This window comes from Choloepus didactylus, chromosome 17, assembly GCF_015220235.1.
Source record: "Choloepus didactylus isolate mChoDid1 chromosome 17, mChoDid1.pri, whole genome shotgun sequence".
Taxonomy (NCBI): Eukaryota; Metazoa; Chordata; class Mammalia; order Pilosa; family Megalonychidae; genus Choloepus; species Choloepus didactylus.
In genome coordinates this window covers 17123553-17184500 of record NC_051323.1, presented here as the reverse complement: position 1 = coordinate 17184500, position 60948 = coordinate 17123553, and the positions used below count along the sequence as shown (strand labels likewise).

Here is a 60948-nt window from a genome sequence, read left to right as displayed (position 1 = left end):
TACAGATCTGACCCATTATACCGTGAGCTCCCTAAGGGCAAGAACTGGGATTTTTTTGTATCTCAGTATCTTCAGTGTTTCGCGTTGTGCCTGAGAGCCTTCATTAAATGCTTACAGAAGGATTGATTTTGAGAAATTTGGTGTATATATCCATTTACCCACATATTTTCCCTTTTAGTGCAGATCTGAGCATTTGTGCTTTTGGAGCGGAGGGAGCAAACCTGCCTGCCACTTGAGGTCCTGTACTGACATTTCCATCCGGGTCCGCGGGTCGAAGTCCCACCTTCACCTGAGTCTAGCTCCGCCTCCACCTGGGTTGGGCTTCTCTTCCGCCGAGCCCCGCCTCCATTCACCCTCGATTGGTTGGAGGAGGAAAGCGGCTCGACCATTGTCTCTTCTTGAGGGGGCGGAGCCGGGCTGAGTTCGGTCCCGCAGCCGCAGGCCGAGCATCGCCGAGCGGAGCCGAGTGGGGCCGAGGTAGGCGGCGCCGTGGTCCTGAGCCGGGGCAGCAGGGCGCGCCCCACCCGGCAGCCGGGCGGAGCCGAAACGATGCCGGCTTTTGCCGCGCGGCCCCGGCGGGGCTCCGGGCCGCCTCCGGTCTCGCCCTTCCCGCTGCTGCTGTTGGCGATGCTGAGCGGCCCGGTGTCCGGCCACGTTCCCCGCTCGGTGCCCAGGATCTCGCTTCCCATCTCCGGTAAGGCGCGGGCGCCCTCGCCCTCAGCCCTTGGCGCCGCGCCCAGGCCCCCGCCCGGAGGTGCCCGCACCCACCTGCCCTCCCCGCCAGGGGGGCCGCACCCGGGGGCTCCTCCGCGCGGCGCGCAGCTACCCGTGCCGCCCACTCTCCGCGCGAACCCGGTGGGACCCCCGCGCGATCTCCCTCCCCCGCGTCTCCCCGCGCGGGATCCTCGCGCCTCGCCTCCCACGGCGCGCCCAGGCTGCTCCCGCGGCCCCTTACTGGCCGAACCGTGGGAGATCAGCCCCTCGCTGTGCGGATTCGGGCACTGGGCCCTAGGGAGGGGATGGGGGTGGCCCGACGTCGTCCCTTTCGAAGTTGCCTCACCCTCATTCCCCACCTCCCCTCTCCTCCCCATACCCTTGGCACTCCAGCCTGACGCCCATTCTGCTCCCAAACCTGTCAAGTCTTTTTCTTTCGTTCTACTCCAACCTCCCAGCTCAGCATTTCCACTTGCCCACTACTCAAATGCATCCTCTTACCATCCGTTCCAGCCCCCTTCAAGCCTCTGGGGCTTCTCACAGCCCTCATCTCCCTCACCCACTTCCCAGCCTCCTCTTTTCATCTCTTCCACCAGCTCTCACGCTCTCATTATCCTGTCCACCTTAACCCTCCTGGCTTCCTCAACATTCCCTGCTCCCTCTGCCAGTCCCCGACATTGAATGTTGGGAAATCATTCAGTGAGTTGATTTAAGGTTCTGTTTAAATGATTTTTAAAGTCTTCAGAAGGAAAACGGGGGAGGGGAGTATGTTCCTTTCCAAAGATGTGGAAGGAGCCAGGGGATGCCACAAGGTTAAAAGTGGTGATTGGAGTGAGTTGCACTTAGAAGCTCCGGCTGAGGTAGACATGCCTGTGGCCACAGACCTTGTTTTCTTCTCAGTGAGCGTTGAGTTTTAGCATCTGGGGTGGACAGAACCAGTGAAGCTGAGTACCACCTGTTGGCAGAAACACGCAACTGGGTAATTCATGCTAATTTAGAGTCTAAACTTCTGACCAGGAACATGGAGGGATGCTCTGAATCCAGAAGGCAAAGTCATGGTCAGAGCCTGGGGTTTCCATTTGTGTCAGAGCAGTAGCCACATCATGGAGCTGAGGTTGCCAGGCAGGTTGATGTCCACGAATCTAGGTGGCAGGGTGACACAGAGATGGGGGCTTAAAGGAAGCCTGGGTGATCTAGGGCTTATACTAAGCATGAGAGAGTAGCAGGATACAGCATATGAATATGCATGTGGGATAACAGAATGGGTGGGACCCCAAACACTAGCACCTCTAGGGATAAGTGGTTGGTGGCTGTCTCCCATCCTAACTGAGGGCAGCTGAGCAGATGAAGCAGGTAGAGCAGAGCAGTGTTGGAGTAGGGGTAGGGGTAGGGTCCCCAGAGCTAGAGGTTGAGCTAAGAAGGTAAATTCATGCTGACTGATTTGTTATAACCTTTAAACAGATAAGAGTTTTGAATGATGATATGAGGCTTAGAATTGGCCAAAACAGAGCATATGCCCAAGGAAGGATGGAAGGAAGGAACCATTTGTAAAGCCTATACTGTTTGCTAGGTGCTTCTGCACGTTATCTCATTTATTTCTCCCAACAACCCTGGATGTTGGTATTAACAGAGGAGGAAAGTGGTTCTCAGGGAGGGCAAGTAACTTTCTTAAGATTATATCCCTGGTAAATGGAAAAGCCGTATTTAAACACAGGCTGCTCTGTTTCCAAAGCATATACACTTTTCCTGTACACTCTCTGCCTTTTTGGGTAGAATTGGGGGAGGGTCAAGAGAAAGGGAGAGGAGACAGTCTCTCCAATGTGTTGGTGAAAGTAATGAAACATTTCCCTTTTAAATAAAAAGAAGTCACTATTAATTTTAAAAAATTGAAATTTAGCAGAGGAAAATATCTGTACCTTCTATATGCATTTTCAAATTATTTATCACATTTGCTATGAATAGAAATTATAGACTTAATATTTATGCTGTTATTTTAATGAAGTATTCTATTTTTATAGAAAAAGCATGCTTAACTGGATTGTGTGCTAAATATTCTGGCCTGATCAATTAACCACCTTGAGGGCAGCTTAGATGGGTGGCCTCTCAAGGCTATGTTATATTTTCCCCTGACAGCTGCTGAACACATGGTACCTGGAAGAAAACAAGAATTGGCCTCTTTGGCTTTGCCCTTGTGAACTCAATCCCGATATGACTGCTGATCTGACTCTCCCCCTTTCTCCTCTCTTCCTGCCAGAGGCTGACTCCTATCTCACTCGGTTTGCTGTCCCTCTGACATACAATTACTCTGTTCTCCTTGTGGATCCTGCGTCCCACACACTTTATGTTGGCGCCCGGGACGCCATCTTCGCCTTATCCCTGCCTTTCTCAGGGGAGAGACCCCGCAGGGTGAGATATGAGAATGGGGAGGGTCCTAGAGCATGTGATAAGATCCGTGATTGGGAGATGGGGGGGAGTTTTATAATAACTCCAGGTGCAGCTGTGGGGGTGGTGGTGGGGGGAGTGTTGGTGAAAGTGAATGGGGGAGACGGTCAACTTCGTGTGCCATCTGAAGGGGGATGGGGCACCATGGTGACTGGGGATGTTATGAAGAAGTTCATGGTGATGGGGAGGAGGCCACCATGAGTGGGTTTCTGGTGACAGTGGGAAGAGGAATCAGTAGAATCACAATGCTTCCCCAGGGAAGTAGCTTTCAAACTTTATTGACCACTGATTTGTAAGAAATATATTTTACATCATGACCCAGCACATGAAGTGTATATTGAGACAAAAGTTTCTTGAAACAGTACTTACTCTCCTATAGTGATACATTCTGATTTATTCTATTTTATTTCATTAAAAATAATGTTGCTCATTATTTCACGATTGATTTCATTACTCCTTAATGGGTAGGGACCTCCAGTCAGGAAACAGTGCTGGGGGCGGGGGGAGGGCAGTATCTGAAGTTCCAAAATTGATGGAGGTCGTGGAACTGGAACTGTTTTACCTCCCCCCCTGATCTCGAGGAAGTTTGGGGGGCATCTGGAAGAAACTGTCATTCCTCCTTTCTTAGATTGATTGGCTGGTGCCTGAGGCGCACAGACAGAACTGTAGGAAGAAAGGCAAGAAGGAGGTAGGTTAAATCCCAGCCCCAATGTGAGTGTCCTTGGAGCTAGAGGTTGCCCCAGCTTTGACACAGTGTCAGTCCCCTGCTGTGCCCCTGTCCCCATGGACCCAGTCAGGGACTCAGACACCATGCCATCACCCATCATCTCTGATCCCAGAGCTGCATCTAACCATCCTGACACTATCCTTCCCTTCCTCATACCTGCTGCTTCTGATTCTCTCTAACCATCTCTGACCCCCAGGACGAATGTCACAATTTTGTCCAGATTCTCGCCATTGCCAATGCCTCTCACCTCCTCACTTGTGGCACCTTCGCTTTTGATCCGAAGTGCGGGGTTATTGTGAGTGACAGGGATGGGGAGAGAGGGAGAGGGAGCCTGTACCAGTGTGAGTTACTGGGGGGTGGGGGTGAGGGTTTGGGAAGGGTTTACCGTGAGTGACCATGATGGGGGGCAGGTTAGGGCAACCATCGTGCATGAGAAGCATGTGGACGGGGTTGTGCCCTCCCAGGGTGGAGCCCTCGTCCCCCACTGAGGGAGGGGAGAGAAAGGAGGGAGAGGGAGGTGAGGTATACAGGATGTAAAGAGAGACTTAGAGGGAGTGGGGTGGGGTGAAAGAAGTTAGAGATTCTGGTTGTGGTGGGGAACCAGGACAGACTTACAGAGGTCGGTAACTTATATTTCCCTTGCCTTGTGTGTGTGTTGTCCAAGCACTGATCAAGCGTCCCCTTCTTGATCAGTGCAGCCCATGCCTGTTTCTTCCTTTTCTAACATGTGACTGCCGTCCACTGCCCTACCCCACCTCCACTGCCAGCTTCATTCTGTTGTGGGCTGTGCCCCTCTGCTTTCCTGACTTCTGAGGTCCTTGCCCACTAATGTGGAACCCGCTGACCCCATACTCTGGATCATGTCTTCAGGCTGGGCACTCTGTCAATCACATCTTCTCCTGGATCCTGTTCCTTGCTGCTGAAGCTGTGGACATCTCCACTCTTGAACTCAAGCAGGCTTGGGGCACATGTCCCCCTAACACATCTAGGCTGGTCGTGGCTGCATGGGTCCCTGGGACTGGTGACACCTCAGCAGGGGTCTTCTTGTGTTTGAATCTCAGCTTTTCCTATGACTTGTCCAATAGCCAGTCACTGCTCCTTTGACAGCACACATTTGTGCAAGGTCCTGGGGTGAGTGCAAAGCCTCACATGTCCTTTGTATCCAGTGCCTTCCCTTTCTGCTCCATAGAGCAATAGGAGGGGGTGCAATTCCTCACCCTAATCCTAAACTTCAGACCATGGCTTGACCCTTCTGCAATCTTCAGTAATTCTTGCCGTCTGTACCTAGTAATTGTGTATCTCCACATCCATCTTTGTCACAGAACATCTTCACATCTCTCACTTACAAAGCCACAACTGTATATGCTGGATTGCCTCATTCATCTCTCTGGACTGTCCTTGGGGTTAGCAGTGTTGATTCCTTTCCTTATCTCCCTAGACGTGGACAGCTCCCTCATCCTGAGACTGGTGGCTCAAAGGGTTTTCCAGTTGAGGGTGGTATTGAAAATCTCTGTATCCCACCAGGTGATTTTGAGGGTCTAGTTTCCCTGCAGGTTTCCCAAAGCTCACAGGTAGGAGTGATTGTGCCATTGCCATATTTATCCTTTCACTGTCTGCACAGGCTCAGGGGAGCCCATGGGTATGAATAGTGGAGCCATGGCTTACAGACAACAAGCTCATGCCAAGTTAGCCTCTTATTGCCTCTCTTCCTCCTTGGTTCTCTGAGGTGGGACTCTAACTAGACAGAAAGGGTTCTGGATATGCCTGTCAGGATTGCTGAGACTCAGACCCCTATCCTTCTTTAGCAACATCAGCAATGAAGAGTGAAGCCAGTGATGTATGTCCTGCATTCCCACACCTTTCAGCTCCCTCTCTCTGGACCTTCCTGTCTAGCTGGCTGAAAAATGAAGGACCATTCTTTGGTCAGGGCTCATTTGTAGGAGAATGTGGGCATAGTCCCAAAGAGGTCAGCTCTGTTAACCCTTCATACCACATCCTGTGTCTGCTTTGTAGACTTTCTGAACATTCTTTTCTGCCTTTACCTTTCTTATCCTGCTTATTCTTATCTGCTTGACCTAGTTCTTGTCTTATCCTTAGTGCTAAACCTCTTATGACGCAGACTGATGACTATGGGACTTTGTAACTTTCATCTGAGAGCTTTGACTAGCTGGTCCAGACATAGCAACTTGCTCAGAGATGATGGTGGAGAAATGAAGATTCTTATAAAGGAAGTTCAAGCTCTGAACCCACCAGGTTCAGTACTGTGGAGAAGTTCCCTCCAGTGACAGCTCATTGGATATTGGAAGAAAACATTTTGTTTTGTTGAGGGAACTCTAGAAGTTTCCTGAATACAATGTGAAATGTCTAACAATGACAACAAAGACTACGGTGACAAGAACTTCCCATACAATGTGTATCTACTCTGTTCAAGGCTTCGTACTAAGTGTTTTACATTCATGGTTGAGTTCAATTCTCATCACTGCATCATGATATTTAAGTATTATTAGTTTCCATTTTACAGGTAAGGAAACTGAAGTTCAGAGAGGTTAGAGACCACTTCTAAGATTATATAGCTTGTGGAGGCAGAGCCAAGGCTCAAACCCAGGTTTATCTGCCTCTGCTCTACTGTCCTGTCCCTCTGGTCTAGACTGTATCTCAGAAGACCTTGCTTTCTTGTGATATTGGACCCGTTTCATGTTTTTTTCCCCTAGCCACCTAGGCAAGGTCCTTTACTTGCTTTGTAACCTTCTTGGGTCAAGGTCAAAACACAGATTCCAACCCCACAGCTTAGTGAGATGCCTTCCTACCCAGCTCTGGGTATCAGCTTGAGGGACTTGCCTTTGCAATAGCTGATTTTGAGAGACTGTGCTGACACAATGATACAATGAAGAATCTCAGTGTTAAGATAATGTAGTGGAGTGGTCCTTTCTCTTTCAGACCCTAACTAAACATTACTTTGACCACACAATAATCACAACATATCTAGTCAACAGAAAGCTCATTTTTTTTCCCAGAAAGCTCATTTTCTCAAAGTTTATGAACCTGGGTGACATGATGGTGCCATTTGGGGGAAACTGGAAAAGCACTAGTTCTGGAGGATAGGATGATTTTTTGACTTGGTGAATTTTAAGGGGCTAATTGGTGATCTCTGTGTGGACCTTGAGCAGCCAAATGAAAACATGGGCTAGAATTTGGAAGAGACCTGGGGCCAAGAAAGTCTCCTGGAATGGAAGACCCCACAGAGGCAGAAGAGTTTGGGGAAAGTTTAGAGAGTTTTCACAGAAGCTCTGAATGGTAATGTAAGAATGAATGAGGTCTTTGAAGGACATACAAAAAGGACTAAGGATAAATGCTTAGGATACACATTTAGGGACTAGAAAGAAGAGAAACAACCAAAGGAGACACAGAATCAATTAGATAGAAGGAAAGAGTCTAGGAGGATAGTTTTAAGAGAATAAAGGAGTAGAATATTTCAAGGAGGGCAGTTCGAAGTATCAAGTGGTGCATAAATATTAAAGAGAGTGAGAACTGAGAAAAGGCTCATCCTTTTCGTCCTTGGTGAAATGTAAGGGAGGAGTTTCAGGCATAGAGATGGGAAAACAGTTTGTTTTCCAGGAATAATAGGTGAGCTGATTTCTATAGAACAAAGAGTCTGTTTTGAGAAGTGATACCATCAGTAGGTTGGGCTAACGAGTTTGTACTCCCAGCAGTGGTGAGCCATTTATCATCAAATCAATGACTGATTCTTTAGGAAGATTAATCTGGGGTAAATCTGTAGAATAAGTGGGGGGGGTGGGGAGGTGAGGCTAGATGGTGTGGAGAAATGGGGGTTATTGCTGTTGTTTAGGCGAGAGCTAAGAATGCAGCAGTGATTATCAACCCCATCTCCAAAGTGCCTGGTAGCTTGGTAACCACTCGCTGAGTTGGCATCTTTCTCTGCAGGCTAGGATGCTCCTGTGGGCACACAGGGGAGATGCTTGTGCCTCCGTGGGGTCTTCCATTCCAGGAGATTCTCTTGACCCCAGTCTTTCCTTTTTTGGAGACCTTAGATCACATCTAATATCAACAGGCCGTCTTCAAGGCTCTCTCAGTAAAACAAAACCTTGTTTGCCATCTGCAGCCAATAGACGAGCAATCAGAAGGCGCCAATCATGTGCTCAGGGGATGCATATCCATGTTGGGATTCCAAGTGCCGTCCAAGTAATTAGGCTCCTGCAACACCTTGTGTCCCCCTCGTTTATGAACTGGAAATCATGCCTGACACTTCCATGCCATCCCTTGGATTTCCAACCAGCCACAGTTAACTTCTCTCTTTGTCCTAAGGTACAACTGCCCTTGATTTCCTTTTTGAGATGTTGTCTTGAAGCCTGTCTTAGTGCTGGATGTTAGGCTAAGGTAACTTCTGGCTGGCACTGGTGGATCTCTTACACCCTTCACCCCTTGCTCAGGTCAATTTCTGGAATCTCTGAATGAGGGAGGTACTTACCTACCAAATCCCCCAATTCAGACCCGAGCTTCAGGTCATGCTTCACCTACTTCGCAGATTCCCTTCCTTCTCTTGGATGTGTCCTTGACTCCAGCCCTGTTTGTCATCCTTGGGGTGGGAATAGGGGGATGATGACTTTTCTTTATGTGGGCTTCAGGTGGTCCTGTATCAGCCTTCTCTCCTCTTCACCCTTCCTGAGGGCTCCAGCCACCTGCTTTCTTCCCAGGTCTTCCTTGTCCTATTGCACATCTTCAGTCCATTACAAAACCTACAGTTTTTCCAGCCTTTCAAAAGAACTGTAACACTCTAGTGTCTTCTAGAACCATCCTAAGGGTTCCTTCACTACGGCATGTAGGTACTGGGTACTAGGGAAGTTGAGGGAAGAGCACTGATGACAAGAAGGATAACGGAGATGGGAAATGCAAGAGTAGGTGGGGGAATCAGGAAAAGTGGGCTGGGAATAAGGGGATTGTAGCAGGGGGAGTGGGAGGTAAATGGGGAACTGGGTTTTCCCTTCTTCTAACCATTTTTGTAATTCTTACCATGAACCTTCCCCATCACCTCTAAACCAATTGCCCCCTTCTGGTCTGTAGGATGTGTCCAGTTTCCAGCAGGTTGAAAGACTTGAGAGTGGCCGGGGGAAATGTCCTTTTGAGCCAGCTCAGCGGTCAGCAGCTGTAATGGCTGGTGAGTGGGGGAGACAAGAACCTGTGACTTGCTTTCCTTGCCACCTTCCGCACCCCTGCTGTTGGAATTTCTGTGGCCTTTCTTTGCTATCCTTGGAATGTCTTTTATTCCCCTGTCTTTTAGCCTTTCGCATTCTTCCCAGAGTGCCTGTGACCTCCTGCTTTTCCCCACGGTGTTGTTTCCCCAAGGTTCTCCCTGGAGAATGCCCCCTCTCTGCACTCCTAGTGTGAGCGTTTCCTCTGCTAACCTCATTTTCTTCTCATAGTGTTTGTTTTTTCTGTTTACAAGAGGAATCTACTATAATGCATGCTGTAATAAATTTGGAAAAAGTATAAGGAAGCAGATAAAAAATCTAGAACAGCTCTGTCCAAAAGAACTTTGCAATGATGGAAATGTTCCCTGTCTGTGCTGTCCAGCACAGCAGCCACTGCTACATGTGGTGGCTCTTGAGCCCTTGAAATGTGACTAGAACAAATGAAGAAAGGAATTTTAAATTAAATTAAATTAAATTAAATTAAATTTGAATGCAAATAGCCACATGTATCTAGTGGCTACCGTATTAACACAGTTCTAGAATATCCCAATTCAGAAAACCACTGCTAATATTTTAGTGCATTTCCATCTAGCCTTTTTAATGTGTTTGCACATGCATAGACACTCCTGCACATGTATTTAGCTGGCTAATCCTTTGTTGCTCAGGGGAGTCATTAAATAAATTCTTGCTGCTACTTTGTTTGAACAAGCACTGTACATTTGCTCATGTGTGGAATGGCCCTATCACAGGCAATACATAAACATTTGGAGGATGACTGCCTAATTCTCAAACAGTCATAAAGTGAATTGTTTGTGGGCCAAATAACCTGTATTTTAGATCATACCCCCCAAACTCAATAGAAATTTAGGCGTTTTTTCATGTTAGTGTAAAACAAGCAGACTAATAGAAATTTTTATGTATGTGTGTGTACAAAACTTAAATTGCATGCTCTATGGATATCATTTTTAATTTTTTTTCAGGTATCTGTATTGTAGGCATTTTCTATTTAATTTAAAAATTCTTTGTAAACAGAATTTTTCATGACTTCGTGATATTCTGTGAGCATACCATAGTTTAATCAATTATAAATCATTTATATACATTTTTTAATTTCCGAGTTTACTTAGTTTACTTCAAAGTTTTTGCTATTATCCATAATCCTGCAATAAAAATTTTTCCGCTTAAGTTTTTGTTCTCATTTTAGAGCATTTCCTTGTGATTCCTGGATATGGATTACTATATCAAAGGGTGTGAACATTTTGCAGCTCATTATGTGTTGCTAATTGAGGCTTTAGAAAGCGTGTACCAATTTGCACCCTAAACTGGCAATGAATGAGAGTGGTTTTTTTTCCTTCACAGAAGTTGCACCAGAATTTATCATTGTCATTTAAAAAAAATCTTTGCTAATTTGAGACTAAATGGCACCTTGTTTTAATTTGTATTTCTTTGAATATTAGTGAAATTAAACATTTTTCATATTTTACTTCTTATTTTTATTTCTCTTTGGTAAATCCTCTGCTCATGTTCTTGGACCAGTTATCAGGTAGAATATTAGTGTTATAATCTATGTCTTTTCTTGTGATTTCTACATATCTGTTTTTTTTTTTTTTTTTTTTGAAGTTCAACCCTTCCTCATTTAGAGAGCAGATAAAAATTTATTCTTAAAAACATTTTTCAAACATTTAACTCTGATCCATTTGGAACTTATTTCAGTGAATGAGATGAGATGAAGGTCTAAATTAATCTCCTTCAGCTAGCTAATCAGCTGACTTGATATCAATTCACCATACTTTTTTTCTTTCTTCTCTTACTTATGTTGCTGCCTTTATCATAGCATTATTTCTTACTTATACTTTTTGACAACATTTTCTCAACACCAAAAATTGGAATACAGATCTAACAGTGATTTTTTTTTTTCCTCATCCATGACTTTACAGGAAAAGTCTTAAAAGATATAAAAATTAAACCACTCTTTAGTCATGCAGTTAATGAATCACTGTTTTGGAATAGTAATAAAATAATGTACATATCCGGCAAATACAACATTTTTATCATTCACCTGTTGAAACTGATGAGACCTTGGTTTTATTCAAACATGTTTAACTAAAACAGCTTTGTCAATACTATATTTTTCTTGTTTTTTATTTTATTTTATTTTATTGTTTTACCAAATTCCTTTGGCAAAACTCTGAGCCGGTTATTGGGATCTTAAAGAAAGTCATCTCGTTTTTAGCAGTTGTGAATGTTTTTGATTCTACGCAATTGTTTACCAACAAAAGTGACTTCTCAGTTGCAACATTCTAAGATAATCAGTTAACGAATGTGCTTGCTTTGTTTAGAGCAATAATTTTTAAACACACGACCCTCTGTGAGTCATTTCTGTTTGTTCCAGCCAGCGAGCAAATTTGTATTAGGATGTGGTTTAAGAACACAAATTTTGTAGATAAGACCATCAAATGACAACGTGGGAAGAACATTTTTGGAAAAGTTTCAAATCCTTTTTTTTTCTTTAGATAATTGAGCTAATTTAGCTGATAATTGATGAAGGTGGTCAGAGTTTACTTTCTGACAGTTTAGAATGGCCAACTGCAGACAGTTAAACATAGAACCTCAGTGTCTTTTTCTGTCCCAGAATCCAAATCATGGTTAATAACAATATTATATATTTTCTTCTGCAGTTCTTACTTTACAGTGCTATAATTAAAATTTTTTTTCTTGGTCTTCTTGATTTAAACTCAGCACCAGTATCCACATGGGCTTTCAATGTTGATCCAGCCTGCCCTGCTGCCCCTCTCTTTTAAAAATAGCAGAATAGAAAATAAGGGCAATATTATGTAAGAACTGGAACCAAAATTCTGAGTTAGGCTTTATGAAAATTTTCTTAGGGACAATAGAGGTATTATGAAATGAAAAAAAGGAGCTTTTAGTGATGAAAATATTAGCAGAGTATTTTTTAAATTATAAAAAAAAATGTGCATCATAGAAACTTGAGAAAAATATGGAAATATATAAAAAAGAAAGTGAAAATTTTATTCATAATTCTATCATCATTAGGTAAAAGCTATTCTTTTGGAGTATTTTCTTTTACTTTCTGTGTATTTATAATAAATTGGAATTATGCATATTTCACTTAATATTGTATAGTGAGAATTTTCTCATTATAGAAATTGTTTCATTATTCAAATATGATTTCTAATGATTGCATAATATGCCATCATACAATGTAGCACAATTTAATTATTCCCATATAATTATACATTTAAATTGTTAAATAAATTGTTGCTTTTTTGTAAATAATGCTGTGGCAGAAATCGTTTTACATAAAGTTTTATGTAAATCCTTTACATAAATCTAATTAATTGCATAAGAGTCCATGCAAAAGTGGAATTGCTGGGGCAAAGGGTGTAAAGATTTTTGTGGTGCCTGATGGGTTTGTCCCACCAGCACTACATGAAAGGACCTGTTTCACTGCTCTTGTCTGTCCCAAGTAATATGGTTAACAAACATATACACAGTGACCTCCTTCAAAGGGCAATTTGATGATTTGATGTGTGTTTTGATGTGCCTTTCCATTAGTGAGGCTGAAAAACTTTTTCATGTGTTTGTTGGTACTTGTTTTGGGAAAACAAGAAATTTGTCTTCAAATATGGCATTTTATCTGTACTGCACTTAGTTAAAATTCCCAAAATGATCTCAGTATTTCTATTTGCACTATTCAAATTTGAAAAAAAAAGTGAACATTTTGCAGTAATGTTCAATGAGCCTGAAGAACATTGATGACCTCTGTAGGCTTTGTTTTATGCTCATGCTTGAAATGTTGGGGTTCCTTAGGCTTCTGCCAACATCCTCTTTTCTCCTTACTCCATGTACTCACCCTAAGGATCTCAACGAGCCCTGAGGCTTCCCTTTCGACCCATATTCTGATGCCTCCAACATCTGTATCTGCCTCCCAGATATTATCTGAAACTCAGACTGCACATCCAAGTGCCTTTCGGACGTGTCCATTTAGATGTCCCCACAGGCACCTCAAAATCAGCACATCCCAAAGTGAGCTCACCGTCTTCACTTATCTCCCCCAAACCTGCTCCTCCACCAGTGTCCATGAATGGCACTATAACCTGTCCAGGTATCCAAGCTACAGATGGCAGCTTGGGCCTCCCAGCACATCCTCTAATAAATAAGGCTTTAACCTATTAAGAAGAGCAGAAGGAGGGAGCTTCTGCTATTTCTTTTTGGGAACCTGACCTGTACTTTTATTGTCTCCTTTTGGCGTCATTGCATCTTGTGATTACTGCATCTGTCAAGGAGCACTGCTTATGTCCCAGATGCCCTGGATGCTGCCAGCATTTTGGAGCTAAGCTGACCTCTTCATGCATGTCTGCCCCATGGCCAGCATGCCCACACCAAAACAAGGCAGTTATAGGAATCCTACATGTTAGATGCCAACAAAGGAAAAGGTGTCCAGTTGGCCCAATTTTGAAAGACATGTAAGATGTTAGGTAGGGAGCTTTCTATCCAAAAAGGCAGCTGACGATGAGAAGAAAAGGGAGAGGAGGAAGGCAACCCAAGGCATGTTTAAAATCTTCTTTTTAAAACGAATAAACAGATATTCCTATTGTAAACCTTCTTTAAAATGGGCACTTTTCTCATTTTGACACCAGAGTGAAAATCCCCAGATGTAGTGATATCCTCACTGCTGTGACACAAAGCCCAGCCAGTCAGTTTGGGGTCGCTAACACGTTTGGGAGGCCTGTGTTCATGGTCATTACAGCTGGGCAATTAGGGATCTGTTTTTATACCTAATTATGATTTTTCTTTGGCTGTGAGTCTTCATTTTATGGCTTTCAAACCTTTGGGCTTTTTTTTTTTTTTCATTTGCGTGTGTGTGTGTGTGTGTGTGTAGTTCCAAAACAAAAATATCTTAAACTTTTGGTTTATAAAAGCAAAAGATGCTGACTACAAAAAACATTCCATGAATACAAAAAAGTATAAAGGAGAAAATGAAAAATCATTTGTAATTCCATTAGTCAGAGATAAACATCAACACTGTAGAGTAGCTCCTTCAACAATCCTTCCTATGCCTTCAAACGTATGTTTATATATATGTACATATACACGTATGTATATGCATGTGTATATGTGTGTGTATACTTGTGTGTATTTTTAAAATATAAAACTCTGGTTGAATTGTAGTCAGTGTTTTTTCCTAACCAGCCTGTTCCCTGAATTTGACATTGTGGGCATCACTCTCCATCTTTTGTCGATAGCAAATGTGTGTTTAATGTTTACTGACTTGAGCCCATCCACAATAATTTGCCAAATAATTACACACTCCGGGATGTTTTATTCTGTGATGAGTGCAGTAGAGGATTGGGAACTGAGACTCCTGGAGAATCTAGGACCCGAGGTGGTCCTGTGTCCTCCCGCAGACCCCTGCCCCGTGGCTGTGCTGCCTGCTGTTCCTTCTCCAGTGTGTGAGTGTGAGTGTGTGTGGGACTGTGTTGCAAGCCCCTTCCTCCCAAAGAGTCTGATCGGTGTCAGTGACCCTCGGCTCTGCAGGACTGTGCTCTCTTTGGCATTTCTCCATTCTGGTGTTGCTGACTGCCCCTCTATCCCTTAGGAAGCTTTGGGACCCTTTACTCCCATCCACTGCTGGGTCCTTGCCCAGTATCTGTGGTCCTTTACTGTTTCCAGGGTATTTATGTTTCTCCGCACCCCAAACGCACCAAATAATGCTCCCCAAACATGTCATTCATAACTGTCTCCTCCTTGGCTTCTCCCTCCATTCTCAGGTATCTGTGACACAGCTTCCTCCAGAGGTTTGGTTTTAGACTGTTCTGTGTATAATGCTCTAAGGGAAAATGTTCAATTCCAGCTCTGCCTTCCATGTAAACTTTTTCCTTGCTTGGAAGTACAGAGGATTGGTCCATTTGCTGCTCCACTTACTGTCAGGACCTATGACCAACAGCCTTGGGTTTTCTCCCTCTGGAAATACTGGAATACTCTGGATGGGGACAGATTGCTGTTTTATGGCTTTTTTCCCTTCCTTCTGGCAACAAATCAAGCATAAGGCCCTTTGAGGTTTCATAAGGGGCTGTAACTAATGTGTGTTGGATGCCCACCATGCCAGGTGCTGCTGGGGCTCTCTGTGATCTCCTTAATCCTCAGCTTCTCTGAGTGTAGGGTGGTACTAGTCCCATTCTACATTCGAGGAACCTGAGGCTTTGGAAGGCTAGTTTGCCCATCTTCATACCGCTAAGTAGTCAGGGTTCAAACCCAAATCTGCCTGGCTCCAAGGCTCTTGGATTCTTTTCACAACCTCAAGTGACAGGATAGCCTCCCCACGCCACCTCACAAGAGACATTCTATCTTCCATCACTGCCCTCCCAGGGCTCCTGACACCCCCCCCCCCCTTTGTTTTGGCTCTGCCTAGAGTATTTTTTAATGCTGGTTATCTTTTCAGTGCCTAAGACATGTAGCTTCTCTGTAGCATCTGTGCTTCCCTTAAAGTGGCTGTACCCTCTACTGCTTTCTCAAAATGTGCACGCGTTCCCACGGCTCCTGCTAGGTTTTCGGTGTGCTGGTTTCCAGCGTATCAGCCTTTCTTGGTTCTCTGGCTTCTCCGAGTTGATCTTCTCCAGTAGCTTCTCTCCTCAAGGCTCTCTTCTTGCATCACCTTTGTCCCTGGCTGTCCCTTTCACGTCATGATTTCAGCATGACATGCAGTGATCCCCAAACTGCTGACTATGGCCCCGGTTCCCAAGGCCCTTCTGTTTAGTTGCCATCCACTGTCTCTCCAGATGTCCTGAAGGCACTCCATCCTGGCCTGGCCAACAACTGAACTTGCTTCCTCTCCAACCACTGCCCTTTTGGGCCCTCTCCTATCATCGTCTGTCTTGGTTATTAATATCACCAGCTACCTAGTCTATTAAGCTAGAAACTTTAGAGATAATTTTTACTCCAGTCTCTCACATCTCATGTTCAATTGGTTTTCAAATCTTGTTGACTCTGCTTCAGAAATATCTCCCAAGTCCAGCCTCAGGTCACACCCCCTGCTCTCGTCTGGACTGTGTAAATGATCTTTTAACTAGTGTTATCTTCTTAAAAAACAAAACTGATTGTCACTCTCCTCAAAAAAAAAAAAAAAAATCTCTGCCGTTTGAGCTATAGCATAAAGTCCACGTCCCCTAGTGTGGCAGAGAAGCCTTCTTATGATTTGGCGCCTGCTTCTGCATCCCCAGCTTCATCTCTGCTCACTTACTCCTCTTTCCAGCTGGAGCATCAGCCATGGGGGGGTGTGTGCCACTCTCCTTGAATCCGGTTTACCTCTTCTACTCGCTTGTCTTTCTCCCTGAAGTTCTTCCACCTGGCAAATTTCCCAGTCTTCAGACCCAGCTCGGATGTCTCCCTGAGATGCTGCTCTCCCAGGTAGATGGAGCGGGTCTTCCTCTCAGCTCCCCTCACCTCCTGTGATCTGGTAACATCTTTCTCTTCCTGACTCACTTGGGAGCTCTTGGGGACAGCACTGTGGAGGCACCTGCCACAGCACCTTGTCCCTAGATGGTGATGAAAGGATGCTACTCGCTGTTCTCTCTGGGGTTCCTGTGAGACTCAGGACTCCTCTGAGGGGCTTGGGACCCCCTCCTACTCCCGAATCACTTCATTCCTGCTCACGTCTGAGCCCCGTGCAGTGTCACTCAGGGTGGCTGTGGTTTCCCCTTCAGCCTCCCCTTCCTTTCCAGGGCGTTGGTTCTTTCTCTCTCCTTGGGCCCCCACCACCCTTGGAGCACCAGGAGTCTGCACTTTAACCAATCTAGCATTCCTTAGAGTTGTGGCTTGTTCCAGAGCAGTGCACACCCATGTATATTCAGAAAGGACACAAGTTCCCACAGACATTTACTGTGGTTTACTTAGGTAAGCTCGGGACATGCTGCAAAGCCACACCCTGGAGAGTCTTAGCACATCTGGCCTATTGCAGCATGGAGATGTCCCTAAATTAAAAAAAAAAAAAAAAAAAAAAAAAAAAGTTTAACTTTTATAGTTACACCAAGAAACTGATTTCTGCAGGGAAACTTTTATTCTCCCTCCATGCGCATGAAATTCTCAGCAGTTTTCCCTAAACACTGCTTTCCCTTACTGCCTGGCACGCTTTACTCCCTCCTAGGGAGGTGGATCTGGGATGTGCCTGGTGGCCCTGGCATCTAACACGTGCTCGCCTCTGGTGGCTCCTGCCTGCCCTGCTCGCTGCTCTGCCTGTGCCCTCCCTGGGTCCCCCCGCGGGCCGCCGACAGTCGTCCCCCCCCTGTCGCCCTGCAGGGGGCGCTCTCTACGCGGCCACCGTGAAAAACTACCTGGGGACGGAGCCGATCATCTCCCGGGCCGTGGGTCGCGCGGAGGACTGGATCCGGACGGAGACCTTGTCGTCCTGGCTCAACGGTGGGGAAAGCGGAGGGCGTGCCCCGGGGGGCAGCGAGGTGGAGTGCGGGGGTCCCCAGGCGTGGCGGGGGGAATCTGAGGCCACGGGTCTCTCCAGCCCCAGCCTTTGTCGCAGCCGTGGCCTTGAGCCCAGCCGAGTGGGGGGATGAGGATGGAGACAACGAGATCTACTTCTTCTTTACGGAGACTTCCCGGGCGTTTGACTCGTACGAGCGCGTTAAGGTCCCGCGGGTGGCCCGCGTGTGTGCGGTGAGTCTCTGATCCCCAGCTGTCTGACTGTCTGTCATCTCACTGGCCTCCTGGCCGTTCCTCTCTGGGCCTTTGCCTTTCTCCCCTGCCTCCTTTGTTCTCTGCCTCGACCTCTTTTCTGGGAGCTTGAGGAGTGTGGGGTAGAGGTCCGTCCTCTTTGACCCCATAATTACCCTGGTGACCCTGAGCTGGTGTAGAGGTTAAAGGCAGGCACTGGTCAGGGTGACAGCTCTGCTGTCCCTAAGGGTTGTTTGGAGACTAAACGTGGTAACTGGGTGCAAGCATGGAGCTAAAGCACTTCATAAGCACACAAAGGACTTAGTCACTGCTGTTGCTATGGTGACCCCTTCCACCTTGGCATGGAACCCCTGTATCTCTCTTTCTGTATCTCTGTGTCTTCATTTCTGTGCATCTGTCTCCCCATCCATTTGTCTGGGTCTGCCCTGAAGTCAGGGAGGAAAGTTGTGTAGTTAGCTGCACTCCACCCCTAATTTTGGCCTTCTAAAGAGAATGTCCCATGCACTTGCCATCCCAGGGGGATCTTGGGGGCCGGAAGACCCTCCAGCAAAGGTGGACGACGTTTCTGAAGGCTGACCTGCTGTGTCCAGGGCCTGAGCTTGGCCGGGCCTCCAGTGTCCTGCAGGATGTGGCCATTCTCCGACCTGAGCCCGGAGTGGGAACCCCCGTCTTTTACGGCATCTTTTCCTCCCAGTGGTGAGGGGGTCCTGGTGCTAAAGAGTGTTATGGGGTGGGGGATATGTGGGGTACAAGATCAGTGCTGTCTGCTCCAGAGAGAGTGGACCGCCTTCCATGACTGCAGGGCTCCCTGTGCCTTTCTCTTGGGTCATCTAGTTTGACAAGGGAGGAGATGCTGTCCCCTAACTCCCTTCAAATATCCGGCTCCGACCAGTGACTCTTCCAGGGAGGGGGCTGCCATCTCTGCCGTCTGTGCCTTCCTACCACAAGACATCCGGACAGTGCTGAATGGTTCCTTCAGAGAGCTGAAGCACGACTGCAACAGGGGATTGCCGGTCATGGACAACGATGTGCCCCAGCCCAGACCTGGGGAGGTGAGGCAGCTGGGGCAGATCTCCATCCCTGGGCCTGAATTAGGGGCTGCTGTTAGGGCAGGAGTCGAGCTAAGCCTCTCTGACCCTGTGCACCCCCCTGCGAGACTCTGTAACCACCCCTTGTGCTTCCTCCAGTGCCTCAACAGCAACATGAAGCTCCAGCAGTTTGGCTCGTCGCTCTCCCTGCCTGACCGTGTGCTCACCTTCATCCGGGACCACCCGCTCATGGACAGGCCAGTGTTCCCAGCTGACGGCCACCCCCTGCTGGTCACTACAGATACGGCCTATGTCCGAGTCGTGGCCCACAGGGCAACCAGCCTGTCAGGGAGAGATTATGATGTGCTCTACCTGGGGACAGGTATATTTAATAGTGCAAAGAGGGTCCCATGCACACAGGCATCCCAGTCCCCTGGCACTGGTAAGTCCTTATGTCTTGCCCCTTGCCTGCCTCCTAGAGGACGGACATCTCCACCGAGCCGTGCGGATCGGAGTCCAGCTCAGTGTCCTCGAGGATCTGGCCTTGTTCCCAGAGCCACAGCCAATTGAGAACATGAAGTTGTTCCGAGTGAGTTGTAGATTTTGGGGGCTATGGTGGGAAGACATCTGATCCAGAGCCAGTTGGTGACCTTGAGGTCTGGGAGAGCCCATGTACTCCCCTAACCCACCCCCTTTCTCCAGGGCTGGCTGCTGGTCGGCTCCGGTAGTGAGGTGACGCAAGTGAACACAACCAACTGTGGCCGTCTTCAGAGCTGCTCAGAGTGCATCCTGGCCCGGGACCCCGTCTGTGCCTGGAGCTTCCGGCTGGACACATGCGTACCCCACAGCGGGGAGCACGGAGGGTGAGCACAGCCGCACTTGTGTCTTGCCTGTTGTCCCACGGCTCTGCCCCATCCATACATCTATCTGTTTCTGATCCATCAGTAAATGCTGCCCTGTTTTGTTTTGTTTTTTTTCTTTCCCTTTCTGTAAGTATCTGCATCACTTGTATGTCCATCTGTCAGTCCATACTTACTCATCTGTCTGTCCATCTGGTGTCATCTCATCAATGTCCTCACCTCTCTGCTGGATCCGCCCTGGCCACGTGATTGACATCTTCTCAGTTTTCATCTTATGGGAGCTCTCAGAGGCGTTTCCACAGTTGACTTTGTCCTCCTTCCTTGGGATATTCTTTCCTCTTGCCTTCTCTGTTCCTGCATTCTCCTAGCTCTCCTTCCTACCTCACTGGCCTCTATGCCTTACTGACTCCTTTTCCATCCAACTTCTGAATGTTGGTGATCCTCAGGGTTTAGCCATGGACCTGCATCTCTTCCCACTCCACATTCCCTAGGGGATATAATTCCCATTACTCCCATCTGAGTGCTGATGACAACCACAAATGTATCTCTAGCTGAGCTACAGGATTCCCTGCCCAACTGCCGGTTTCACAGCCCTCTTAGATGCTTCACAAGCAACACAAACATATCAAGTCTAAATATGCAGTGTTGTTTCCTCTTTCTCTCATATATGTTCCTCCTCTGGTTTTCCTCATCTCAATAAAGGAGTCTCCATCCAGCCATCTAGTTTCTCAAGCCAGGAATCACCACATTTTATTGTACTTTGTGGACTCTACAAAATATATCCTCAGTCCATCCACTTCTCTCCATCTCTGCTACTATCACCCCAGTCCAAGCCACTATCACTTCTTAACTGGACCACCCTAGTAACCTCCTACCTTGTCTCCCTTTGCCAGTTTTGGGCTCCTTCTACTCATTTGCCATTTAGCAGCTTGCATGAAAACATATGTCAGATTGCGTCACACCCTGCTTAATTTAAAAACAGATGATTTCTCAGGGACCTTACCAAAATGGTTTCCTGTTCACTCTTTAAGGGTTGAACAAAAGGATATAGGAGCCCGTTCTTAGCTACTTTCCTTCTTTAAGAGGGCTTCCTGGGGATAGGTGGGGTGGCAAAAGTTCAATGTCGGGAAGCCATTAGCAAACCCCATTCTGGAGGGGCTCAGGCTCCCTTAGGCACAAGCTGCCCAATGAAGGTTTTGCTATTTTATGTTACTCAACCCCTTTGGTATAATCCCAGCAACTCCTTAGTAGTCCTCACTATAAAGGAAGGAAGTTGAGGGAGGAGTATGACCTAAGGACATCCATTGTAATCTGAGTTAGAAGAAAATAGATTGAATTAAGTCCAATGTTAGAAAGTTTCAAATACCCTCATCATGAACATTCTACTTTGCCTGTTCTATGGGGTCCAAATGAAAGATTTGATACCCCCTGATTGCCTGGTAGCATCAGGCATATTGAGATACCTTCCCCCTCCTGTCATGTAGCATTCTCTTTACATTTCTGACCCATCATCCCAGAAAGCCCATTTTAAAAATACAATTCCAGTGGTTCATAAAATTGCATCAGGAAATAATTGCTTCCTCACATCTTTGAAGATGTGGTCATATTTCTTTTAATTTTTCTCAATCTGATAGCCCAAACTGGAATCTCATTGATATTTTAATTTGTATTTCTTTTATTATTGGGAAGGTTAAGTTTTTTTTCCATTTGATGGTCATTTGTGTTTCTTTGATTGTAATTTGCCTATTCATGTCTTTGGTCTCTGATGCATGGCTGTTTTCCATCAGTTGTTTCTGCCTCATCAAGGTTATCTGTTGACTCTGCTCCATCTTTTTGTCTGCCGTCTGTATGTCTGTCTGTCTGTTGTCTCTGAACTAGTACAATGTTTGGCTTATTGTGCATTGAATTAGCACTGTCAGTGTGTCTGTCTACTGGCTCTGCCTTATCTGAGCTAATTATCACATCCTTTGTGGATTAGGCCTGGATCTGTTGTCCCTTTAACTGCTAGCTCCCTTTGAATGTAGGAATGTAAGAAGGGTTTGGGGAAGTGGTTCTCAGTCTTGCTCGTATATTGGAATAACTTAGGGACCTTTAATCAATGCTGATGCCTTGGTTCCACATCCCAAATGTAATTAGGGATTTTTTTTTTATTTCCAGGTGGTTCTAATATATAACCAAATTAAGACTTGCTGATTTAAGTGAGTCATTTGCTAAAGTTAAAAAGACTCACCATACCAAATGTTAATGGTGATGTAAAGCAACTGTGCTGTGTAATGGGCATCTCGTACACTGTGGTGAGAATGGAAAATGGCTCAACCCTTTGGAAAACAGTTTAGCAGTTTCTTAAAAACTTAAACATTCACCTACCATATGACCTAGCCACTCCATTCCTGGGTATTTATCCAAGAGAAACGAAAGCATATGCTCATAAGAAGCTTGTACAGGAATGTTCAAAGCAGCTTTATTTGCAATAATGAAAAACTATAAACAAGACAAATGTCTATCAACAGGGGAAGGTGGTTTTAGCCTAAAAATGGAATACTACTCAGCAATAAAAAGGAAGGAACCAAAGATACATGCATTAACATGGATGAATCTCAAAATAATTATATTGAGTGAAAGAAACAAGGCAAAAAAGGAGTGTATACTATATGATTCCATTTATATTAAATTCGAGAAAATGCAAATTAATTTATAGCAACAGAAACCAGATCAGTAGTTGCTGGGGAACTGGGTTGGTGGGGAAGGATTATCAGGGGGCATGGGCAAACTTTTGATTTATTATGTTGGTTGTGGTGATGATTTAATGGAGACACATATATGTATATATATATGTATATATATATATACACACACACACACTAACTGATTGCACACTTTAAATATATGTAGCTATTGTATGTCAGTTATTTACGTCAATTAAGCTGTTAAAAAAAAAATAGTGGTAACCATCCCCCCAACAAGATAATTTTCCAAATAAGAATGTTAAATTTCCAGTTTTATTACACAATGCATTTTTATTACCTTTTAAACTTAGGGTATTTATAATATAAAAGTTTCCAAATTTGTAATTATAGATCTTTAGAAAAACAGAACTCCTGTATTAGATTTTAAAAATAAAAAAAGAGGCAAATGGTTTAATTCCCCTTTCCTCAACCTGCCGTTTATGGGGCCAAGATTCAAAATGACATTTTTTTCTTTGATTCAGATTAGCCTTAGAGAAAAACTTCATGTTATAACATACACACATATGCAAAATGTGTATCATATATAAACTGTGCAAATTATATATATATATAATTTTTGGCATATAGTTAGTTCTTAGCAATAGAAGAGTTAAACTTTTTTTTTGGATATGTACAGGTATGTCAAAAAACCCAAAATTATTGGTGGAAATACAGTTTAATCCACAATAGCATCTTTGTTTTACTTATTAGCAATTTATCTTGAAACTGATAAAGGTTTAAATTCTTAGGTTCTTATTCAATAAGAACCAATTCGCATACCTTATTATTTTTTTCAAATAGAGGTCTCCTTTGTAATGCAATTTTATTGAGATATAGCTATAACCATACAAACCATCTGGAGTATACAATCAATGGCTCACAGTATCATCATATAGTTGTGCATTCATAGCCATGACCAATTTTAGAACACTTTCGTTACTCCAGAAAAAGAAATTAAAAAAAAAAGAAAACCCCAAATATCCCATACCTCTAACCTGCCCCCATTATTGACCCACAGTATTGGTGTGGTACATTCGTTACTGTTAATGAAAGAATATTAAGATATTACTGCTAACTATAGCCCATAGTTTGCAATAGATACATTTTCCCCATATACCCCTCTATTAACAACTCCTGGCAATAGTGTTGTACATTTGTTCTAGTTCATGAAAGAACATTTTCTATATTTGTGCAGTTAATCACCACAAGTCATTGTTCACCACAAGATTCTCTGGGTTATGTATGTCCATTAAACTACTCTTTTTTAAAAAAAAAATTCTGTTTTATTGAGATACACTCACATACCATACAGTCATCCATGGTGTGCAATCAGCTGTTCACAGTACCATCATATAGTTGTGCCTTCATCACCCCAATCCATTTTTGAACATTTTCTTTACACTGTAAAGAATAAAAATAAGAATAAAAAATCCAAGTAAAAAATAACATCCAAATCACCCCCCTCATCCCATCCCAATCTTCATTTAGCCCCTGTTCTCATTTTTCTACTCATCCATCCATACACTGGGTAAAGGGAGTGTGATCCACAAGGTTATCACCATCACACTGTCACCCCTTATAAGCTACATAGTTATACAATCATCTTCAAGAATCAAGGCCACTGGGTTGGAGTTTGATAGTTTCAGGTATTTCGTTCTAGCTATTCCAATTCACTAAAACCTGGAAAGGGATATCTATATAGTGCCTAAGAATGCCCACCAGAGTGACCTCTTGATTCCATTTGAAATTTCTCAACCACTGAAACTTTATTTTGTTTCATCCCCCTTTTGGTCAAGAAGATGTTCTCAATCCCACGATGCTGGGTCCAGATTAATCCCCGGGAGTCATATCCTGCATTGCCAGGGAGATTTACACCCCTGGGAGTCAGGTCCCACAAAAGGGGGAAGGCAGTGAGTTCACCTGCTGAGGTGGCTTAGCTAGAGAGAGAGGCCACATCTGAGCAACAAAGAGGCACTTGGGGAGACTCTTAGGCACAATTATAAGCAGGTTTAGTCTCTCCTTTGCAGTAATGAGCCTCACGAGGCCAAGCCCCAAGATAGGGGACTCTGCATAACCAACTGTCAGTCCTCAAACTACTCTTTTTAAAAACTGTACTTCTTATCTCTTTTTCTCAGTCCATTCATCTCCTTCTTAAATGCTAGGTTCTCTCCTAAGCCCTGTCCTGGCCTTACTCCTCATGGAACGATTTCATTTTTGATCTTTTAAGCTACACTTTTGGAGCCCATCTTTCTAGATGAATTGCAATTTCTTTAATTCACATCCTTAGCCTCTCTCACTAGAATTCTCACAGTGACCTGTTGGTGAATCGCACAGCCCGCTGAGCTCTGTTTTTCACGTTGCCACCAGTCATCTTCCTACAACCTAAAACAGGCTTGAATATGATACTCTTTTTCAAAGACTGATATTTTCTTAAAGCACAAAGTTCAGACTGCTTTAGCAGGGCATTCAAGATCCTTCATGATCTTGCACCATATGCCACTGTCTTATTCTCATCATATCCCTCCCTGATCCCCAAATTTCTGCTGTAATAGTCGACTTGTTATTCCAGACACTTTCATCTTTCCCTACATACCTTCTTGTCAGACAGTGCATTACAGAGGTCATTTTGAGCTTATTTAAAAATACTTTTATCAATGGATGTTTTATGTTTTTGATGAAGAATTTTTAATCATTTTCTTGTGGAAAATTTCAGACATGCTAAGAGAGTACGGCGTATCGAACCCACGTACCCCATCATCTGGCTTTCACAGTTAATTCATGGCCAACCTTGTTTCATCCACCCCCTTCTCCATCTCCTTTCCCCTTGTATTATTTTGAAGTAAATCCCTTATGTCCTATTTGTCTTAAATATTTCACTGTGTATCTCTACTAGATAAGGACTTTCTTAGAAAACATTTTATTATGGGAAATTTCAAACATATTAAAAAGTAGAGAAAATAGTATAATGAATTCCCATGTCCTGTCAAATAGTTGCTTACTCCCAACTATTTTGAAGCAATTCCCAGACGTCATATAATTTCATCCATAAATCTTATCTGTGCATCTCTAATATATAGGGATTCTTAAAAACATAACCATATTACCATTATCCTACCAAAAATGTAGTTTCTTAATGTCCTCAAATGTCCAGTCACTGTTCCAGTTTCCCTACTTCCATAAATTAAAAAAATAGTTTGTCAGGATCCAAATAATGTCCACCAGTTGTAATTGGTTGATGTATTTCTTAAGTGTCTTTTAGTTGTTAGCTTCCCTCAAAGATGTGTTTTTAATTGATTGCTTGGAAAGTATTTTTTTCAAACGGACCTTGAGATTTCCTATTTTGAAGCCCAGTTAATTTACAGTATATTTGTACATATTATACAACTCCAAGGTTACAAATCTTTTAGAAATAAAATTACTTATCTTTGGGAATAAAACAGATTAATTCACATATGTTAAAACAGAGTGAAATTATTTAAATCAATAACTGACATATAATCAAAGTAGTTCTAACATTTAATTTTGTTTTTCTGATATTTGCTTTGAATTATAAATGCAGAATCTTGTGCCATCTTTTGATCAGACTCTTGGCAATAAAGTATGTAAAGTAACTATTGGATGACAGGTTTGGCCAGTTTCACCTCTTTGGTTAAGAACTTGACTTGGTCTTTTGATTTCTCTTTGGAGAACTTTAAAATGTCTAAGATAAAAACAAATGCTTTATTGTTTCCTTTATTGTTTTAATAGACATCAAAATAAGAAATTCTTTAGGTTTGGGCATCCTGTGCTCTTGGGCCTCAAGGGTACTCTTAAGATATATGTGTGTATAGGAGAGGTCGTATAGGGGTAGAGGGGAGTGTGTGTGTGTGTGTGTGTGTGTGTGTGTGTGTGTGTGTGCCTGCCAGGGTCTCCTGTACACTCTACCCTCCATACATCCATTCACACAAGGGAGAAAAACGTACTTAGACCATGTAGTTCCTGTGGCTACAGCTGCACATGCGATTTTACCATGTTCCCAAGTTTGGCTACCCGAGTCAACTTTAGTTTTACCCAGGGAACTTCCATCTAGTCATACCAGCCTCAGGGCTTATTTCAGGGGCCTCAGTTTGCATCGAAGGAGTTCACACAAACTGAGACGTTCGTGTGTTCAGAAGGAACTTTCCACCTGCTTTTCACTGACAACCCCAGTAGGGGGTTTTACAAGGCTTCCCCGACTCTGGGAGCAGTGCCCAGGGATTCAGCAGTAAACAGTCTGTCTCGCTATCCCTCTGTCAGACACGGCTTGCTCAAATTCTGAAAGTAACAAGATTGTGCTGTGCTGTATTTGAAAAAGATCCGTAAGAGGCCAATATGTAGCAACACTACTGAAGAGGAAGAGTCTTGTGGAGATAAAGGCTGCTGTTATGAAACAGAAAGGCATCTCACTGACTTTTTTTTAAAGCCTTAACTCCCTATTCCCTACCCCCACCCTGTCCCCTGGTAGCCTGTATTCTAGGTTCTGACTCTGTGAGTTTGCTTATTCTAATTATTTCATGTTGGAGAGATCATACAGTATTTGTCCATTCGTGTCTGGCTTATTTTACCCAACATGATGTCTTTTAGGTTCATCCAGGTTGTCACATGTATCAGGACCGTGTTCCTTTTTGGGCTGAATAATATTCCGTTGTGTGTATATGCCACATTTTGTGTATCTCTTCATTGGTTAATGGACACTTGGGTTTCTTCCACCTCTTGGCAATTGTAAATAATGCCACTATCAACATCGGTGTGCAAGTATGTGTTCAAGTCCCTGCTTTCAATTCTTTTGGGTATATTCCTAGTGTTGGGATTGAAGGGTCATATGGTAATTCTATTCTTAACTTTCTGAGGAGCTGCCACACTACCTTCCACAGTGGCTGCGCCATTTTACATTCACACCAGCGATGAACAAGTGTTTCTATTTCTCCACATCCTCTTCAACACTTGTAATTTCTTTTTTTTTTTTTTTTTAATATAGCCATTCTAGTGGATGTGAAATGTGAAATGGAATCGCATTGTGGTGACACTCACTGAATTTTGATTAGCTTTCATAGGAAAAAAGCTTGTTCGTTCTTTTCAGTGATAGAAAAAAATAAGCCGTAGTATTTATATTTTTTTCCCCAGAGAAATCTTGTGGTTATAGACAACCAGCTACATTTCTTAGAAAGTTCCCATGTTTCTTTTTTTAAAATTTTTATTTTAGTAACATTTAAACAATCTAATCCCATGTCTTTTAAAGCCTCCCTAGCACACATCTTTCTGACAGACCTAGTGCAAGTTTAGCTAACTATGGTCTGCTAGATATATTTGCAGAATTTAACACAACAAATGTCATGAGGAGTGTAAGAGGCACTGAGTTTTGAGTGGGGGGAAATTTAGTGATGAGGAGAATGTTGCCTGGTGATTCCAGGAGTGATTATGAGATGACGGGGGACGTCGCGAGTGCGTGAGTGCTCCCCGCTCCCCAGTACTGAGCAGGGTGGAAGGAGAGGTTGGCACTGGATTGACCACGTGTTCTCTTCTTTATAGACTGGTCCAAGACATGGAGGCAGCAGATGTCTCTTCTCTGTGTCCCAAGGAGCCTGGAGGTCTGTATGGTTCAGGGAAACCTGGGTGGAAGGGGGGAAAGGGGATGGAGAGTTGTCATTTTGCACCTGCTTTAACACTTGGATCCTGGGAGGATGACAGCCAGTGACCCAGGGCCTGATCCTCTTTGGGAATCCTCTTCCTAGATCCAGAATCACCCTACATTTCTCTCCCTCACCCCCCTGCCCCCAGCCTGTATCCTCACCACCTTTTGTGCCTTTGCTCTCTCCCCACAGAACACCCAGTAGTGTTTGAAGTTCCTGTGGCCACAGCCGCCCATGTGGTCTTGCCGTGTTCCCCGAGCTCAGCCTGGGCCTCCTGTGTGTGGCACCAGCCTGGTGGAGTGACTGCACTCCCCCCGCGGCGGGATGGGCTGGAGGTGGTGGTGACCCCAGGGGCCATGGGCGCTTACGCCTGTGAATGTCAGGAGGGTGGGGCCGCCCGCGTGGTAGCGGCTTACAGCCTGGTATGGGGCAGCCAGCGGGCCCCCCATGGCCGGGCCCACACAGTGGGGGCTGGGCTAGCTGGCTTCCTCCTGGGGGTTCTCGCAGCCTCCCTGACCCTCCTCCTGATCGGTCGGCGTCAGCAGCGACGGCGACAGCGGGAACTCCTGGCGCGAGACAAGGTGGGCTTGGACCTGGGGGCCCCAGCATCCGGGACCACAAGCTACAGCCAGGACCCTCCCTCCCCGTCTCCTGAAGATGAGCGGCTGCCCCTGGCCCTGGCCAAGAGGGGCAGTGGCTTTGGTGGCTTCCCTCCACCCTTCCTGCTTGATCCGTGCCCGAGCCCAGCCCACATCCGGCTAACTGGGGCTCCTCTGGCCTCATGCGATGAAACATCTATCTAGTGCATGGGTGATCGCCGGAATGACATAACCACAGAGACACTGGGGGGTTGCTGGGCCCTCTTTGAGTCAATGGTCGTTTAGACTTCACTGTCTACCCTCTCTTAGTCTAGAAGGGCTGATGTAGGGGACAGGCCTTTGCCTGATTCCTGGTTCCCTGGAGAGATCGGAGATGCTGCTCTGCAGCTAGTCTAGGCATCCCACCCCCCAAACCCTGGGACCCCTCCAGCCCTGGCCCGCTACCTTGGACCCAGTGGTTTTGGGGATGGGGTGCAGGACACAGCTATGACTTTGGCTTCTGGTCAGAAGGGCCCTGGCCAGAAGGCAGAGCCATGAGGTGGTTGGGGCTCATGTGCCCTGAGTCCTTGGGAGGGGTCTTGGCAGAGTCTCCCCATTTATTTGGATCTCTGTGGGGAATGCATGGTCCCTGTGTTGCAAAACGGAATCTCTGCCCTGAGATCTCCCCGTCCAGTTTCCCTTCTTCCGCAGAAGAGGGTGTTTAAATACCTGGGTGTTCACAGGAGCCCTGGCCACAGGGCTGTGAATAACTGGGTCAATGCTTAGGTGTGTTTATGGGGGACAGGGAGAGGGGAGGTGGAGACGGGGCATTGTCTGCAGGACTTCAGATGCCGCAGCCAGCCAGGGAATGGCTCTCCTTTCTGAAAGGAAACAAACCACTGCCCTCTCCCCACCGACTCCTCTGCACTTCTCTAAATTTGGGTAGTGAAAAGCTCCCCAAGTGACCTTCTGGGGGGTACACACGACCCCATCTTTCTCTTTGGTTTTCGCCTCCCGGCTGCCACCACTGCCATGCCGCAGCTGCTTTTTTCTTGCTAGTGTCTGGGCTGAACCCCTTTCCTTGGCTCCCATTCAGAATAAACATCATGACTTCCTAAATATTCAGGGAACACAAAAAGGGGAGCAGTTCCAGAAAATACAAGCAGCGTGGAGCCAGGCTGCACCAGAGGCTTTTCTCAGGGTAAAAGCCCCGTCCTGGGGTCTGGGACTCCCTGAAATTGTATGCAAAGTGTTGTGTGCTCTCCTGAGTCTGGGTTTCTCTAGGGGGAGGTTTTATGGCTTTCATCAGATTTTCAAGGCTCTCACAGGGAAAGCACCACTGCCCCGAGGCTCCAACACTTTGGCCAAGCTGAGATGGAGCCACTTGGCAGTTCTCCAGGCCACGCTGTGCCCCGTGCCTGCCCCTGGCCTTGCATTGCTGGGTGACCTCTTGTTTCTTCAGTCCCTGGAGCCTGGGCTCTGTGCATATTTGAGGACCCAGCCAACTCTTACAGACCTAAAGGCCTCTTCCTGTCTCACGGCTCCCAGATGCTAGAAGCTTCTCCTGCTCAGTTCCGGTCTTGGCCTGTGAATGTGCCTCTTTCATCCCTGCTGAGGGACCCTCTTGAACTCCAATGAACAACCCTGCCCTTTCCAGTTGAGGTTTTCAGCTCTACTTTCCTTGGCAGCAGCCTGTGAACTATTCAAAAGCGTCCCTTGGGTTTGGAATTCTCCATGGTTTTGCCACCAGTGAAGCGAGTGATGTTTGGCGAGCAGTCCAACCTTGGGACCTCAGTTTACTCATTTGTAAAATGGAGATAATGATACCTACCTCAGGGTTGCTGTAAGGATTAAATGGGAAAATGTGTAAACTGTAAAGCACTCTCTATACTAGTAGTGGTGGTGATTGCAAAAGTTGGCCGATTAGACCATAATTGTGTAGCTTAACCAGGCCACAACTGCGACACCTGTGGTCATTTTAAGCCCTGTTTTGTAGCAGGGGGGACACTGTCTTGCTGAGATAGCCTGTCCTGGGCCATTTCTAGGAAGATCTCAGCTGCCAGTGCCTAGGTTTCAGGTCAGCTGTGTCTGATCCTGCTGACCTGCTGGTCCTAATATGTGGGAATGGCGGACACCCTCACTCGTTGGTTTATCCTCACTTCACCCCACTCTCTTGAGGTTTCTGGGTTAGTTCTGCTCTGGGGGAGGGAGGAAGGTGGGGGCATGTGTGTGGGGACAGGGGTCTTTTGGGGAAGAGGGAGAAGAGGTTTTCAGGGGAGAGGGAGGGATGAGACCACAGTGGATTTGGGGCATTTAGCCCTTGGACATCGGTTCTAGCTGGAGAAAAATGGGATGAGGAATGTAGAAAAAATGAGGAAGGACAGAAATATACATTAAGGGAAGGGAATCACATCTTAGTTGGTTGAAATTCCAAGGCCCAAGAGTAAGTGGTACAATGGGAACCTGAAACCAACTCTCAGAGGAACAGCGTGAATTGTTATTATAGGTGGGAAGGGCCAGGGTCCGTGGACAGGGGAGCTGAAGGAGAGTGCAGGCTTGGGACAGACCAGGTTCCTGCCCCCTGAGTTCCTGCAGGGAAGACTGTTAGGATTCTGGATGCCAGAGATGGTGCCTGGCTTTAGCACATTAAAGCAGCCACCGAGAGGGCCTCGTGGTTGTGCGTAACGTCCAGACTCCAAGGATTGCCCACTTTTCATTCTCAGATTCCCCTCTGCTTTTGGCTTCAGCCCCCGGTCCATGAACTGTGGTTCTCAGCCTGCCAGACCTGACCACGGGGACCTTACTGAATGCAGAGCTAGAAAGAGCTGCTCCCGGTGGCACCGTGAGCCCAGCTAGTTCCAGCCCCTCCGGGAGACAGACCCACTTCCTTTCCCAGGAGTGCCCTTTTCCCAGCAGCCATACGCATTGACCAGAGGCCTCAGCCACCGAAGGGAAGGGCTCCCTTTGGTATCTGCTGGGTCCTGACCCTCCTGGCTGCTCTCCACTGTCAGAGGGGGCCAGTTGTCACCACAGCTGACTGCTCTTGGTCCCCGGGCCCAGATCCTCTCTCAAGGGTGTGAGGATGCAGCTGACCTTTTTAGTTGTAGCAGAGGCAAAGTTGGGAGTTTTAAAGATCATTTTTACCAACTGGAGGAAAAACTATCAATAAAAGCAACAAAGAAGAGATCTTTCTGGAGTTTTTGGATTCTCGGTGGTGGGACAGGCTTCTCTGTGAATGGCTGTTTGCGTGGCCGGGAGACCTTAGGAGTGGTTCCAGAGAGGTCCATTTGGGTCAATGTAATGCAAATCAGATTGTGTTGTTCCTTCTCAGCTAAAACCCTCTTATGGCTTCCCATTGCACTTAGAATAAAATCCAGATTCCCTCTTCTCACTGACGGAGACTTACATGTTGGGAATCCTGTCTACCTCTTCAAACCCCCTCCCTCACTAACAGGCCATCAGCCACCAGCCTACATGCAGCTGCTTGAGCACATGGAGCTTCTGCCCGCCTTAAGACATTTAAACCGGTGGTTCGCTCTGAGCTTTGCAAGCCTGGTTCCTTATTGTCATTCAGGCCTCATCTGAAATGTCACCTTCTTGGAGAGGCCCACCCTGATCACTCAATATAAAGTAGCTACCTAGATACTCCCTATCAAATCATTGTGTTGTAATTCTCAGCATTCAATTCATATCTTCTTGTGTATTTTATGCTAATTATTTCCCCTCTGGCTTGATGAGAACAGGGACTATGGCTTTTTTGTTCGCTGCTGTATCCCCAGCACCTAGAGCAGTGCCCAACACACGGGAGATGCTCAATAAATATTGGTTGAATGACCAAATATGGCCGTGGCTGAGCTGGTCCACGGTGGATGGTGGGAAGGACTAAGGCCCTGCTGGAAGGCCAACACCACCAGCTGGTCAGTGCACTGGAGGAGCCCTCAGAGCACCCAGCTCCCCTGGTTCCACAGTGCCAAGGCACAGCCTCAGGGTCTTCTGCCTCCCGGGCTGAACGGTTGGCTTTGGGGCGTCCTTCTCTGAGAGCTCACACAGCTGCGGTGTTGGGTTCTGAACTCCGTCCTGAGGCCTTCCTTGCCTTGAGCCCTGACTTGTGTCTGGCTGTTCACAGGTAAGGTCCTCACTGCTCTTCTTTTCAAATGAAGGCGTTAGAACACCCTTGGCAGATACAGCACCCCTTTCCAGGCATAAATGCCCTGAATTATAATAGCTGTTACCATTGGTTAGGTACGGTCTGAGCATTGGGCTAAACATTTGACACACCAACCTCAGGCTCAGAAGGACTGGTGTTATGAGCCACATTTTCACCCAGGGAAACTGAGGCTCAGAGGCAGGAAGTAACTTGCACAAGGTCATACAGTTAGTTCATGGTCAGGGCTGAAGCCCGGGTCTCTCAGATTCCAAAATCTGTGCGTTGAACTGCTGCAGGGTACAAGGTGCCCAAATAGTGCCCATTGGGCTGCAGCTCCCAAGCCCTGGGCCTGGCCTGCGGAGAGGTGGGCAGAGTTTCCCCTTCAATTCATGGTTCGTTAAATATTAATTTAGACTCTATTTAGGCAAGAAGCTGGGCTGGGTTGCAGAGACGCAAAAGTGAATAAGCCATAGATCTGTCCTCTCGGAACTCAGAATTCAGTGGGAGGCAGACAAGTGAAGAGATAACAGCAGCCTTTGAAAACCGTTATTGTCAAGGTATGTCCCAAATCCCAAGGAACCCAAAGACATCTCATTCAAATTGCATCTCTCCTTAACTCGCAGCTTGAGAAACAGATTTTGTACACCACTGGAAGACTTTGTCTCCTTAACTGGACTCCCCTGAGGCTACAGGGATTTTTCTGGTGAAGTGTAGTCTGCTGATTATATATATAATCACACACGCACACACACCCCAATGATTTTGTCCTTTGTGTATCAAATTTCACATAAGAAAAACAAGATGCTTTTCCATCTATGAAACTGGCAAAGACCAAAAAGGTCAATAATACCTTGTACTGAAGGGTTGGGGAGAATGGATATTCTGTCCTGCAGTTGGAAGTGAAACTAAGACAGACTCTATGGAGGCCATTTTGGCAATATCTATTAAAAACTTAAAAAAATGTATATATCATTTGTTCTGGTAATTACACTTCTAGAGATTTATTATGAGGAAATAAGAGGATACATGTGTGAAAATATATTTCTAAAGATTTTCATTATAGTTTTAATTATAAGCCCCAAATATTAGAAAGATAGAATTATTCAACAAGAGAACCTGTTAAATAGAAGGTTCAATATTGACATAAAAAGATGTCCACAAAATTGTTAAGGGAAAAAAAAGAGAAAACCATGAGAAAAAGAAAAGCAGCCCCTGAGAGCCAGAAGCCAGGCCTTGGAGGTCTCCAGATGAACATATGTGATCCCACAGAAGATCAACATCAATCAAAGCCTCTCTGTGGCAAGGCTGGATCATGACAAAACCAAGACCACTCCCTAATCACGTCTGAGCACAGACAAAGCACAAAGATTGTCCAATCCACAAACATGACCAACTGAGGCTAAAAAGAGTTACTGCTGCTGCTTCACCAATTCTTTACCAGCTGCTGCCTTGCTCTAGTTTAAGACACCCAGTCATAGAACTGTCCCTTCTTCCTGACAGCACCCAATCCAGAGCAAAGCTTGCTTTCCTAAACCCTCCCCAAACCACTTAACACGAGCCCAAGTCCCACGAAAAGGTCTTTCTAACACCCTCTTACTGAGATGCCATATCATTCTCCCTTGCAGCAAAGAGTAATAAACCCAGTTTGTCCGACTGCAGGTCTATACTGGTTGGTCTTTAGATACATATTTCCATCGTCATAATACGCCCAAAGCTTGTAGCAATGGTAATCCCTGATGAGGGATTTTACTTTTGATTTTAAACTATGTTTTTACAATGGGCATAGATTATATCTATATACACACATTCATATCCTGGAGAGCAAGAGAGAAACAGCTAGAGAGGGAGGGAGAGAGAGGAGGAGAGGAGGAAGAGGAGGGAGGGGGAAAAGAAGACGGTGACAAACAGCTGTGATTATACATTATGTGGATTAAGCGTTGGTACTGATGTTATGGATGTTCTTTATTTTCTTCTTGTGAATGTTAGTGTCTATTTTCTGCAATTATTATGCACTACATTTGAATATGAGAAAGTACTAAAAGTTGTTTTTCAACAGAAGGAAATTATGATTTTTTCCCGGGGAAAATAGTATATGCAATGGTATGTTTAAATTTAAAATTTTTAAATTTTTGCAATGGTAAAGTAGAGATCGTGTGCCTGACTAAAGTCATATGCAAGTCACGGCTGAAGTTTGAAGACCCTGGTTTTCCAGGTCAAGTGCAGTACAGATAGAGAGCAGTAGGTGTCGCTCTTTCCCTGAGACCACTACATGGCTATTGCGGGCCGGAAGTCTTCTTGGAGCTGTGCTCAGTTCTAAACCAATTATCTTCGTCTGCAAGATTTACCTAATCGCTAACCATTGAGTAATATGTACTTGTAATTTTCCGTCCTCATGTAATTTTAGGAGGGGTAAAACACATCCCTTATTCCATCCTATGAAACTTTCACATAGCCATATTATTAACTCCATTTTACAGATGGGGAAAATGAAGTTAACCAGACAACTGAAGTCACTAGCAGTTAATAGGTCCAGCTTTCTCTCCCCGCCAAAAACTAGTTCTAGGAATTAGCATGCATGCAGCAAAGCACACGATTTGTGCTTTAAATATATTAATATATAACATGATCAATCATAAAAATATACTTGGATGAACTTCTGGGAAATGCCAGACAAATGACCAGAAGGGACCCATGCTTTGGGCCATCATGACAAACATTAGTTATTGTGCTGGGTGATACCAGATGCAAAGGACTGTTTGCTTGTGCTCTTTGAGGTCTCACGCTTTTCCAGCACTTGCATGTGATCACTATCAGGCTATTGCCCTCTCCTTTTCTAGTTGGTTTTTCCCACTCTGTTATGGATTTAGAAATAAAATAACCAAGCTAGGGAGAAACGAGTATAAAGTAAAGTTTACCATATTCAAAGCATATCTATTTGGAGGCCTTTGTATTTGTATATGACTTCCTGGTTCATTATTAAATTATGGAAAGGTGAGATTGAGGTGGTTCTGAATAGATGAAGAATGGCTTGTTTAAAGTCACAAGATGACGGAAGCCAGCCTCGATCTCAGTGTGCTGAGTCACCCTGGGGCATCTGTGCTGCGACTTGAAGGGAATGTTCCTGGTTGGCGTGAGGCTGCCCAGCCTTAAGGACCTGGCCTGACCACCTTCTGAACACGTGGTGGGAACTGGGCCAGGAGAGAAGCCGGTGGGGAGTGGGGCAAATACGGGGTAGAAGAAGAGGCTCCAGGGAGGTGCTGCTGGATTACCACCCATTTTGAAACCAGGTGTGGGATGTGTAAAGTTCCCAAGAGTCCTGGAATGATGTTGCTGACCCTGGCATGCTCTGCCCATGACCTCTAGCCCTTCAGAAGTGGGGCTGAGCTGCTCAGTGTTTGGGGGCTTGAGGTGCCCAGAGTGATTTTCAAACCCACCTACAGGGGAGGCAAAAGCTTCTGGTGAATGCATTTTAAAGAGGAGCCCTCTCAACCTTGGGCCCAGTGGGCAGAATTCAGAGGACTGGAGATCTTTGCAAACAGGAAGGGTGTGCTAGGACCAGGCATTATGCAGTAATGACATGTAATGACACCAGTGGCCATGGCTACCCGAGGATTTGAGCCCAGACTGGGCTTCTCTGGATCCCACAGATCTGTGGCTCCCTAGGGACAGGGTCCAGGTGGGGACAGACCAACCTGGCTTGACAGGGGAGTGGGTGTGAGCTGGGAAGAAGTGGTGTTAGGTCACAAACGCTAACCATTTTAAGAGAAACCCAGCTCATCCTAGCGACCGTGTGCTTACGTGTGTGCATCTGTGGGTGAAAGAGCTTTATGGATTTTTTTCTTGATTATATAAATAAAATATACTTGTTATGAAGCATTAAAAAATACAGAAAAGTCTAGAAAAAAGAGGAATCCTGGAACCCCATAAACCAGAGATAATCTCTGAATGTAGTTTGGTGCATTTCCTTAACAGACTTTTTTTCTTTGTATATATTCAATATAGGTATATTTTAATAATGAGATCATGGTATGATTCTATTTTGTAAACTGCTTCTTTCATTTGATACAATACCTTGGACACCTTTCCATGATAATAAAGGTGGGTCTACACCATCATCTTTGGTAGCTACATAAGATTCTGTTGCCTTATAGACTTTTTTTTGACAAGTGCTCAATGCTTAACATTTGCAAATTATTATCATTCCCACATAACGGTAACTTTGTGTCTTCCTTCTTTTTCTTATCGTAGTATGCTGGCTAAAACTTCCAGTATAGTCCAGGTAGAGCTCATTCTTAACTTGTACCTGATTTTAATAGCAATGCTTTTAGTATTTCACCATTGTTTTTTAAGTTTCTTGTTTATTTCTAAGAAATTTACTTTATGAAGGAAGTCTTAGTGTATCTCTAACACTAACAGAATTTTATATTTTTCTTCTAAAAGAATCGGGAGGGATGTTAAATGATGCCAAGTACTGTTTTAGCATCCATTAAAATGATGATATAATTTCTCTTGATTAGCCAGAAACTGCTTTGATTTCCTGGGATGACTCTGTGCTGGAGATTTTTTGCAACCCAGGAAGGGGCAAGTTTGTTCTCTTGGAAATGTTGTAGAAAGAGTAGCAGGCTCCCTAAGCTGGGCTACACCTTCTCTTTCACTTAACAATACATCCAGGAAATCTGTCCTTATCAGTTTGTAGGGGATTTCCTTGTTCTTTTTTTATACACACTGGAGTGTTCCATCCTATGGTTGAGCCAGAGTTTATTTATTCAACCGGTTCCCTATTGATAGACACTTGGGGTGTTTCCAGTGAGGTGAATAACCTAGTACATTCATTATTTCATAGGTGTGTGAGTTTTCTTTAGAAGAAGTGTTCAGAAATGGGACAGCTGTGCATGTTAAAATGAATTGGGAAGCTTCCAGTCTTTTAGAGGCAGATGACTACACAGATAAATAGATAAACTCTTTAGACTCAGGAACACAGTTTAGATCACTTGGCAATGATCTGTTCCTATGAGGTTTGATGAAATGTCTTCTGCAAAGACAGTTGGGCTTGGAACTGTTGCGTGTGTGGGGTGGGGGGGAGGGGGGAGTAGTCCTTAGATGCCCTTTTTGCCTCCTTGTTGACCCCACTCTCTCCCATAGCTGCACACATCCTTCAACCCCTCAGGATTTTTATGCCCTTAGATTTTCTAGGACAGGATGGAAACAAGGAAGATGATAATCTATGCATTAGGCACCTTCCCAGGGCCAGGCAGACCTGCTGGGTTCCTTGAATAAATCATTTCTAACCTTTATTTTGTACTCTTTTGTGCACTTGTTACAGATGAGGAAGCCAGAGCTCACTTTGCTGGAGCCCCAGCTAGGAAGTGGTAGATGCAGAATCTGGGTGCTCGGTGGCCAGGCCCTGTCAGCCACGCCCAGGCCCAGGCTGGCATTCACACCACCACCAGTGAGCTGGGAAGGCTGAGCCCTGGGGCTGTGTCCTGATAGTTAAGCAACTCCATTGTGGTGTCAAACGAGGTCCAATTAACAAATACTTATGGAGCAACTGCCATGTGGAAGGTACAGGACTTGTTGCTGCAGGGAATGGAGAAATGTAAGACCAGAGACAGAGCCGGAGCCGGACCAAGTGGTGACCAGGCTTGCAAAAGTGGTGTGAAAGTTAATTGGTTAACTTCAGAACTTACTACTCCCACTGGATAATATTATCAAACTGTCCTCCCTGAGGAGGGGCAGTGCACATTGTAAAATAAATATAATCAGCCAACACCCGTTTCTGCTCCCTCTTGGGTGCCTCACATCACGCAACAAAGTAAACTCCATGTCTACAAATGCATTAAACATCTAAATCAAATCATGGAACATCTAGCAGAGACTAGAGTATTCATTCCTATGATGGAGGAATAAAGTTATACAAATTGGGGCAACAGAATAAGTGGTAAATAAAAAGATTGAGAGATAAAAGTGGAAAATTTCAAAAAAGAACTTAAATAAGTAGAAACACCATAGGATTGTACCTAAACAGCAAGATAACACGTTAATTTGTAAAACACTTAGAAATTTTACAATGAGCAAGCATTACTTTTTTTTTAAATGAAATCAATGCTTATAGGAATTTTTAAAAGTTAAAGAATTTGCTTATTAAATGATATCTTGACTTCAAATAAGGACCAACAGTTTTTGGCTACTGACCATAAATAGATAAGCTGCCTGATTATATTAGTAAACTCATGGCTGGAAATAGGATAAAGCTGAAAAAGGAGAAAAAGTAAGAAAGTATCAAAATGGTTCAAAATGTTCATACCCTTTTCCCTAACTTCTGAGAGTTTATTCTAAGGCAAATTGGTTCAAAATTGTTCAAAATGTTTATACCATTTTACCTAATTTCTGAGAGTTGATTCTAAGGCAACTTTTCTAACAGAAAAGCTACACGTACAAGGAAGACCCACCTAATAGGGAAATGGTTGACTAAATTATAGTGGATCTATGCAATGGAATAATATCCAATCATTGAAGTCATTATTAGAAAGACTGTGAGCCCACACAGAATGTACTTATAAAGCATGTTCAGAGAAAGCAGCATAAATTTACCTACACAACTAGTCCGCTTCTGGAAAAGTAAGTGCTTATGACCAGGGACTGAAAGTAAACCCAAAGAAAGGAAAATAGTTATGTTTGGGTGAGGATAATTAGGTTTTTTTTTTTAGTTAAAAAATTTTATTTAAGTGTTTGGACAAAAATGATTTTTAAAGGGAAAAAAAAAAAAAGGAGTGACTGGTTGTGCCAGGCTCTGTGGATGTCTCAGAGCATACCCAGCGGGTTATGTGAGCACTGTCTACACTAGCTTTGGGCACTTGGGCCAGCTGTGACCGTAGAGCCACCCCCTTCTGTAGCTGGGACCAGACCCGACCTTGGGGTGCCAATGCTTTACACTTAGAAAGCTTGTCCACCCGCCCTTATCCTGCCTTAACACCTGTTCTGGTTTGCCAATGCTGCTGTTATGCAAAATACTGGAAATGGATTGGCTTTTATAAAGGGGGTTTATTTGGTTACAAATTTACCATCTGAGGTCCATGAAAATGTCCAAATTAAGGCATAAACATGAGTATACCTTCACTGAAGAAAGGCCATTGATGTCCGGAAAACCTCTGTTAGCTGGGAAGGCACATGGCTGGCATTGGCTGATCCAAGATTGAGTTTCAAAATAGCATTCTCCAAAATGTCTATGCATCAGCCAATGTCAGGGGTCCGCAACTCCAAGCAAGCCTGAGCTAAGCCAGCAAGTGTCTAGGTCTGTGCCAGCGTTTTTAAAGGACTCCAGTAAACTAATCAAGACTCAAGCTGAATGGGCAGGGCCACACCTCCATGGAAATAATCTAATCAACAGGTCACACCCCAATCAAAGGTGTCACTCCCAGTTGGGTGAGTCACATCTCCATGGAAACACTCAATCAAAAGTTTCCAACCTAATTAACACTAATAGTCTGCCCCCACAAGATTGCATTAAAGAACCTGGCATTTTGGGGGACATAATACATCCAAACTGGCACAGCACCTTAGCATGACTCTTGGATACACAGTGCATTGTCCTGCCCTCAGGACTAAAAAGCCCCCAGGTATGGCACACACAACAGGGCACCAGCTCCCTCATCTTCCATACCCCACTCCCATCTATTATCCAGTGTACCCCACTCCCATCTATTATCCTGTTTCCTCACTCCCACAGCCCTTGACAGAAGCAATTCCAAAGAAGTGAACAAAGCAGAACCAGACTTTGTCCCATAGAGGGCAATTGCCCAAGAAACCAGATGCTGTTTTAAACTCATATACGATTTACCTTTTATATGACGAAATGGTTTCCGAAAGGACTAATCCAAGTTAAAGTGCAAATTTAAAAGCCCCTCATGGAACCCAAGGGAGAAGCACCTGGACACGGACAATTGACAAATATAATCCAAGGGCAGGAAGTAACTAAATATGGATTGTAAGATGCTGGGAATTCTCTGGAAAATGGCACCAGACATGCTCAGTCAATTTGCGATTATCTGTACAAGTGAAGGGGCACAGAAGGTAGCAGTAATGCAAAACAGGGCACAGTCCAGCAAGCTTCTTATTTATAGACTAATAGAGCTGGAAGGAATAGAGCAGACAGGCCGTCCCTTCTCGTCTTTAGCTGAGGAAATTCAGGGCTGCCAGGCGCCCAGCCAGGACCAAATCCGAGCCTCTGTCACCCAGTCTAGCACCCTTTGCCCTCCTGAACACATTCTAGAGGAGTTTTTTTTTTTTTTTTCTTTTATTAGTTTCTTTTGCAGAGTTAAAATATTCACATAGTTTAAAATAAAAGCAATATAAAAGGCATATTTTGAAAAGTCTCCCTCCCACCTCTCATTAATTTCCAATCCTTCTAGAGTTTCCTTGTGAAAATACAAGCAAATATAGCAATGCATTCTCATTTCCTTCTCTTTCTTTCAGAAATGATGCATCAAGAAGATCTTTCCACAACGGGCTTCCTTGTTCCTTGTTCAGGTAGTGCATTTTAAGGATGTGTAGTAGCAAATTTAACTAGTCCCAATTTATGGTCCCTTAGATTATTTCTAATCTTTTGCTTTTACAACATGTGTCATCTGGTAGGAATGCAGGTCTATCAAGGGATAAGTTCCCAGAAGTGGGTTTGCTAGGTCCAAGGGTAACTGCATGTCTAGTTTTGATAGATACCACCAAATTGCCTTCCAAGAAACCTATACCATTTTGTATTCCCATCAACAGAGTAGACACACCCTTGTTTCCCTATAGCTGGAGTTAGTCTTTACCGGAGATCTGTCTTCCCACTTACCTTCTGCTTGGGCTAATATTAAATTTTATCTCATCCCTTGAGTACATACCAGATGTCATTCAGGGACATTAGCCCCAAGGCTTGCTGGGTAACACGGGGGACCAGCTTAGACTTAAAAATTTGGCACAGCTAATGCACTGTATTAGTCTAGAGTATCAGTGTCTCTCACCTCCAGTTAGCTCTTTCCTGAATTTCTCCCTGAAAGGCCATTGCTCAGAATCGTTATGCATGTTGGGTCATCAGGTGGTCAATTCTAATTTTATCCTCAAAGTGATCTTCTGGGATGTGGAGGGTAGTTCTTATGATTTTCACTTGATGGATGAAGAAATCAAACCACAGAGGGGTGAGATAACCACTCCCTTACTGCTCCCACCTCTCCAGTTTGTAAGACTGAGGTCTCGATGAGCTGGAGAGCATTTGGAGAGGGGAACATTTTGAGCTGGGGTTGCCTCCTGCTGGGGAGACGCTAAGTGGTGTGGGGGAGCATGCCGAGGGAGGCGGAAGCAGCATACTTAAGGCTGGCTCTAGGCTCCAGGCAGAAGAGAGAAATAGGAAACATCTTAACCTTTAGTTCAAGTCCTCCCTTGAGCCCTGGTTTGCTTGTATTCTGAGTGTTCCTTGAGGTTCCTTGGGCCCAGGAACTGGGCCTCACTCATCTTTATTCCTGGAGCTTCTAGGATTTGCAAGGCATAGGGCAAGAGCACAAATGGAAGTCCCAGCCTTTAGCCCACCCCTTCTCTTCCTAGCCAATCTCCAGTTGCCCTGTGCACTGGCTCCAGCCACTCTGTGTTATGGAGTGGGATGGCCCAGTCATGGGCAGGGACTGAGTTTCTTAGTGCTGGGGTACTGCTAGGGATCAAATCATATACCCCACAAAAGACATGTTCACATCTTAATCTGCATTCCTGTAAATAGGCCCATTGAAGATGTTATTAGTTAAGGTGTGGCCAAATTGAATCAAGGTAGCCCTTAATCAGTATTACTGGAGGCCTTATAAAGAGAGGAAATTTGGACACAGCCAGAAGTCATAAAAAGCCACAGGAGAGCAAGGACATTTCCAGGTAACAGAGGCATAGATGCAAATCAAGGAACCCCCCACCCCTCCAAGGACAGAGGTTTGTCATCACCAGAATGCCTCAGACTCCAGGAGAAATTATGGCTTTGTTGATGCCTTGATTTTGAACTTATAGTCTACCAAAACCACGAGGCAATAAATGCTTGTTGTTTAAGCCAATCCATTGTGTGGTATTTGTCATAGCAGCTCTGGCAAACTAAGACAGATACATAGTCTCCTGGAAGAATGGAGGTGTGTGGAGCTGGCTGGAAGGCGGAGTCATCCCTTTTGCAGACAGCAATTCTAATCTGCTGTCTTCTACCCAGAAGGTGAGATAAATGTGGACTCAGGCACAATAATCCTTTCCAGCTTGGTCGTCAGGCCAGTATGCTCCAAAGATTCAGGGATTGTTGCCTCAAATGACACCTGGTTAGTTTTGTTGAAACAGAACTTTAACTCAAATGTCCTACAGCAATTTGGGTAATGCAAAGCCCAGAGCCACCAAGTGGTTCCATTTGGGTATAACTAAGTACAAATACCTCTGAGAAAGTCATGCCATGTTAGTTTTCTTTTCGCTACCAGTCCTTCTCAATTGGAGAGTTTATACCATTTTCCTGTTCCTTCAGCTATCCTGAAATGTCCCTGTTGCCATTTCCATTTCAAGGGATTAGAGACTCCAGCCAGCAAACCAGTGCCAATTGGCACCAGTATTACCAGGTTTTATAGCATTAGGCCAAATCTTCATGAGCTCAGTTTTGCTTTCTCACAGAATCATAGACCCCTGGAGTTGGAAGGACTTGAAAGCCTGGTGCCTGAATGCCCTCAGTAACCAAAGACTCACAGTCTTCTAAAGTAGCTGAGTCCATCTTTGAGCCACTCTGACTTCTCAGGGGTTTTCTTTCAGCTCAGCTGAAGTCTGTCTTCTCCAATTTTCCAGTCATTGGTCTTCATCTGACCCAATATGTTCCACAAAGAATAGCTCTAATTCCTTCTCCACATGTGGAGTTCATCACCATAACCTACTCAAGTCAATGCCTCTGCGGGTGAGACACATCTAGTGTCTTCAACCATTCTCCGTATGATGTGGTTTTAGGAAGTGTCACCTAAATCTGTGTGCTGACTCTACAATCACTCAGGGTCACCTCCAAGCAAAGATGCCACATGGGCTGTTGGGGAGACAGTCTGACATTCAGAGGGAGGGTTTGTGTAGGGGGTGGCTGGAGCCATGGGAGTAGATGAGGTCACCCAGAGTAGTGGGGTCGGGATGGAACCTGAGCAGATGATCCTTCACAAACTGGTGGACAAAGAGGGAGGTGCACATGAAAAACATGGAGGAGGAGTGGTCAGAGAGGAAGAAGGGGGACCAGGGAGACAGTTCCTATAGAAACCCAGAGAGAAGAGGGTTTAAAGTCGGGTGGTCAGTGATGCCTAATGCAGCAGAGGCCCAGGCATTTGGCAAACGGGGTTGGTGTCGGTTTCTAAGGAGATATGAGAGTGGGAACTAGAGGACAGAGAGTTGAGGAGTGAATGGGAGGGGAGGAGGTAGAGTCAGTGAGTGGAGATAAACTTTTGAGAAGCTGGGCTGGGAAAGGAAGTAAGGAGACCTAAGGAAGGGGGAGTCAAGGGAGAGCTGTATGTCTTCAGGGGGCAGAGATTTGAGCTTGTTTCAATGCTAATGGGAAGGGGCCAAGAGAGAGGGAAAAGCAGAAGCTATGCAGGAAGCAGGAAAGGAGACGGCTGATGGAACAGCAGTCCTGAGGAAGAGTGTGGGGGCACATGAAGGACAGTAGGGGAATTACGCTTAAATAGGAGGGTGCACCTTGGTCACATAATGAGGAAAACCAATATGGATGGATTTTAAAGCAGATGAGTCTGAATGTAGGGGCAGCGTGGGGGTTTCCCTGTGACTTAGTAAGTGCCGTCATCTGCCGAGAATAAGGAGAGCAATGGTAGAGTAGAGATCTGAAAGGAAATACCAAAGTTTGGAATAGATTCCCCTGCTCCTAATAAAATGATGTGCCTCCTGCGTGACTCTGAGTAGCACCACAGCTCCTGCTGTGCCCGTGCTCCCCACCCCCAACCCTGTGATGAGATTGGATCTCTGTGGATACCACTATTGGCTTGAATGGGACCCTAGTTTATTACCTTCAACCTTGAGGGCTGGATTGATGATTATCACTGTTGGTGCCCAGGCTCTTCTATTAGATAAGGCAGAGCCTGGTGGTGGAGGGCAGGAATCTTCTAAGTGCTTTAGAAATATTAAATTACTTAATCCTTGTTTAAGTTTCTTAGGCTGCTCAAGCAAATACCATGCAATGGTTCAGCTTAAACAATTGGAATTTAATAGCTTATGGTTTCAAGGCTAAAAGAAAGTCCAAAACAAGGCTTCATCAAGGCAATCCTTTCTCCCTGAGGATTGTGGCATTTCTGGGGTTGGTTGCCCACGATCCTTGGCTCTTCAGTCACATGGCAAGGCCCATGATAGCATCTCCTGGTCTCTCCCTTCCCTTCTGGGTTCCATTGAATTTCAGCTTCTGGCTGCTCCCCCTGTCTGTCTGAATTTCATTCTGCTTATAAAAAACTCTAGTAATAAAGTTAAGACCCACCCTAACTGAGGCGGGCCACACTTTAACTGAAGTAACCTCATTAAAAGATCCTACTTACAATGGGTTCACACCCACAGGAATGGATTAGATTTAAGAGCATGTGTTTTCTGGGATACGTACAGCTTCAAACCACCATACTCTTCAACCAGCCCTCTGAGGTAGTCACTATTATTCTCTCCATAAGGAAACTGAGGCAGAGAGGCTAAGTCAAGGCCACACAGCTGGTAAATGGAAGAGCAGAGGTGGGATTAAAGCCCCCGGCAGCTGGGTCTAGAGTCCTTCCCCTGCTGGAAGGGAGAATGACAGCAATCTGTGGAGTGAAGGAAAGACAGAAGGTGAAAGGAGAGTGATGGTTGTAATGGTGTTTGAGTCTCAAGTTTCAGTCCTTGAGTTCCTCAGAATTTTCCTGGTTCTTGCCTTCCTGAGATTTAATTCTTCAGCTACTTATCTGATGCTGTGAGACATCTCAGTGTCATTCTAATAAATGATGAAACTGGATTTGCCAAGAGCAAAAGTTGAAACTGGTGGGTTTAGTGTAAGGGGCAAAGCCTGGAGAGATCCAGCTGTGGGGGCTGAATCATTCCTGGGAAACTCAGGCTTCATTTAGCCCTGGTGTCTGGGATCTCTGATGGGTGGGATGTGGCCTGGCCCTAGGGGATTGTGTAGGGCTCCTGCTGCCCTGCTTTTGGGAGGGGATGGGGTTGTTGAGGACTCTGAGTCAGACTGGGCATGAGGGTGTCAGCTGGGTTAGTCTGCCTATTTCTAGACTTGCCTGTCTGGATTCCCTCCCCTCTCCATCTCTTGAGGTCCTCCCAGGTTCACCTCCAGCCTGCTGGAGATGGGACACTCCATGTATAAGTTCCTTCTGGCTTAACTCCATCCTTTACCCAGCCTGGGAACCCATTGGCAATTGCTTCAGCTAAGGTTTCATCAGTGACCCAAATCTGCTCTTGGAATGACTTCTTACCACACCTGCCAAGCTACTTCCCACCCTGAATCAGCCCTACTATTTGTTCTCTCTGTTTCAGTTCAGCTGGTGAAAATTCTACAGTCAGGCTGACTGGTTCCAGAACAAATTTATAATTTCCAATCTCCGTGGAAAAAATCTTTCTTCATCCCTAAGTCAGTACTTTTCAGATACCATAACAAAAGGCTCTGAGCCCTGGCAGTGTTCCTGGAGCCTCTTCCTTCACTTTGTTGCCTGTAATCTCTGTCTTCACAGCTGGGGGCAGGGATAAGATGCACATTGACTGAGCAGTTAGTGAAGGTTGTATATGGTGTGCCCAGAATATGGTAAGGAGGGAAATTGGACAGTCCTCACATCACACGAAGAAATTGGTGTCTCCTGCTTCAGATCAGAGGTAGGTAAAGCCACCGAAGTGAGGCAGGTTGAATCCTAGACCTGGATTATAGTTCTAACATATGTAAAGGAAGATTGTGTCCATTTAAAAGTGGCTGGCCTGTCTCTCTAAGCCAACTCGGCAGGTGGACTTGCTGCCCTCCCCCCTACGTGGGACCTGACTCCCAGGGGTATAAATCTCCCTGGCAACGCAGGATATGACTCCCGGGGATGAGTCTGAACCCAGCACCGCGAGATTGAGAAAGTCTTCTTGACCAAAAGAGGGAAGAGGAATGAAACAAAGTAAAGTTTCAGGGGCTGAGAGATTTCAAATGGAGTCGAGAAGTCATTCTGAAGGTTATTTTTATGCACTATATAGATATCCCTTTTTAGTTTTCAGTGTATTAGAATAGCTAGAAGGAAATACCTGAAACTGTTGAATGCAACCCAGAATACTTGATTCTTGAAGACAATTATATAACTATATAACTTATCTGGTGTGGCCATGTGATTGTGAAAACCTTGTGGCACACACTCCCATTATCCAGTATATGGACAGATGAGTGGGAAAATGGGTATGAAAATTAAATGAATAATAGGGGGGATGGAGGAGATGCGTTGCTTAAGGTGTTCTTTTTTACTTTTATTTTTTATTCTTATTTTTATTTTTATTTTTTTGAGTAATGAAAATATTCAAAAATTGATTGTGTTGATGAGTGCACAACCATATGATATACTGTGAACAACTGATTGCACACTTGGTATGATTGTAGGGTATGTGACTATATCTCAATAAAATTGCAAGGGGAAAAAAGTGGCTGGGGGACAAAAAAAAAAAAAAGTGGCTGGGTCAGCCACAGGAAGCCCAGGAAAAAGCCCCCAAGGCAATCTCTGGAGTTAACCATTCCAGCCTTGAACAACTGCAACTGATCCCACACCCACAGAATACCAACGGGACCCCGGTACGACATGGAGTCCCTCAAACTGGAGCTTTGGAATGCAGCAGCTGCAGCCAGGCGGGCAACACGGAAGTCTCTACATGCCACTCCTCAGCCTTTCAAAAACATTTGACACACTGAAGATTGGGGCTCTGACAGCTAAGAAGCCGGTTTGGCAGCCTGGAGGCATTTGCTTTGGACAGGGATCCATGGTGTTGACTCCAAAATTTATCTCTTTAGTTCTCTTGCTTGAACGTCAACTGATTATGCAACATCTGTTCTTGAACGTTGATCGGACATCTCAAATTCAAGACGACCTAAACTGAACTTTCCTCTCTTCCCTAAAACCTGCTCTATCTGCAGTCACCACCATCTCAGTCAACTATTATGGTGCAGCTGAAATTGCTCATCAGCATCTAATGAAGAAATCTTGATTGATCAGGAACTGCTTTTTCAGTCACTTTTCCTGCCATACTCCTGCCCAACACTAGTTCTATGGGCAGCAGGTGACTTCCTACCTTTTCTGGATCCCCCCAGCCAGGGGCAGGTTGGCTGGGCTGGGCTGAGCCTGAGGAGCTCAGGGAAAAACTCAGACCCTCACCAGTAAGGTGGTGATTTAGCAGCATCAACCTGGGGAGGGTGGTGCTAATTAAATGAGAATATAGTCACTGGCACATAGGCAAATCTCAATTAACTATTGGTGGGTTACTCTTTATTTTAGGATTTCATAAGCTAGAAGAAAAGTAAAAAAAAAAAATAAATAAATTTTTTTTTCAAAAGTAAAGAATAAATCGACTTGGAAGTCGAAAGAGACTCTCCTAAAATTTATTGAGTAACACAGAAAATAGTTGGTGTGTCCCTGCATAGTTCTTTGTATCTTTCATTTCCCAATTCATCCATTAATTCAACATGTATTTGTTGAGCACTCACTATATGCCAGGCACTGTTCTAAATGTCGGAGAAAAGTCAGTGAACAAAACAGACATACATCTCCATCTTCCTGGAGCTAACCTTCTAATAGGGGTCAGATAGTAAACAAAATAAACAAGTAAATTCTATTACAGGGTGGAGGGGAGGGGATGATTTGTTTGGAGTTTGGAGGGTGATCAGGGAAGGCATATAACACCATGTACTGAACTGGGGGAAGATACAAAACTGTCTTAAAATATAGTCCCTGCCCTCCAGAAATGCACATTCTGCTTAAGGAAACAAAGAGGCATTTGCCTGTCAGTCTGGTAAAGGAACAAACAAGGCATTATGTGAAAGGCTGATGGAGAGAAGCAATGTTCTAGAAGGTTAGAGAAGCTGGGATGGGGGTGGGGGTGCCACCCAAGGATTTTTAGCAGGGGTCACCTGGAATCATGAAGGAAGTGGAACTCAGTCAGGAAATAGTGAAGTAAGATTTCCCTGGCTTTCCCTCCCCTCCCATTAGCTGCTTGGAAGCAGCTTGCATTGCAATGGACCAAAATGAAACACTGATCTTGGCCTTTTCAGGAAGACGCTGTGATGAGGAGACACCATGACAGAAACAGAAAACGGTTGCAGGGGCATCAGTGGACTCCCTGCAAGGCTGGTGCATGGGCCTGGAGGTGGATGTGGCTTTCTCCCAAGGCCAGGCTTTAACCCAGAGACGAACCAATCCCCTGGAGACTCAGTAACGTGTCTGCTTCCAGGTGATGCCTATTCTCCTTGCAGCATGAAAGTCCAAGGGGTCACAGGCTGCCCTGCTTTACCGCCAAGAGCTGCAGGCATGAGGTCCTTCTGTGTCTCTTTCCTAAGGTTTTGAGTTTGTGCTTATTCTCTGGAGAAGGTCAAGCTCCACTTGTAGAGATATGTTAGAGAAGCCCCAAGGAGCACAGACACCACCTCTGAGGTGGTCGCCAGGTACCAAATGGAGCTTGAGACCCCCGAGTTCCTGATACCTGTTTGTGATTGAATTGCACAGGGAAGAAGAGGGTCAGTGTGGTGATTTAGAGCTATGTACCCCAGAAAAACATGTTCCTAAATTTAATCCATTCCCGTGGGTGTGAATCCATTTTAAATAGGACATTTTGATGAGGTTGCTTCAGTTAAAGTGTGGCCCACCTCAATCAGGATGGGTCTTTTTTTTTTTTTTTTTTTTTTAAGTGCTCTAGGCTCTTCTTTTTATTGCAGTAAAATATATATAATATAAAACTTGTCATTTTAAGCATTTTCAAGTATAAGTTTCTGTGGCATTAATTACATTCACGATATTGTGCAACTATCACCACTACCTATTTCCAAAACTTTTCCATTTTTTTTTTTTTTTTTTATCCAAACAGTACAGAATGATATACAGTGAAAAGTAGGTCTCTCCAGCTCCTGAAACCCTGGTTGCCAATCTCTCCTCCCAAAGGCAACCCCTCAGTTTCTATGTATACAGGATGGGTCTTAATCCTATGACTGGAGTCCTTTCTAGGTAGAATGAAATTCAGACAGAGAGAAAACCACAGAGAGAACAGCCAGAAGCTGAACATCAATGGAACCCAGAAGGGAATGGAGAGGCCAGGAGAGGCCGCCATGTGCATTGCCATGTGACAGAAAAGCCCAGGACCAAGGATCACTGGCATCCAGCCCCAGAATGCCAGTCTTTGGGAAGAACACGTCACCTTGATAATGCCTTGATTTGGACTTCTCTTAGCCTCAAAAATGTGAGCCAGTAAATTCCTGTTGTTTATGGCAACCCATTGCATGTTATTTGCTTGAGAAGCCAAGGAATCTAAAACAGTGTGAATTGGGAATCAGATCAGTTCTTTGGGTCTAAATGAGTGTCAAATCTTGGAGGAGTCAAGCACATTTAAATATCACCCCTGCTTGGTGAGGCACGTTCTGAATGACTCTAACAAAGTAGACAGAATAGGAAATTTTAAGTTGTGTCTATGTTACTGTAAGAAGATTTCTTAAAAGGTTGTAAAAATGCATGTTATTGTAAAGTTTAATACAATACATATGTATTTAAACTCTTCCCATGTTAAAAAAAAAAGAAGCAAATCAAACAATTGGACAATCGGGTCCTTAGATGAGCCACCGGGGTGGACTGGGAGCAGGAGGAGGCAGAGTTCTTAACTTCCTTCTCTCCGTTCTCCATGTGGCATTGCTACTGAGGTCTTACTTTTATATTCCTATGGCTGTTGGGCCTTCACCTTGAGGAAATAGTATCAGAAGTGACTCACCTGCCTGGTAGAGACAGTGGCCTCTGTAAAACATGTGGTTAAAAACTTAGGCTTTGGAGAAGGCTGGGCCTGGGTTCTCATCCTGGCTCCCCCTCTTACCAGCACACAGATTACTAGTCTTGCCTTGAACAAATCACCACATCTCTTTGAGTCTCAGTTTCCTCATCTGCAAAATGGGGAGAATGATAGTGCAACTGTCATGGGGTCATTTTAAGGGTCAAATTAGATAACGCGCATAGAGTGTAGTGCTCGGCACGTGTAAAGTCCTCAACAGATGTTAGCCAACTGGAAACATTATTAAGGGACGAATATTGTATAATGAGCTGACATAAGAGAGAGTAAAAGCTGTAACCTAATCCCCAAAGCCCCTGATTGCTTTCAGAATTGTCACTGCGTTTGGGGTGGGCTTGGGACCCTTCCCATCCTCTCTCCTTCTTCAAACACGGCCCCATGATCCTGACTTGCGTTCCTGCCTGCTCTAGAGTCCCATGATCTCCTCATCCCTCTTCCATTCTACACCCATACCTCCGTACCTCTCTCCTTTTGATTCTACACCCTCACCTAGTCAGGGATCAGTTCATTTCAGCCAAATATGACCATTTTCTCACTTGCATTTGTGCAAATGGATTTAGTTTGAGGATCAAGATGGACAGGGAAGTATATTCATTCATATCAGTGTTTACTAAACACAAGTTTACTAAACACAAATTTTAAAAGAGGGGATTAAAGTAAAAATTAGGTACACAGTTTCCCTCTGGCAAAGACAAGAAAAAAGTGATTATACATCCTGCAGGTGAGGAATAAAAACTGAAAAAATCTTTCTGGAGAGCAATGTGGCAATATGTGTCAGAAGTGCTTACATTTTCACATGCTCTTTCTCCTAGCATTTCCACTCCTAGGAATTTAATTAAGAACGAGAGCAAAGATTTAGCTGTAAGCTTGTTCATCACAGCAATTGTTTAGAAATAGTGAAAAAACTGCAAAAGACCTAAATGTCCAATGGTTGGGGATTGGTTAAGTTGGAACACATAAATGTACTGGCTCAGTCTGTAATCATTAAGGATGATGTATAAATCTACTTATGGACAGTGGAAGATGTTTTTGATAGGAGATGATATGAAAAAGCAAATTATAAAGCACTGGGTACAGTATGTTATGATGAATATTTATTTATTTTTAAAGTTTCAAAAGATATGTACCAATTTATACACTAGTATCTTTGGGTTTGTGGATTACAGATAATTTTTTATCTTCTTTTGGCTTCTCTATATTTTTTGACTGTTCTGTGATGAAAGTGAATTAGTCATGTATTTACAAGCCATTATAATTTGCCTAAAAATTATTGAGCAGCAGATATTAGGCTTTGGAGATACAAAAAGGATAAGGAGAGGGAAAACATTTGTTGAAAGTTTCTAATGTGCCAGATATTACTGGAACAAGGTGGTGAATTCTTTGCCCAATGTGCTCAAATGATTAATTCCTGAGACGCTGGGGTTTCAAAGATAGAAAGAGTTTTATTGCTAGGCACAAAGCAAGAGAGCAGATAGCCTATTTGTCCAAAATCTGTCTCCCTGAACTACAGTAATTTTGATAGTTTTATAGTATCAAAAGATGGGCAGGTTTCAGGATAATATGAGGTATAGGTGACTTGTTAAGTTAGAGTCAGAGCTACTGTGCATGTCAGGCGGGCCCATTTTGGTTAGCTCCAGCTTCGGCTATCAGGATAATTTTGGACTTGGAGTGCGTTAGTTCTGGGCTGACCCAAGACCTTTCATTAATAAACAGTAGGGGCTATCTTTAGTCATCATAAGACTCTAAAGTAAAAAAACTGGATAAAATGTATAGGAGTGAAGGTCAGTCACAAGGTTTTCACAATCACAAGGGCACAAGATAAAGGCTATACAATCATCATCAGAGATCAAGGCAGCTGGATTACAGTTCAGGTTTCACGTATTTCCCTCTGTCTCCTCTAATATACCAGAAAGTAAAAAGGAACGTCTATATAACGATTCAGTAATCATAATTAGCCCTTAAATCCTAACTTCTCAGTTATACCAGGCACTGGGCTGATCCCTCTACATAAGTTATTTCATTTAATTTTCATCATAATTACATGAGATATTACGTTCTTGTTTTATAGATAAAGAAACTGAGGCTCACAGAAGATTAGGAACTAGCTCAAGATCATACATTCACTGGGATTTAAATCCAGATCTGACTCCAAAGCCCTTATCATTTTTCACACAGGTTTTTAATTTTTCTAGGACACCACAAGAGCGTGCAGTCTTGGAGATGGTGAGAATATACAAACCCAGGCACTCCAGGTCCACCCAGACACTGATCGGTGGTACACAAGTGATAGAAACAGAGGGCTGTGCAGATCCAGACAGGGAAGCCCTCAGGCCAGAGTAATCAGAGAGAGAAAGAGAACTGAAGTGGACTTGATGGTAGATTTCAGTAATTGGCAATCAGGGCTAGGGCTTTTCCAGGTCCAACATGTGGGTACAATGGCAGGGAGGAGAGAGAGGAACAGATGAGTAGATGTGGGGCGACTTCTTGAACAATCAGTACTGGTCTAGGGTTGCCTGGATGAGGTTTGTTGACCATATTTCATGGCTGATCCCTTTGCACCTCATTTATTTTTCAGCAGGACAGCTTTTGCCTCATTGATTTTCACTTCTAAGTGTGTCTATTTGCAACCTCTTCATTTCCTTTCCATTAGCCTTTGTGCCCCATTGAGCACTTTTGAGCATTTTCACTTCACATTCATCAAAGTGCCAGATGAGAAGGGGAGACCTCCTAGCTGCAGGAAGCAGGTAGAGGGCCCCAAATTCAGTGACCAGGCAGGCCCCCCATGTACTGCTCCCTCCTCCCTACTGCCCTGGAGCCTCCAGAACACCGGGAGCCTCAGAGAGGCACTGGGACAGAGGTAGAGGCAGGAGAAACAGGGGAAAACTAGGGATTGAGCTGGACCCTGTGGGCAAGACCCAGGCCGTGCCTAGCAGGGTCAGGCTGGCAGCTCACCCCTCTACTATCTAGAATTTGACCAACTAGGGAATCATTGCATCTTAATATATGCCTTTGAGAAATAAATGCAATTCATGATCCTGGACTGGATACTGGACTGGAAAAAAAATTGCTGTGTAGGACATTGGCAAAATATATTAGTTTGTTATCATTGCTGAATTTTCTGAATGTGCTCATTGTATTGTGCCTATTTAAGAGAATATTTTTGTTCTTCGAAGGCTCATGCTGAAGTATTAAGGGTTAAGGGGCATCGTGTCTGCAATTCACTTTTAAATGGTTCAGCAAAAACAATAATAATGTGTGCTTTTGTGTGTATCTATCTATCTATCTGTCTATCTATCATCTACCTATCTGCTCATCTGTATTTGTCAGGGGGTTCTCTAGGAATTGGCTCATGTGATTGGATGGGCAAGTCCAAGTTCTGTAGGGCAGGCCAGAAGCTGAGACCTCCGATGAAGGTTTTAGATGAATTCCCCAGGAGTAGCTGGCTGGATGAAGTAGAGATGGAAATTCTCCTTCTGACTGCTGAAATCATCACTTCTCCTTTTAAGGCCTTCCACTGATTGGATGAGACTTTTCTCATTGTTGGAGACCATCTCCTCAGTTGATTGTAGATGTAATCAGTCATAGAGGCAATCAACTTATGATGATTTAAATCCACGAAATACCCTCACAGTAACAAACTGGACACCATAACCTAGCCAAACTGACACATGAACTTAACCATTACACCGTCTATCTAAAAATAAAACAAATGAGGCCAAATATTAACAATTGGTGAATCTAGGTAAAGGATATTTAAAAACTTATTATACTAGTTTTGCAACTATTTTGAAAGTTTGAACTTTTTTGAAATAAAAAGTTCTCTAGAACACTTCTGCTTCTGGATAAGATGGAATAATAGGTCTGGATTGCCCTCCTGCCTAAAAAAATGGGAAAAAATATGGAAATAACAGTTTTCAAGACAAGGACATCAGGCAATGAAGGACAGTGTTTCCTGTGAGATGGGAAACAAATGAGTGAGCTGCACAATTGCTCCAGCTTACAACCTTGAAGGAGTTTCTAGGCCACAGCACAGGAAGGGGAACCCAGACGGAACCCAGAGGATTCCAGAGGAGGAAATAGAGCTGAAGTGTCAGAGGAAACCAAAACAACTAGAGTTTGCAAAACAGAATCCTAGAGAGGATAAAGATGCAGAAAGAGAACTCTGGTGATCTGCAGATCTGCAGTGGGTTTCCCTTAAATATTCAGACGTGCACTGATCGGCAAATATATGTGAGGAAACTATCTGAAAGGAGTAGAAATAGCAGTGCTCAGTGATCACACAGGACTGGGAACAGTGTCTGTTCCCACAAGCCAGACTGGAATGCCTCATGACTCATGGGACATTGGGTAGTAGTCACAGAAGGATTTTCCCTCAGTTGTGGGGAATAAATGGTCCTAGAATGAGCACTTCTCAGGACTTTCCTAAAATATCATAAAAGCAAAATCTGAAAAGATAAAACTATTTTCAAATCACTTAACTGCATCTCAGAATTAAGCCAAGAATATTAATAGGACTACAAAAGTATCTAATGCCCAGCAAGGTAAACGTCACAATGTCTAGCACCCAACGAAAAATTATCAGGCATGCAAATAAGCAGAAAAATAGAATCTCTATTAAAAAACAACAACAACAACAAACACTGCAGCCCCATCCCTGTCAGCAGAGTCCAAGTGGGAGCTTAGACTTCTACCCTTGCCTGGGTGAGATGAGGCACCCCTCAATCATGCTGGAGTGGCATCAGGGAAGTCCGAGTGGAGAATGCAGAATTTCACTACCAGCAATACCAACTGTCATTCACCACACCCTGAATCAGTGGGGACCATGTAAGTAGCCTGGACTTGCACTCTGCTCCCATCTAGCAGTAATGAGTGCCCCTTCCTCTCCCTGCTGCAGTGGTGTCAGAGGAGGTGGAGCTGGAAGCCAGCACTTTTACCATCTTCCAGAGGTAAAGATCCCCCTGCCAGGTGCCAGGGAAGGCCATGTGGGGAGCTGGAACTCTCCCACCCAGCAGTAATAAGACGCCGCTTCCCGACTGGGGTGTCAGTCGAGGTCAAATGGGGAACCTGGGCTTTCACTCCTAACTGGAAGTAATGAAGCAGCAACCCCCTTTCCCTGCCGGCTTGGTGTCAGAGGAAGCCTGTTGAACAGACAATGTAAATGAGATCCAGAATCTCAAAATGTAATACCTAAAATACCCAGGTATTTTTTTACAACTGAAAATCACCCATCATGCCAAGAACCAAGAAAACCTTAACTTTAATGAGATGCCAAAACTGACATGAGCCAGATGTTGGAATGATCTGACAAGAATTTTAAAGCAGCCATTATAAAAATGCTTCAACAAGCAATTATAAACAACATGCTTAAAACAAATGAAAAATAGAATATTTCATCATGGAGGGAGAAGATATAAAAGAGAACCAAACAGAAATTTCAAAACCAAAAATACAATAGCCAAAATTGAAGAAATAATGACTGAAAATTTCCCAAATTTGTCAAAAGACATAAAACTAAAGATTCAGGAAACTACAAACCCCAAGCAGCATAAACCCAAAGAAATTCACACTAAGGCACATTGTAATCAGGCTTCTGAAAACTAAAAACAAAGAAAAAACCTTGAAAGCAGCAAGAGAGAAATATCTTACCCTCAGGGGTGGAACAAATAGAATGACAGCGATTTCTTGTAAGAAACCACAGAGACCAAAAGGAAGTGGCACAACATTTTTCAAGTGCTGAAAGAAAAACTGTCAGCCCAGAATTTTATGTCCAGTGAAAACATCCTGCAGGAGTGATGAGGAAAGCAAGTCATTCTCAGATGAAGGAAAACTAAAAGAGCTTGTTCCAAACAGACCTAACATACCCTGAAGAAATGGCTAAAGGAAGTTCTTGAAACAGAAAGGAAATAATAAAAAGAAAAATCTTGAAGCATGAGAAAGGAAGAAAGAACAACAGAAAGAGTCAAAATATAGCACAGCTGTTCACCATTTGAAGAGGCTGTTGCAATTCCTTAGAAGGAATCTAAAGAATAACAGAAGAATCAAACACTTCCTTTTTGAAAGACTGATGCCTTTGCTGAATTCAGAATTATAATGAGCTCAGGCAGGAACTCATCTGAGACTCCATCACCAACCCGCCTGTGTTGATTTGGATGTATTATGTCCCCCAAAACACCATGTTCTTTGATGCAATCTTGTGTGGGCAGACATATTAGTGTTGATTAGATTGTAATTTTTTGAGTGCGTGTTTCCATGGAGATGCAACCCACCCAACTGTAGGAGATAAATCTGATTGGATAATTTCCATGGAGGCGTGGCCCTGCTCATTCAGCGTGGGCCTTGATTAGTTTACTAGAGCCCTGTATAAGCTCAGACAGAAGGAGCGAGCTTGCTACAGCCAAGAGGGACACTTTGAAGAATGCACAGGAGCTGAGAGAGTAGTTGCAGCTGAGACAGATATTTTGAAGATGGCTGTTGGAAGCTGATGCAGACATTTTGGAGAACCCCATTTTGAAATGCAACCTGGGAGCAAGCAGACATCAGCCACGTGCCTTCCCAGCTAACAGAGGTTTTCCGGATGCTGTTGGCCATCCTCCAATGTCGATGTGCTACCTTGGATGCTTTATAGCCTTAAGACTGTAACTGTTAACCAAATAAACCCCCTTTTATAAAAGCCAATCCATTTCTGGTGTTTTGCATTCTGGCAGCATTAGCAAACCAGAACACTGCCCAAATAGGATATTTGCATTTTATACAAACTGTTTTTATCATGCTCTAAATTTCACATTTTAGAGTTATGTAACTTAATCATCACGAATACCATTCTTGCACATATATTTGGTAAACAGAATGAACATTTCTGAATGTAAACAGAACATGATCTGAAAATGCTTGATTGTTAATAGTTTCTCCAGGGCTTTGTGGCTTCCTATGATCTCTTAGGTGACTTCATCATAGTCTAGCCATATTAAAATATCACAATTTAGTTGAACATGGTTCTCCAGGCATATTTTTTTGGTCAGTTTTGGCTGCTATCTGATGTTCAAGATGGAAGGAGTTATTTTATATGTAACCTGAGTTCAAAATAATGGAGATATCAATTTGTAAACACAGCATATATTATGAGCACCACTGTATGCATTGCCACACTTTAAAGCATTCCATTGTAACATTCAATCACACTGTGTAATCCATAGTTTTTGAATTGTTTTATTCAGTAATTGGCTCTTGAGCCAATCTTGGTTTGTTTGTTATTTTCCATTTAGATTTTTTTTCTAAAGATTGCTTTAATTTCATTCATTTGATGTTTTGAATTTGCTTTGTCTTTTTCCATATTTATTTCCTTGTTAGGTTACAAAACTTCCTGAAGCAGAACCAAGAAAATTTCTTGGATCTAGATAAGTCATTTAGACGCTATCTTTGAACTCCTTAATAACTTTATGAACACTCTATGCTATTCTATGGGGAACTCTTCTGAGTTTTTCATTTGCTTGTATTTTCTTTATCAGTTTTGTGTCTTTTGGGAAAATAAAGAACTTAAAGTAGGGAATGTTTTTAGAAGACCATTAATTTATAAGCTGCTTTTGGAAAAGTCAATAATAAGAAATAAATACCCCCTCCCCGAGGGCCAAATAAATAAACAAACACTTCACCAAAGAAGACATATGAATGGTAAATAAGCACATGAAAAGATGCTCAACATCATTTATCATTAGGGAAATGCAAATTAAAACCACAATGTGGTACTACTACATAACTATTAGAATGGCTAAAATTAAAAAGTCTCACTATACCAAGTTTTAGTAAAGATTTGGAGGAACTGGAACTCCCATACACAGTTGGTGTGAATGTAAAATGGTACAACCACATAGGAAAACAGTTTGCATGGCATATAGCTGTTATGTGATCTAGGAATTCCACTCCTAGATATTTATCCAAGAGGAATGAACGTATGTTCACAAAAAGAGTTTACACAAATGTTCATTAAAACTTTATTTGTAATAGTTGCAAGCTGGCAAAAACCCACATGTCTAACAATGGGTGTATCTATACAATGGAATGAACCTGAGCCATGAAAAGGCATGAAGAATTGATACATGCAGCAACATGGATGAATCTCAAAATAATTATGCTGAGTGAAAGAAGCCAGACAAAGAAAAGAGTACATACTGTAAGATGCCATTTATATAAAATCCTATGAAATCTGATCTAATCTATGGTGATAGAAATCAGATCCGTGGTTGCCTAGATCAGGATTTGCTCAGTGGGAGGGATGAGGACATGAAAAAACTTTTGGGAGTGATGGATTTGTTCATTATCTTGATTGTGGTGATGTTTTCAGGGGTGCATACATAAGTGAAAACTTATCAAATGGTACACTTTGGGTACTGATTATTATATGTCATTTATACCTCAATGAAGCTATTTTTAAAACAAAACAAAATCTCTAGGAAGATTAGGGGCTGTAAGTCAGCCAAACATTAATTAGCATTAATTAGTTTACTAAACTTTCTTATTCGTTGGGGCTCTGATAAAAAAAAATTAAGGGAGATAGATTTTGGCTTCATAAAATAAAGATAATTCTAATGAGAACAGTTAAAAGTGGAAGGAACTACTCTTGTGCTTCCCATACTGCAAATGTTTGCGAGAAGCTGCCTGAGCTACTCTCTGGAAATGTAGTGGGATTCATGAATTGTATAAAGAGTTAATGTTTAGATCCCTTGAGGATATGGGAGTCTGGGGTTCTCATCCATAGATATTTCCTTTCTCTCTGCCATCCTGTTTTTTTTTTGCTTCCCTCTTGAATACCTTCCTTGGGAAACCGTTCTCTCTCTCTCTCCCTTGCTCTCTGTTTTTTCTCCCAGGTGTTCTTGTCCTTCCAGCAGCCTTTGTTCGAGTATTTTCTGTAGACTGCTTGCATGGGAAGAGATCTCATTGACCTGCAGGCTCAGAATCCCACCTAAGACCTGAGGAATCAGAATCTCTGGGTGACGGGTCCTGGAATCTGCATTTTAACAAGCTCTCTGGTGGCTCCTTTGTGTCTGAGAGATGAGAAGCTCTTGTTCTGTGGCCTCTGAAGTTGTTCAGGAACCCCCTTTGGAATCCTCACCTACTCTTCCTCCTTCTCTAGTTGTTGCTTCCCCTCAAGGGAAACTTTCCTGGCTCAGCTAAGTTGGCATAGAGGTTGGCAGTTTTCCACCGTCTTTCCTTGCAGATGTTCAGCACATGATAGGTGGTTTCTAGGGTCTGCCACGGGATTTGACAATTATTTATAACCAGATATATCAGGAAAATGAATCTGAAATTCTTAACAACCTTTAAAAAGTTTTTTTTAAAAATCCTGGGGACAGAAGCCATGAATGGACTGGGGCTGCCCTTATGGTTATTGCTGAAATTACTGGGGCTGTTGAACATTTGGAAATCAAATCCCAGGAGCAAATTGCCTGTGTCAAAAATAAGAAAAGGAAGTGTCCTCAAGGGCTTTGGTGGGTAGGGACAAATGGGGACATGGAGGAGAACTGGGAGCCTTCAGGACTTCATGGGCTGAGTGGAAAGATTTGGCCTTTGGGACCAGGAGCATGTAACTAGCAGCTGGGCATCGGATACTTGCTGAGGGAGAGGCGAGGCCCCAGCCTGCCTGATGGCCATTGCCCCCACTCATTGAAGGGGTGGCTGCAGTTTGCCAGGAAGGCCAGTGCCCATCTGTGAGTGATCCCTGCCCTGCTGCCAGCAACGAGCCATGAGAGCACTCTGGAGCCTGAGCCAGGGCCAGAAAAGCCAGGCACAGCGAGGAAGGAGCCAAGGAATATGACACTGGTACAAACCCGGGCCACTTGAACTGGGAAATAAATCAAAGAGAAGGAATCAGGAAGGTTTGGGCAGGTTGCTTGCACACACCCACTCGGTCCATGGCTTCATACCGGGCATCTCCCCTGAGCTGGCCCGGCAGCAGCCCTGCCACTCCTGGGAGCTAGGATAAGGCAGAAGTCAAAGGCTCCTCTCTCTGGATCCAAGTTCCAGTTCTGCTCCGTTACTTACCAGCTGGGTGATGTTGGCCAATTCAAACTCTCTTTCAACCTTCTTCCTTATCAGTAAATAGGGAAAGTTAGAATATCCAATATCGAGGGTTATCGCA

General features: G+C 44.2%; 1 protein-coding gene across 3 annotated transcripts; it reads left to right on the top strand.

The window, feature by feature from the left end:
• The first annotated feature begins 487 nt into the window (after positions 1–487).
• Positions 488–30833, top strand: SEMA4F (ssemaphorin 4F). 3 transcript variants are annotated; one of them, XM_037806861.1, is made up of 14 exons: positions 488–694; positions 2969–3120; positions 3785–3844; positions 4080–4178; positions 8963–9056; positions 17407–17526; positions 17624–17775; positions 18311–18489; positions 18698–18845; positions 18981–19203; positions 19301–19410; positions 19524–19684; positions 27955–28013; positions 28248–30833. In XM_037806861.1, the coding sequence occupies exons 1-14, from the start codon at positions 550–552 to the stop codon at positions 28856–28858; spliced, it is 2313 nt and encodes a 770-aa protein (XP_037662789.1). In that variant the 5' UTR covers positions 488–549; the 3' UTR covers positions 28859–30833. The 3 variants fall into 3 exon arrangements, with proteins under 3 accessions (XP_037662789.1, XP_037662790.1, XP_037662791.1); XM_037806862.1 differs by lacking the exon at positions 4080–4178; XM_037806863.1 differs by lacking the exons at positions 2969–3120; positions 3785–3844; positions 4080–4178; positions 8963–9056.
• Positions 30834–60948: the final 30115 nt, after the last annotated feature.

Excerpts from the sequence above, each read along its gene's own strand:
- SEMA4F (XM_037806861.1), top strand. The coding sequence starts at position 550 with ATGCCGGCTTTTGCCGCGCGGCCCCGGCGGGGCTCCGGGCCGCCTCCG. Across the intron at positions 19,204-19,300 it reads TGTGCTCTACCTGGGGACAG|AGGACGGACATCTCCACCGA; the intron begins GTATATTTAATA and ends CCTGCCTCCTAG. Across the intron at positions 28,014-28,247 it reads GTGTCCCAAGGAGCCTGGAG|AACACCCAGTAGTGTTTGAA; the intron begins GTCTGTATGGTT and ends CTCTCCCCACAG.